This window comes from Pelmatolapia mariae, linkage group LG22 (assembly GCF_036321145.2).
Source record: "Pelmatolapia mariae isolate MD_Pm_ZW linkage group LG22, Pm_UMD_F_2, whole genome shotgun sequence".
NCBI classification, from domain to species: Eukaryota; Metazoa; Chordata; class Actinopteri; order Cichliformes; family Cichlidae; genus Pelmatolapia; species Pelmatolapia mariae.
The window spans coordinates 26,666,509-26,737,714 of NC_086245.2; the positions used below are offsets into that span (position 1 = coordinate 26,666,509).

Sequence of the window (71,206 nt, forward strand, 5' to 3'; positions counted from 1 at the left end):
AAGGAATATACATGTTTTATTATCTGGGAAGTGGTCGCAGTCACCGATGAAGCAAAAACGTGAAGGAAATAGATAACATGACCGGTTTTGGATAAAACATCAGCTTCTTCCTTCTCACCTCAAAGCACAACTCCTGAAGGGAAGTCAGGGCTCAAAGACATGCATAAACATGCTTCTTTATTCCTGATACTGTTGCAGCTAGTTACTGTCAGCAGATTAGACATGCAACCCTTCCATCTCCACACAGCTGACAACGAGCTGGCTAACCAACAAGAACAGCTGGTTACAAGCGAACGTTATATCAGTTAAGCTTAGGCTTGAGTGTCCTAAAAATCACACCCTTTCTCTAACAAACCATTTTCTTAAAATCAAATGAGAGTTTATTCATTATCGACAATGTTTGATCCCCGTCAAAGAAAGCTTCACTAACGCCGGCTAACAGCAGCTAACAGAGGCTAACAACAGCTAACAGAAGCCAACAGCGGCAAAAACAGGAGTGCTAACTGACAGAAAAGTTTAGGATATACTCAACAACTCCCCTCAGCAATTTGATTTGTATTTAAATACAAAAAAAAGGATACAAGGATCCATGAGTCAAATACTTCAGTTTTCCACTTTCACAAATGATTTTAGAAAGTCAATCCATCAATTTCTCCATTTCTTCCACTTATCTAATTCAGGCTCATGGGGGGCCAGAACTTATCCCAGCTGTCACAAGGGCACGAGGCAGGCAGGCAATCTGTTGCAGGGCTAACACATAGTGATAGGCAACCATTCACTGTAACTACATGCAGTTTAGAATCACCAGTTAACCACATGCAAAATTAACTTTATGCTGCTTGGTTGACAGCTGATTGGCTACTCAGGATTTGTAGCTGTATTACTACAGGTCATTTACGTTTAGTAAATGGACAATGTGGTTACTGATTGGCCTAAACAGGAGCTGACTCATTCATGGGGTTTTCTTGGGATTGTTTCAGTCCAAGCTTTGAGCGGGTACCTGTAAGAGAAACCACAGTAAGCACTAGCGCACTGAGGCCTTGGAATTCTTGAGGTCCCCGTGCGCTGCACACTTTAATCTTTAATGACACGGTGATGATGGAGTACTCTTGACCTTCAGGTTTGCACACAGGCACACACACAACTTAAACCTTTGCAGCTCCTTTCCTCGACTTGTCCGTCGCGTCATTTGGCTTGTCAGCGTTCCTACAGATTGGTGACTTCCCCGGTTCAACTCCTCAACAATAGGCAGGTCCTACCCAGAGCTGGGGAAAGCTGGCATGCCATTGTCCCAGTTGAAAGCCCGGTTATTCATTGCCCGCGAGTTAAAGAGCTGACCCCGGTGTAACACCGACGGAGCTGGCTAACAACACTGAAGCCCTTTGTCTGGCCCTGCCTCGTCTCTGATCACCCTGTAATGAACTGAGAGCTCTGTCGAAAATTTACAGCCTTTTCGCCCCTCTTCTCCCTTTCATCCCTCTCTCAGCCTTGTCTTGATTTTTTAGTGCTCTTTTTCTCGGCAGACATCATTTTAAAGCGTCCCCCTCCCTCCAGAGCCCCTTAAACAATAACAATGCTGACAGTCTGAGATGGGCCATTAATTTCCACTCAATAGTTCCCAGTTGTTTTCCTCTCTTCTTCTGTCTTCCGCCCTTTCTTTTTCCATTCTGCGTTTTGTTCACCTTCTCCTCTATGGGCGATGTGGCTCCTTCATCCAACCAGGCTCCCATTTGAAACACACAGAAGCACACACACCCAGACAACAAGGCAAGCGTCCTAAATGAATCACCTCCTACTGTTCTGATAATAGGGAGTTAAACGCTCTAAATGCTTTACGACATTTAATCATTACCTCGCAGTCCCCCACACGTGAACTGTTGCCCGAAACCCTCATCTGTAAAAAATAAATAAATAAATAAATAAAATACTTTCTGGACATATGCAAAAGTATCTCCGGATCCTCGCAGTGCCCCAAACATTTTTTTTGGTCTGGCTAATGTGTTATTTTTTCCCTCCCTGAAATGTTTCCTCAATCTGGGATTGGTGATAGATTTCTGTGAACTGCGGATGGACCTGCTGTAATAAATCCTCTCCTTGAAGTCTGCATGTGTGTGCACGCGCATGCATGCATGTGTGTGTGTGTGTGTGTGATATCCCAGGGTAAATTGTTTCCTCCAGGCTTTGAGAGGTGGGCATTCAACAGCCTGCCAAAAGAGCTATAGGCGATAATTAAATGATTCCACGCTTGAAAGGAGAAAGAAACAGAGACAGAGAGAGGGTTAGAGAAAGAGAGCGAGAGAGAGAGAGAAAGACTGAGACAGAAAGGGATGGGGGAGGAGAAGAGCGAGAGAAAGGGCTGGATGGCGTGCGAGGAAGGGAAATAGAAACAGAGAGAGATAGATTTAGAAAGAGGGGGACAGCATTACACTCAGTTGGCCAACACACAGCAGATCCAAGCCGGTGTATGAAGCCAGTGTGGAGATAAAGAAACAACATTAATCAGCCATGTTGGAGGAGTCTAAACCTCCTGTCAAATGCCAAACTAACATGTTTAATTCCAGCTGCTCTTATATTTATTTTTGTGTGTCTTGTTCATTATCAAGCCCTGCAACAGACTGGCAAACCTGTCCAGGGTGCACTCTGCCTTTTACGTGCGACAGCATGGATAGGCTCCAGCCTCACCGCCAACCTGAACTGGATAAGAAAATGGATGGATGGATGCTCAGTGTCTTCCTGGATCAAATCCAGTCCAAGTCTGAAGCGTAATTTATGGTCCTGCAAATGTGTCCGTCTGCATACACGTTTCCGTTCAAACGTTGGGGAGGGGGCTCCTGTGCAGTCCTCCAAGATCCTAAGGCCTGATTTAGATTTCTGCAAGCAATATTTGTAGAGCCTATGATGTAACCTACGTAAGTGGCCAATGCCGGCGTTTGTGCTCGTGCTGGTGCATTACATGTTAATTAACATGTGGTCGTATCCCAGTGTTTCTATTGGCTCCATCCCCGCTTGAGGTTGTGGTGAGCTTTTTTTTTTTTCGAAGGAAAAAGATATATATGACTAAAAGCAACACATGCTCCCTCTTTGCATTTCTAGTGAGGTGCACATGAATTATTTGGAACCATCATGTAAAATTATGTAAGATTAGCATTAACATTACTGGTCAGCAGGACATATAGAAGTGCCTGTCACCTGTCAAATCTAATAAATACGGCATTACCCTCCCCCCAGGAGTTTTATCACCACTTTTCCTGTTGAGGAATTCTCCCCTAGGTTTGAATTCAGAATTCTTTGAGTGCCATTTCTCCCTCCATCTTGCTCTCTCAAAATATCTCTGGCCCAAAGCTTGTTCATGTGGTATTGTGTGATTAAAAACTCTCCAAGCTCAAGCTGAGACATCATCAGTGCCATTGTCACTCAGATTTGAGTTTTATTTCCCCAAAGAGTCACAGAAGGCACTGCAAACCACTCCAGCAATTTCCTGAGATATATAAACCTTTAATTGAATTTTCTTTTTGTTAAATAATGTCAGCTTCTAACTTCTTAAAGTCAGTCATTGCTGACTTTGTCTTTTTCACTTTTTAACCCATATAGAAAATAAATGTGTTCAAACTTTTCCACCAAAGGTAAATTTCATGTTTTGCTTTATATAAACATAGCACAAAAAGTAACGAAATTTGTGTTTGTTCGATGAGTTCTTTGTTGCACCCACGAAAAACATGTCAAAAATGAAATGGATTACTTACAGTTCAGTCAACATCTTGCCAGTGTGCACCAACACATAGGTCACTAATGAAACAAGTGCGTTATAAACTTGCTGGTCATTTGATTAGTTACACATCATTGGTACTGGGTTGGACCCACTTTTGCCTTCAGAACCACATGGATTATTCATGGCATAGAGTCAACATGGTGCTGAAGGCATTCTTTGTATTTTGGACTATGCTGACATGACAGCATCGACCATTGCTTCAGATTTGTTATCTGCACATCCGTGATGAGAATCTCCTTTTCCACCACGTCCCAAAGGTGCTCTACTGGATTGTGATCTGACTGGGGAGGCCATTTAAGGACAGAAAACTCATTATGATGTTCACGAATGAAATTTGAGATGATTTGAGCTTTGAGACAGCTTTCCTGTTCTTGGCTAACTGGACTGGCACCTGGTGTGGTCTTCTGCTATTTCAGAGTTATCCATTTTTCATTCAGAGAAAACTCTTCTGCATGCCTTGGTTGTAATGAGTAGTTATTTGAATTGCTTTTGCCTTCCTATCAGCTTAAAGCAGTCTGGCCATTGTCTTCTGTTCTATGGCATCAACAAGGTTTTTTGGCCCAGAGAACAGCTGCTCACTCGATAGTTTCTCTTTTTTGGACCATTCTCTGTAAAGTGTTTGTCTGGGAGAATCCCAGTAGATCAGCAGTTTCTGACTCAGACCAGTCCGTCTGGCACCAACAACTATGTCACCTTGAAAGCCACTTAAATCATCTGTCTTTCCCGTCCTGATGCTCAGTTTGAGCGTCAGCACATCATCTTGGCCATGTCCACTTGCTGCCATGCGATTGGCTGATTAGATATTTGCCTTATCGTGCAGTTGAACAGGTGAGTAACAGCTTTAATTATTAATGTATTCATAAAGGGCAAACTAGGACAAAATAGTACATTTGTTCGTTCAACAAATGTATAACAGGTTTACGTTACACAAGTACAAAGTAACAGAGTCTGATCTCAGTTAGCTAATACTGAAACTATATTCATGTATTTAATTAACAGATGCAGACAAATGTTACATTTTGATGAGTGTAAAACAGTTTAGCTGGAGTCCACATTTAAAATGACATTTCTGGCTGTCACAGCATACCTAATTAGATTCCAGTACATTAGATTCAAGGTAAGAATCACAGTCTCTGGTATTTTGGCATGTTTGTAATCATATCACACATGAAGCAGCATAGCACTTGTTTCCCTTATCCTTGACCTATATTACACCTCTCCTCTTCCTTTAACTTCTCTCACCTTTTCTCTACCTTCCAGCCAATCCGACGCTTGAGTATGCGCTCATTTACATTCCTCAAACTGCCACTCACAAGCCAACACGCGCGGTGAAATTGTTGCTGTATGTGCCAATTTTTCAAGACTCGGAGCATTCAGTTCTCATCACTTGACACTCTGAGTTGCTCGGGTTTAAATTCTAAAACAGAAAAAAAAACTCTGTCTCTTCTCTCTTATTCTCTGGCTCATTCTGACAGTAGGTGTTGCATACTAATGTAGAGTGTGTGTCTCAGGGGGGTGAGATGAGGAAGTCCTCTCCCATTACTCAGTGCCCACCAGCTGGGCAGGGGCAAGGGCTACAGCAGCCAGACAGATGGTACTGTCACCCCCTGCTCACACACACACACATACACACACGCACAATGGTGTAACAGTGAGGAGGAAGTCATTAGCTGGGAAAACCACAAGATTCCTTATTGAACAGGGGGAGACGAGGGGTGAGGGAGATATAAAGGGAGAGAGGGAGAGGTTTTATCCTAAACTCAGTTCTGCTGAGGCAATCTGTCATGGTTGAAGTAATTGCCCTCGTCTTGCGTGAATGAAGTGATCTGTCATCGGACACTGCATTACTGCTTTAAGAACTGCTCCAATACACACATACACACACACACACACACACACACACACACACACACACACACACACACACACACACACACACACACACACGCAAACACACACAGGCAGGCAGAAAGCCGTGACCCTCCTGAACGCTCCAACTAAGACGCAGGCAGCTGTGACATCTTGAATAAACCGCCCTTCAAAAAATTTCAGGGGGAAGGGGGGAAAATGGAAAAGGAGAAGTTGCAAGTCTTTCTTCTTCTTCTCTTCCATCATCCATAATCAGCCTTTGTCTGCACAGAAAAAGAGTGTTGCGGCGAGAAAAGTGGATGATTCTCACTCTGTTTTATCAGTAAGAGTAGAGTGCGCTTGGGTCTCATTAGGTCAACATCCTCTGGTCTTATATTGTTGCTTGTTTGACTTGGTTGATGGACTGTGTTGAATGAGAAAACAAAGGGAGGAGGGGATGTATAATTGCACTTTTACTGCTACTATTGGGCTAATATTTGTCCAAGTGGTGCAAAGAGGCATCAGTCACATTGATTATTGGACGGTGTGGTTGCAAGCTGAGCTAAAAGGCTACACATGCAGGATGAATGTTGGGCACAGAATGATAAAACCTTTATATTTACCAAGTAAGGGCATTCAGTATCACTGTACTTCTTTATTTGCATATCTAACTCTAGGTGCTTTATCAGTACGTGACACCCCATTTCTATGTTTTACTGCAATAATAGAGACTCTTGTGGAAAAGTTGTGTAAACAGTGAAATAGCTGGAGGTTTTTTTCAGTACCAGGGAATAAAGGTGACTGATCTGTTGTTCCTCTAACTAACACTCGACCAAAAGAAGGTCACTGCCCAGAGTCTCCAATGTTAGCAATATATTTATGTATAGAGCCCAGCACAAAAGAAAAGCAAATGAATTCTTTCTCCCAAATCTAATTTACACCTTACTGATAATACTATGGGGATGAGTATTATAATAGGTGTATTGTCAGACTAGAGTAAAAATAGGATACAACCCCGCTTGTGACTTGGAAATATGGGTGTGGCCTAGTGGTTGTGTTGATTTTTTTTATTTCATTTTTTGCTGTCAGAGACTGATAGCAATTAGGGCAACCAACTGGTTGCACAGAGGTTGAGTGTGCAATTCCCTCAATCGCTTGGCAACAACTTTTGCAAGGAAATTAAACAGGTTGCTTGGTCGAAGCAACTTGTCTCCAAAAAATCAAGGTCTAACTTGGACTGACTGCAATCACTCTCAGATGGATTGGTGAGCATTTGCAAATAACTGCTGTATAGTTTATCAGTGCAGACAGATTGCAAGCATGTTGCAGTCAGTCTGAGTCAGTCTGCATCAATGAGGACAACTTGTTTGTGATGTATCTTTTTGAGAGAACTCAACTCATATGCATATGTAAAATCAAGGTTGCTGAGCACCGTTAACTCACCATCCTGCACCAACTGCTTCACTCTGAGGAGAAATTTTTCAAATTTATGAGGTTCTGGCTGGACTCTGAAGGTAAGTAGTCAATGTAAATTCTCTGTATAGAATTTTTGCTGATTTATTACAAATAGATTGCTTGTAATTGCCATCTTTACCCCATCATTCACAAACTTACAGCAGACTCATAGTAGACTGACTGTGTTTTGTTGTTGTCTTGACAAACCAAAGTTACTTTGAAGACTGCAGCTGACTAACTGGTCACAGACCTGGTACCTGTCTTTGAAACAACCATTTCAAAGCCAACAAGGCTATGGTCTGAGTGTAGCATAGCTTGTATTAAGGCTCAGAGTTATGCATTATTATGAGCATCCATGTTTTGAGAAAAATATTCTGTTTTATTTGGTCCACTCTTCATGTTTTCATTTGCATGTGTTGTTTTTCACTAACCAAGATTACCATCTGATTTATTATCAGAATGAATTACTAACCATGCTAATTAAGCTAGCTAGCCAGTGCTAGACTATTGTGATAATAATTAAGGTCGATCAAAACAAAACTAGCCTGGAGTTTTTAATATGGTCATTCACAAATGAATGGGTGGCTTTGTGCTGCTCTGTTGGCAAATAGGAGCGCCTTCTGCTTACTTGCGTGGATAACATTGCAAAGGCAATTCCTACCAAGTAATCGGACACATGAATAGTTTTCTTAAGGCTAATGTCAATATTTTAAGGGTGAATATTAGTTTTATAACCGTGCTAAAGTTGTAAAAACTTGTATCCCAGTTGCTCTTTGCCAAAGTTGCTAGCCTGTGACAGTTGAGGCCCCTCTCATCCAGTGAATGATCATTTTGTGTGATATCATTTTCTCGAGTACAGACAGTAGACTGCTTGGTAAATAATGTAATTAAGTAAATATACAGCACACTATGGCAGCAGCACCTAGCGCTGTACCAGTGGGTGGCTCCACTGTAAACAAATACTTTTTTGGTACATGCATAAAAAAGATGTGCCCAATGCTAGCTCAAGGGCGAGGTGTTACACACTAATGCTTTTTGTACAGCAGTGGCATAATGTGATACGTTAACATGTATCAACATGAAATTAGAACCCCAGAGATGGTGCCTCTCTGCTGCCTTATGTACACAGAAAACAATAGGTGTGGAGCTTTTAATGTTGCTAGTGTGTGTTGCCCTTATGGGCGTGGAGGGCTGGGAGGTGGATGGGCATGTAACATATCTCACTTTAATGTGCAAGACAGGGTCTTTTGTTCCATCTCAAAGAGTTTCGTTTTTAAAGTGCAGAAGGTGTGTTAGTTAACCACACCCGAAAGTGAAGTTAACTGTGTACGAGTAATGTCGCCTTCATACAGCTCTTTTAAATCTGAACTGGTGCCAGTTATAGATTAGCCTAGCTTAAAGATGCTTGAACAATTGACTAATAAGCAGTTTTGTGGTCAGGTGAGGCTTACTGCTTAAGATGTATTTCCTTGATTAAGAAGAACCCCTTCACAACATGTAGCCTAATTAAGAACACTAGCAACGAAGTGTGCGTATCACTGTCAATGTCTAAATTTAGGACATGCTTTAATGAATGGAAATACAGGTTTACAGCAAGAGCAAACCATTGGTTTTACGGTCAAGAGCAAAAGGGCCAGATTAGACCAGAAAAAAATCTAATGCAGTCTGTTCTGAAAAAATTAACTGGACAAATGAAACCAATAATAGACCTTATAGGCTTCTGATCCAAAACATGCCACATTATCTGTCAAGCAAGGTTTAGGCAATGTTATGGCCTGGGCATGTATGGGCACTCCTGTTTCTGGTTGATGTGACTGCTGATAGAAGTGTGAAGGACTAAACTCTCTGCTCAGATTCACCCAAAAAACAGCAAAACTGACCAGACAGCACTTCATAGTGCAAATGGATAGTGAGCCAAACACACTGCAAAAGCAGGCCAAGAGTTTCTCAAGCCAACTGCAAATTCAGTCACCTGATCTCATAGACCATGCTTTTCAGTTATTACATGCAAAAACTGAAGACAGACAGACCCACAAATAAGCAAAATAAAGGCCTGGCAGAGCATCACATGGGATGACAGTATTTGCAGATATTTAAAACTTAAGGAAGTCACTGCCTGCAAAGGAGATTTTATGTAATATTTAAACAATCCTTAAATTTAAATTTGTGTTAGTTTGTCCAATCGCTTTTGAGTTTCTAAAAATGGGCGATAAAAACATCAGTTGGTTGGGGTTGAGTATTTTAATAGGTGTATTGCATCACCCATGATGCACCTCTTTTGTGTTTATACAGCACTTTGCATTTAATCATTAGCTCTTAATCTCTGGCTCTCTTCCGTAGTGTGTCTTTTGGTCTGTTTCCTTCCCTTCATTCCCAACTGGAATTGCAACCTCTCCTTGAGCCTGGCTCTGTCGGAGGTTTCTTCCTGTTAAAACTGAGTTTTTTTTCTTTCCCACTGTTGCCAAGTGCTTACTCATAAGCAGTCATCTGATTGTTGGGGTATTCTCTCGATTATTGTAGGGTCTTTAATTTCCAAGATAAAGTGAACTGAGGCAACTGTTCTTGTTATTGGTCACTATAACTGAAAGTGAATACTTTTGTAAAGCCTTGAATTAAAGATGAAAGTCTGTACTTTTTTCACATGCTTGATTTAAAATGCACTGTTGTGGTGTACAGAGGCACAATTTCCAAAACCGTGTCACTGTCCAGATATTTAAGAACCTAACTATATAAAACTGTCATTAAGAAAAAAGAAAAGATTCTGCATCAATCTTTTTCATCCAGCACTCCAAATGAGTGGAAGGAGTGTATTTCCACACCTAAGCTAAGTTGAAATGTTAATTTTTGTTGACACTGTCACAAAACTGTTGGTTAAACTTTTTGGATGACGCTTGAGGTGTTTTCACAGAGTTTTTACATTGAATTGCATATATCGCACAAGTGTCCACCTCCTGTAAAGCACTTTAAATCACAGATGCACCCCCACACGCACCCCCCCACGCAAACACACCACCTCCTCCGTCACCTCCGCACATGCACACTCGCACAAACAGACGGTCAAATAGACATACAGTCTGTCATATTTGCGACTGGTAAACAAGCACTGAGAGGCTGTTAAAGCCGGCAAGCTGAGTAAACCAGAGACAACGGTGTGCTTAATGAACTGGGCTGCCTCCCAGCACAACATCTCATCATCACTTGGACTTAAACAAACCACTCAGCTGCTAATTGGCCGAGCTGCATGGAGCCGCTGTGAGGAATGCATGCTCCCCACCTCCACTGTTGCTTCTCAAAGGCTTGACAGACAGCAGCAAGACAGACTCTCTGTTATTGAGTCTTTGCGCAGATATGTGACAGCCTGGCCGTGTTGGGCTCCACTGTGTACATCCCCACAGTCACCGTATAGTCCCCGTGCTTCATTTAGTTTCCCTTTATAATTGATATTGATGTTTCTCTTTTCCTCAATCTCATATATAACATATTTCAGGTTCAAATCATCACCACTCCATTCAGTGTGCACTTGTCAATCATGCATTTCGGTCGTGTCGCCATCCTTCTTTTGAAAATTCAGCAAGATGATTGTGCAGGTGTGCTGCTCTTGCCATTGCTTTAGATGTACCGATGCAAACTACCCAGTTCTTCTTCTGTTGATTCTGGACAAACAGATAAAGCCCATCACTTCCCTGCGTGCCAGAGGATTTCGCCCAGGAAAGCCTACCAGACGCCAGGTGTTTAGATTAGCAAGTGCAAAGATTCATAAAGTGGGTATAAGCTGAATTATATTATTTGCAAACAAACATTTATTCACATGAAATGTTGCAGATTGAACCTTCATTCTTGTCTGCGTTAGAACCAATCAATCTTGATCGAGATTATGGAAAAATGCCTTTATATGGATATGATGGTGTAATAACATGACTTATATGTTGAACCATTCTGAGGACTGCCTCTACAAAACAAATGAGCAACTTATTATTAAATATGTGAAAAAAGATCTTGTGTGCTGCAAGCTATTCACTACATAGCATTTTTTTGAGCTAGTAGGGTTAGACTAACCTCACTGCAGGGTGGAGATGTTTCGCAGGGTGTAGAGTTTAGGAGGAAGTTGATAGAGCTTAAAAGCAGGAAGCACACCCAGCGGCACATCTCTGCAGTTAGTTCAAGATCATGTATCTGTTTGCTTTACTGTACCTTTGGTTTATTCAGGGAGTGTGCAGATATTTGTGACAAGGATATGAATGGTGTGGATACTGAGGGTGGATTTTCCTTTCTAATAAGACTCAAAGCTAATGAAGAGCATGTTCGTGCTGAAACTGAAAATAAAACTGCTTTCTGACAAAATCTATCATTTATGTGGCTAGCTAGGATTAAAACTTGATCTCACCTGAAATAATTATAGTCATTTCCATGGCACAAAAATAATAACAGGGCATTAACAGTCCTGTTAACCAAAAATTTCATCACCAGTAAATACCAGTTTGGCCTGTGTGAGTTTAGTGGACAAAGTGGTTTGGTATTTGCTAGCTTAAAACAACGACTAGATTGTATAAAAGAAGTAAACTGGTGGGGTGAGCCATTTTTAAGTTATTTTTTACCCATATAAAAGATGAATGTAGCCACCGTACAACTTTTTGCTCCATTTCAAAGCCAGAATGGTTAGAATGGCTTTTGGTGGCCTTTTTTAAACATTTTTCTTTTTAATTTAGAAGATGGGGCATGGAGGAAGAGGATTTAAAGTCAAAGTTAAAGTTACCTTTAAGAATAATGAGCTCATTAGAAAAGTATTGGTAAATGGGCTGTGGCTATGCTGGTTTCTATACTATCCTTTTGGGGGTTTTTTGCATAGCATTTACAAACAATTTACAGTGTTTACTCAGTAACGAACTAATGACAGAGCTACCACGCAAGGTTTTGGCTTGCTGTCAAGAGCTATTTTGCATTCAGTGTCTTGCCCAAGGACATACTGGCATTTGGCAGAGCCAGGAGGTCAAAGCGCCAAACCCGCAATGAGTGGACCAATCAATTTACCATCCAATGGGCTTATTATGGTCACTTCATTAGTCATGTCCCTCACTAAAACAATGACGTTACCGCAGTCCCGTCACCATTTATACCAGTACTTAGGGTGTGGGTACCCATGTTGGCGGTAAAATCCGACATGTAAGTCTTCACCCTGGCAGCAGTGACACCTACACAAGGTTGGAAAAAGAGAGTTACACAACCAGCTTAAATGGCACCAAAGCATAGCTTGCACAAGCGGGTGTGACAGCACTTTTGGTGTGCATGTGCCGATAATGAGGGCAAGAACCGTGAACATGATGGTCTCATGAGCCCAAGCTACAATGTAAAGTTGACATTTAGCTCTCAGTCTTTTGAATTACAAATGTAAAAAGTAAATGATTTACAAAACAATATAAAACATGGCACATGGTACATCTTTTTTGAACCCTTAAAAAAATCTTTGAATATATTTAGCAATTCTAACTTGTACTAATAGGCCAGTATTAGATTGTCACACAAATGCTGGTGTAATTACACAGTAATTACACTGTAATACATCTAATATGTTGCTATATCTGCAAACTGACTTTGACACTATATCTGACATGCGATGCATTTGAACCACAACATAATACAACATTATGTAAGCCTAAACATTTGAAATCAGATGGATTAAATAAAACGCCAGACCAACATCTTTCCTTCTTTCCTGGAAGTTAATAGGTGATTAAGCTGTGTTGCCGTGTGGGCCATAGGGACCCAATTGATCTGATCTTTGACCTCTAACTCTGATGAAGGGGGTGGCTGGAGGTCAGGCCTGTAAGAGATACCCTCTTTATCCTTCCCCCAGAACAGCAGCTCAAAGCTCGGGGAGGCACCCAGCCAGGATCCGAGGGTCTCTAGCCCTCCTCCCTCCCAACTCACAATCTCGCATTCATACGGTCAATATGAGCCAAAGAGCAAACACCTCTGTGGCCCTGTGATGCTTTGACCTCAACTGAATAGCTTTGATTTTCCCAAGGGTAGCTTATTTTTGCCATTAATAGATCCTTATTGGATGAGCATAAAGCAAATATTGCAAAGAATAAAAAAAAAAAACTGGATAAACAATATCTGCTGTGGGTGCTTTGAGTTGATCCTAACTCCTCCAGCTCAGTGATCTCTGTCAGTTCTTAAATGAAGACTGGGCTGATCCTTCTTTCACTCAAGGACTTGTAGGGGATTTTCGGCAGAGAGGACTGTGTAATGCCACTTCTCTTTGAGGTATCCATTGAAGTCAGCACTATTGCATTAAGCTCACTTGTCTTCCTAAGGGCACCTTTTCATCATAACCCACACACATACACATCCCTTCCCTCAAACTCCCCCTTTTAAGTTGAGGTATTGTCTTTAACAGCATTATAACGGTATCATTCCTCTCCCACCGTGAACAACAAAGACAAGAAACGCCAAATCCTAGAACACAGCAATCTGCGTGTGTGTGTGTGTGTGCACACACGCTTTAAAGCAATGCTAATGGGCCCTAAGAAGCATTAAAGTGACCCCTACTGTAACAAAAGAGTTAATAATCCGTTTAGAAAACAATCAGATCCCCGGCCATGAGAAAAGCCCCCCGCTAAGTCTTTCTGTAAAGAGGAGGAGGAGGGAATTCACCTTTTTTTCAGTCAGCAATCTTGTTGAACATGGCTTGTTTTTATCGCACTCTCTATAGGGAATGATGGAACAGTTTTTAACGGCAGCTCTCAGCGAATAAAAAGACAACAAGGTTTGAGTTTCCCAAGCAGACAACAGTTTTGACAGATTCAAAGTGACCCCGGCCCGCTCTAGGTCAGGGTTTGTTATCAGTGCCATCCACTGTAAATGAGCCCCATTGGACTTCTAAAGGAGCTGTTAACAAACAAACGCTGGCTCGCCCGTTAATTGCTAATGATAGGCTTTTTGTCGTGGCTTTCCCCTGTGGGTCGAAATGTTCAATCACCAGGCGAGCTGCTGTCAGGTCAAACTGCCACTGATATAATAGGTGATATAAGCCATTAAGAAATGACATCTCCTGTGCTGTATGTCAAATATCACCGCTATGAGGGGGGGAAAGTGTTACAGAGTAAAAAATAAGTACGAGCTCAGTGTGAGGGATCATTTGACTGCTGGATGTATTACCCGAGGCTGGCAGGCTTATCTGTTATGCATCAGAGTGATCCATCTGTTTTAACATCAGGTCAGAGCTGAATCTATCACTGCTTATCTTTGCTGTCAAGTAGGTGAGGACAGGTTTTTCTTTATCTACCTGCAGCTTGTCCTTCCCTCTTCATTCTCTGCAATCTCCGACATCCTGAAAACTGATTATGAAGTCAGCAAAAGATTAACTAATTAGCCAAACTAACAAGCCGAATGAAGAAATGTAACAATCAGATGACATCATTTTTATTTATTTATTTCCAAAGCATATCATCCCTCGTTGTGTCATTTTTTTGCTTAAATGTGATTGGAGAGTGTATCCTTCCTCATTTCTTCAAGGAATAAATCTACTTGAAAGCCTTGCCTATTGCCTTGAGGCGACTGTTGTTGTGATTTGGCGCTGTATAAATAAAATTGAATTGAATTGAATTGAACTGAAAAAAGATAACCCTAGAAAGAGGTTTCTTATTTACATTTTGCACGAATGGTGAATGGGTTATCTTTCATGTAGTGCTTTTTTTTGTTCTGTTTTCTTTGTTTTTCATTTTTGCAAAAAAACACATGCAAAAGTAAAAATGATCCACTGATTTTTTAATTTTATTTTTGTAAACACACCTTCCTAGGCCTGATTCTGCCAGGGGTTTCTTCCTGTTAAAAGGGAGTTTTTCCTTCCCACTGTTGCCAAGTGCTTGCTCATAGCTGTCATAGGGCTGTCTGATTGCTGGGGTTCTTTAGCTATTTTTGTCTTTACCTTACAATGTAAAGCACTTTGAGGTGACCGTGTTTGAGATCTCGTGCTAGATAAATAAAATTTTATTCAATTTTAAATGCACACGCATACACATAAAAATTAGAAAAGAATATATTGACTCACCACAAGATGTGTCGGTGGATCCACTAAGGTCAGTAGATCAATCCCCAGATCATCACTGCAGCCATCTGAAAATGAGTGTATGTGCGTAATAAAAGCAATGTACTCTGTAAATACAAGCAGTTAGCCTACTTAATTTAACCGAGTGCATTTGTCTTCATTTATACTTGTTTTTGAAGTTGAATGGCTGGTTATCTGCACTGCTGAAGAGTACAGTTCTGTATTCTCCATTTGATTTTGATTTTTTGACTTTTCTAACCTTCAGTGGAGGGTTAATGCTTAACCTTAAATCACTAATTCTGTTGGGGTTATTATTCCAGTTGTGATGTGTTCAGACTTTGAAACTTGTGCCCGTGCAGTTTGTGGTTTTTCAGTGTTTACATTGTCAACTACACTGTAAAGGTTTAGCTGTGAACAGGCTGGTTGTTCAAATGTTAGAAAAGCCAGTGTTCTGTAGTTGTGAACAGACATATGGACTGGTTCTTATATAGCATTCATACAAACTCTTTCTGTCTGCTTAAGTGCTTTCTATCTAACATTCACACTCAAATACATAAATATATAAATAATGTAAATCTTGTGTACAAGTAAAAAAAATATCACTTGGTAATTCATAGTGGAATTTATTTGTCATGAAAGTTTTCTTATAAAACTTGCAAATGCAAAGCTTTTTTACAGTGTGATATATTGATGTGTATGGATGTGTTTGTCAGTGGCTGAATATAACCTCACAGTCTGTACTAAACCAGGCAGTTTTCAATGTAAGCTCACCAGCGGCTAACTTTAGCGTACAAACCAATAACATATTTTTTTGACTCTTTACTGTATAGATTGTGGAGAACTTGAGTGTACTGGAATATTCATGGTATTGACATATCTTTATCATTAACTATGTGGGTTTGAGATGGAATACAGTGTAATATGTATGAGCTTTGTTTGTATTATGTAAGTTTGAAGAATAGTTACTATATGAACATCTTACCAGCCCATAAACACGCCCCATACTGTGAGCTTCAACTGTGATCTTATATATTTATAAATCATCCATTTCTGGTCACACATCTATAGTTTGTGCATTTATCTTATAGAAGATGGAGTTAGCCGCTGGATTATAACCCGCAGGTTAGTTAATTCGAGTCTTGAAGCATCAAGCTAAATGTTTAAGCTGACAAGCAACTTTTCAATCACACGATAATGTTGTGCTCCACATCCTTCTGAAGTCAGGTGTCACAGACAGGACTGATGCCAGTCCAGAGCTGGCTGTGTTCTACTTTTTTGTGTTACTTAGCAAAGTATTGTCATTATTCATGCAACCCTAGCAATACAAAAACATCACTACTGCATACTCCTGGATACATGCTGGCCAGTGTTTTTGTGTATGGCTTTTATAGCACGTTACAAATACACAATAGTGATACTACAGATTACAAATTCTATAGTTTTGCTGCTTTCTGTGCACACTGTCTGAAACATGGATTGTGAAATCCGAGGTTATTGGGGCCTCTCAAACTTTCTGAGTTGGAAATCTGATTTGAGGGGACATTCCAGTTGAAAATTCTAACTGGAAAGTCAGGATTTCTGAATTCATCTGTCTTTACTCTTGTGGAGTTTTATTCAGCAAGACTTAAAACTAGCAAATGAGACCATAAATCCATCAGAAATGTATTTAATGAGGTCATAGAGCAAGGGAACTGAACTGGCATTTTACCATAGACCTCTATTCAACTGGACCGCTGTTTGTAAGCCGAGGAGTAGCCCCCTGCTTGCCAAATCCAGGCAAGCAGGGGGCTGAATGCAGATCCAGGTTTGAAACCAGGAAGTGACGACTTACTTTTACATACAGATTTTATAAAAGGCAGAGAATAACACTGTGGAGTTTTTAGCTGAAACATACTGTAAATATAATTTTACTACTAGTTTATTCCACTGTAGGACATTTTGCTCCAAATAAAATGGTGACATGTGGATTTTGTATCATAATTCCGACATGTACAGATTTAAAGTACTAATTTAAGACACACATACAGAGAAATTTGGACTTTGTCCTGTTTTGGTAGATCTTCACCCAAAGTTACTAACCATCAAACATCAGTAATGACAGCATACAGTCATGGCATCAGGTTCACTGCCAAATTGACTAATTGGCCAATAATGGTGTTTGAAAAGTGTGAAATCCTCATGATTGTTCGTCATTATATCATAGAAATATGTTTAAAAAAAACATTTTAAAAAAATAAAATAAAAATTGAAGTTGCAAAAGTGCATGAAAAGTAAACTTTGTGCCACTGCCAAAGATCCTCAGAGCGTAAAATACTGCAGTGCAATCACTGATATTACACTCGCTGTGTGTACATTTGTTTTTGCTGCTCCCCCACACTTGTAGACCAATGACTTTTGTAGATTATTTTCCTTTAATTTTCTGTCACTGTTGCAAATGTAGGACTCTGTGAACAGCAAATCTGAGGTCAAACAGTATCTACGAATGCCAAACAAGTTAATAATTCAAACATTTTTGCATCACTGTTGCCACCTCTCCTTTGTTGAACTGTTAGCAAACACACAGAAAAAAACAGCTTTGTGATGTTTGGAGGCTTCTTCATTTTCTTCACTGCAAATTACCCAAGAGGAAATGGCCAGTGCGAGTGGATTGTGGGGACTTTATTCGTCTGTTTCCTGCGGTAAGTTATTCCTTTGTCTGGGCCGAGCTAATAGCAGGGAATGGGATTCAAATAGAGTCAAGCTGCCTCCTGAGATCCCTCAATCCACCGTCGCCATAAAAAGAGGTCTGAGGCCAGTCTAAATATTTGGTAGTCTTAGCAGGTTCATGTTAAAAGACACACACACACGCACATGCACGGCGCACACAAACGCACGGGGTGAATGCACAAGCAGGCCGAGGCTGTGAAGTTGAATGGCATAGCTCAAAGCCTTCCTCCCCCTATCCCTCCCCCTTTCTCTCTCACTCTCTCTCTCTCTCTCTCTCTAAACCGCCAAACCATTCTCCCCCTTTCTCCAGCTCAGAGGAATTCATTAACTGCCTCTCCACAGAGACACTATGGAAATCAGGCAGCTACAAAGGCAGAGAGGGAGAGAGAGAGAGAGAGAGAAAGAGGGAGAGAAGGGAGGGAGGGGTGATGGTGGTGGTGAATGGGGCTATATTATCCTATTAGATGGTGGATATGTCTCGTTTCCCTCCCCTGTCATGAGAAAAACATTAATTTTAAGTGAGGAAGGGAGGGAGAGAGAGGCAAAGACTGAGAGAGAGAGAGGAAGAGAGAGGGAGGGGGGGGCTGGATGGTGAGGGTCTTTAACATTGCTCTTTTATCGAGCTGAAATGGAGAGTCCCCTGGCTCCATTTACCTTGGCAATGAGGATAGAGGCGCTCTCCATGAATGCCATTTAAAATGCCATGGAGATTAAGCATCCTCTCTCCCTCTCCCGCTCTCTGTTTCTCACACACACATATGCAGCAGCAGCAGTGGCGGCGGCGGGGCTCGTCATAATATGTGTTTAGGAAAAACAGCTTTGAGATTCATGAGTAAAGCCCTCTAGGTGCCAGCGCTGAGGAGGGAAGAGAGCAGAGAAAGAGACAGAGAGGACCATCACTTAGCCAGAGTGGGCTTTAAGCACTGTAATTAAATCATTAGACCCCTCTTCCCTCCCCCTCTCCCTCCCCTTCCTCTCTCTCCTCTCTCTCTCTCTCTCTCTCTCTCTCGGCTCAGCCAAGCTCATCAGGAGCTCAGAGTGTGAAATGATGAATCTGTATTTATAGGGATGGAGTAATTACAGCGCTAACCTCTGAGGGGACCCAGGAGGGCCACAGGGCCACAGAGCAGGGTGCAGGGTGCTCAACCTCATTAGCACTGCCCAAGTGTGCGTGTGTGTGATAGAGTGTGTGACACAATGTGTGAAAGGAGGTGTGTGTGTTCAAAGAAGCACAGTTGCTGTGTGTTTTGATGGTTAAGCCTGTCAATGAGGACACATCAGCCTGCCTCCTCCCATACGTGAGGGTCCATTTTTACACTTTCTCCCACATAAATATGGTCCCCCACCACCTCCACCACTTTTCATCTCATACCTCAAATAGCAGCTTTAACATTTCTGCGACATCTGCAACTGATACCAAGGGCCTAGCAGAGTACAGTAGTCTATTCTTCTCAGCAAACATCTGTCATTTTCCACTCCACAGCTCCCGTGCGCTCCGTATCTCTGCCATCTCCTATCATCTTCGATCTCTGTCATTACCTCCACTCTCCTTTATCTCCACAGCTCTGAAAAAATATGCTCCACTGACTTCCGTCGATAATCACGGACATTCCTCGTGGATCTGGCCGACCATATCAATGCCTCCCGGCCCATCTGCTGGACCAGGAATGTCCCGGCATACCCCACGAGTCAGCAATCAAAGCACCGAAAAATGACACCAAAATACGGAGAGATTATTATTATTATTATTATTATTATTATTATTATTATTATTATTATTATTATTATTGTAGTAGTAGTAATTAATGAATTCATTGCTCAAGACACACATACACTGCGCATACATGCGCGCGCACACACACAGGTTACCTTTTCGGTAGACACAGTGAAGACTGTCGAAATTAAATCACACACATCAATACACACGCACACACACGCAGACGACCTGGGCTAACCAATGCACTAATCGCCTGCCCCGGGCATAGGAGGAGCTTGGTGCTTAAGTAGGCTGCCAATCAGTCACTCAGCTCCACATCCAGAAGCTCCTGCGGCCAGACATACGCATCAACTCCGCACTCGAAAGTGCCAAACTGCTCCTGAGACACAACTCGGTGGAAGGGAAGGCTGACAGTTTCTTCTTTTTTTTTAAGTGGGGGTCATCCTGTTTGTTTGTTTTTTAAACTGTCCCGCATTTTCTCTTCTTTTTTGGGGATTCCTTCTTTCTTTTCTTTTTTTTTCCTGCATCATCTTTCTTTATATTTCGGTCTTGTGACTTTGGGAGAGATTTACTGCACGCGTACTCCGGACATGTCTTTCCCTCAGCTGGGGTATCCCCAGTTCCTCAGTGCCTCCCATGAGGTGTACGGAGGCGAGCGGCCGGGCTCTGCCCGGGAAGGAACCACCGAGGGCGGCGTGAGCTCATCAGCGACCGCCGCGGCTGTCGGCTCCATGCTGGGGATGTACGGAAGCCCATGGGCGGCTCATAACTACAGTGCCTTTTTGCCGTACAGCGGAGCCACAGACCTCGCCCTCATATCCCAGATGGTGAGAGATGATACACGTTCAGGTTTTCATAAGAAAATAGTGAGGCTGAGCTTTTCACTGTAATGCGTAAATACAACATGAACCATTTAAATGCGCGGGTTGTTCGTTTTGTTTTTGTTTGTTTTTTTAAGAGAATTTGTGTGAATTTTATTGAGATAAATTAGTAATTAATAATTGATATTTAATTGTCTATGTGTTGGAGTTATAAATGCTTGGGTGAATTGCAAAGAACTGAATAGCCACATAACACAAATTAACGATCTCTGAGAGCGTGACACTAAACTTCAGTTTCAACTTTAATTTGAGGTCATGGTTTTTGAAAGCTTGAACATAATGTTGTTGTTTTTGTTTGTTTTTTGCTTTTTTTCTACAAACGTGGACCTGTCTACTGTGGCAGGCTGCACGTTTTAGCATAAAGGCATTTATCAATATTGAATTAAATAAAAATCAAAACAAAATAATATGGTAGGCCTAGATCATAGAAATTTGCAAGCGACCTAAAAATGAGGGATATTTGTTGTGATCTCTGTCTGATTTTTTTCAAACCTGTTTTGTTTTGTTTTGTTTTGTTTTGTTTTGTTTTGTTTTGTTTTGTTTTGTTTTGTTTTGTTTTGTCACGCAAAAAGTTTTTGCTCCAAATTTCCATTTGGATTTTCCTGTTTACTAATTTTCTGAACTTGAGGCGCAAATATCTTTGGAGTTGCTCAACAAGTTGCCCCCATTTTTTTTTCTCCCAACAACATTCCAGGGCTCACAGTATGAGCTGAAGGACAGCCCGGGATCCCACCCAGCTTCTCTACCTGTTCACACCGCCCAAGGCTTCTACCCCTACGGCCAGTACCCGTACGGAGACCCGTCAAGGGCCAAAACGGCCACAAGGGAGACCACCAGCACCCTGAAGGCCTGGCTGCAGGAACACCAGAAGAACCCTTACCCCACCAAAGGAGAGAAGATCATGCTTGCTATCATTACGAGAATGACACTCACACAGGTGGGCAGCGTGGGATGTTTTCAGAGCTCAATTTGTATAAAATGTTTCAGTTCAGTGGTCTTTCTGGCACCTTAAAAGCACACTTTGGTGGGCATCAGCCTCCAGGCCCAGTTAAAATAAATCACTAATCATTATTTTAAAGGTTTTATTCTTCATTTTAATGTCCTTCAATAGCACTGCTATTTGTTATGAGAACTCAGTTGGCCCACGTATGACAGTTTTTAATAACACCGCCATACACCTGCAGAGAAAAAAAACCACTCAGTTCAGTTTTTTTTTTAAATCTGAGCTCAGGAATAATAAATGAAATCAAATGTCTTTTTAAATGTTTTATAATTCCCCATCTACAGATTTCAAACCGCAGCATCTGAATAATAATGCTTAAAAACGCGCTTTTCTTTTACAGGTGTCGACGTGGTTCGCGAACGCCCGCAGACGCCTGAAGAAGGAGAACAAGGTCACCTGGGGCCGCAGCGCCGAGGACCGGGACGGCCGCATCTTCAGCAGCGACAACGAGGACGAGCACGAGCACGGCAAGAACGGCAGCGACGACGAAGATGAAGAGGAGGAGATAGATTTGGAAACCGTCGATATCGAGAGACCCGAGGAGCAACGCGAAGGGGAGCGTGGCTCCGCGAGGGGGGAGGCCGAGGCGGGCCTGTCCGCCGCCGAGCAGGCCTCTGAGTCGAAGAGCTCGGAGAGCAGCAGGACGCTTTCTGCGGAGGCCCTGAGAGGAGCCGAGGCGGGTGTTTCTCTCGGTAAATCGCCCAGTGTCAAGCTTCCCGCGGATCATTCGCCCGGCAGGCAGGAGTGCCAGAGACCAGCACAGAGCAAACCTAAAATCTGGTCTCTGGCTGAGACCGCCACGGCGCCCGACAGCTCTCACAAATCTCCCCCCGCGGCCCATGCGCACCACGCGGCTTTGGCCTCCACCGGACACCCGGCCTTACTCCCGGGTCACGGAATATATACATGCCAGATTGGCAAGCTGCACAACTGGGCCAACGCAGCTTTTCTGAATGCCAACTCTCTTTTGAACATGAGGTCGCTCCTGGCAGGGGCGCCGGCCGGACACCTGCCCGTCCACGGCGCAGTGCCGGCTGCGCGTCGTGACGCACGACCGGCAGCGGTCGGCACGGGAACGTCGGGTACGGAAGACGACAGCGATGTAGAGTCATCAGGGAGCTTCAGTCCAAAAAGAGATGGTATGGGCCTGATTTCAACGCCTATTATTATTATTATTATTATTATTATTATTATTACTCATAGGACTTGTTCCGTTGAATTACTAAAATGGCGACAACAGCAGCTCTCCTTCCTGCAGGGCAGTTTCACTTTACTTTCAAAGGTAATTTCACGAACACCTTGTCACTCACTAGTTTGTTTTCTTTCCTTCCGCAGATGAAGAGAGCGACCACAGGCCCGATTCCCTGAAGTCCCCCTTTCAGATGATCACTGACAGGTGATTTCAAATCAATTTTGGCATTATAACACCATCAGCCTCAATTTCTTTCCACGTGCCCCACGTTAAATGAACCTTACAGCAAGAGGTAAACACTGTTACACCTGACTGGTCGGGGAGGCAGAACTCGGCACATAAATCATACGATTGAGTCCCCACTTTAACGCCTCGTCAGGCAGGAGTCTGATATATTCTGCACCTCTCCCTCCCTCTCTCCCCTCCCTGCCTGCCCCCCCCCCCCCTTCATCCTCCAACAATGAGCTATCGCCACCTATGTCATTTAAATAATCTGCCGCTATTTATTCACGCCCCCCCCCCCCCCAGTGAATGAAGCTAATGTATGTCAAAGAAAGCCCTGATGGCAACATCATGAATGAAGCAGAGCGTGAAAAGACATAAAACAATTTACCTATAGTGGGTTTTTAATTTGCATAAATACAGCTTAACACCGTTTGAAGGAAACAAACTCGGAGTGTTAAAAAAAAGTTGCTTCGTTAGTTTAAACGAAGGATTTCTTTTTAAGAGTAAAATTGCCAAATTTGTTTCAGATAATATAATTATAATGTCTAGGCTTTATTCACCTCTGAGCAATAGTTTCCTCTTCTTCTCTTTCCTCAGACCTCACCACGGGACAGCAGCACAGCGAGTTCTGACAACAACAATATGAGAAGAGAAAGAAAAAGAGAGGAATAATTTTATTTAATGGAGAACAGTTTAACGAAGGATATTTTTTTGGACTGGGTGGCCTGTTGTAGTATTACTGTTTAGCTTCCACATGAAAAAGAGATGTTCGCGTTTTTTGTTTGTTTGTTTTTTTAGTCTCTGAATCACTTGTATTTCTCTTTTATGTCCTCTTATGTCCCCCCTCTGTTCCTCTGTTGTGAATGGAAACCTTGGAAAAAAAAATTGTAAATACAGGATATGAATTTGTCTTTAAAGAATATATTTTTTGGGAACTAAATAAATGTCATTATAGCGCTTTATTACTGAAGAAAATCCCACCACCTGTATTTAATAAGAGAGGACCGATTTCCAGCCAAAGAAATTGAAGAAAAAAGGGCAGAATGCAGATTAAGAAGCACTGTAAACTTCCTAAACTAAGCACCCATTATTATTAGTATTGTTATTATTTTTTTAGTGCCTGAATTTAGGATTGTAATAACATAAATTTACAATACGTAACCAGTACAATACAGAGAGTGCAATTAATATATGCAGAGAAATTCTCCTTTAGTAAGTTTTCCTTCAAGAGCTCAAGTGGATTTGGTATTTTAAGGGTAATTATATATCTATATTAATATACATATAATACAAGTATTGCAGTTAATCTCCAGCTGACCTCGTCGTCCCTGTGTCTAGTTTGTTTCACACGAACCATGCAGTGTCAGCTCTTTTATTTTTTAAACTACCAGGAAAGTCAGTTTTATTGAAACCTGCACTCTCGCCAACAAAGCTCGAAGACTTATGCCCGCGCCTTGGAAGCCACTGCAAACGCTGCGGAAATTGAAAATTGAAGATTTCCAGGACCTTGTGAACCTGCGCCTGTGCTTTCAGCCCAGGCCTCCTCGCTTTAATGTTGGATTATACCCCTCGGTGCCACCACTGCCGCCTCTGAAATATGGATCAGACGGAGAGGAAAGGCCAGCAAGCCAGTATGGGGGCAGCAGCTCACGGGGGAGGCGAGAGAAGGGGTTGGGGCGGTGGTGGTGGGCTTGTGTGTCACTTTGTGGCATCCTTGACGTTCACAGGCCCAAAGACAGGGGGGTGCATAGAGAGAAAAAGAGAGAGAGAGAGAAGATGGTGGGGGGTCTGAGAGCTGCTAACAGCGACTGTTTTCAAAGCTGTGGTCCGATGCTTGGTTTAGCGGCACAGTTTGGGGCCTCTCAAGGGGCCCAGACAGCTCCAGGTTTACGTGCAGATAAAATTTAGATTGAAGTGTTTGTTGAAGTCTTTACTACAAGTCTTTCAAAGTTTGATATTTAAAATTATTAAGACTTAATAGTTAGATGGAAGAAGGGAAGTGGCCTTAGCGAGGTGCTGTTAAAATGTGGCCTATAAAGTGTATGATGAAGTTTAAGCAGTGAAGTACTGCTGAAGTCTATAGAAGTGCAAATTTGGGAGTAAATTTGGTTTATATGCAAAGGTGGAAAAATCTATATGTGGCAATATGTTAGATAGCTGCTTTCTGCCATCCAGTAGCTTAACATCAACAGTTGATAACAGGACAGCAGCTTGTGCCTTGACTTTGATTTCTTTGTTAAACTGTTTTGTGGAATGGAAATTAATCTAAATGAGGTCCAGATTGGGCATCGAGCAAAACTACAGTTAGATGGTGATCTGAATGTAAATCATGCTCTGGAAGGAGAGGAAAATAAAATCAGAGCCACCAGGTTTGTGAATCTGGAGATTGGCTCAATGCTGCCACCTGACTCTCAGAGAAAGTAGAGCACGGCTGCCCCCACGGTGGTGTCTGCACCACCTCTCAGGTACGATACGCAAACCTTTGCTGCGGGATCGGGTTTTGAAAGCCGAGCAGCTGCTGGAACTGTTGTTTGCAAAGAGCTGACAGCCATCCAATCGGAGGCGAAAAGAACTAATTTAGTCATTTTTTAATTTTATTTTGATAAACTGGAAAGGTTTTATCTGAGATATAAAATATATGAAGATACACTTTTTTCTTTTTTTTTAAAATTGACTCTTCACTGGACTTAGATGCAAAGCAGTGAGGAGTAACCCTAAGCCAGGCATCAAATACTACTTATTATGAACTCTAGTTTAAAGACCACAAGTACTATAGTTTTTTCATCTTTAGGACCACAATCTGAACAAAGACCAAAAATGCCCATCGCCATGGTATATATATGTTTTGCTATGTCAGACTATCTAAAAAAACAAGTAAAATACTTTATAATGACATTATAATTTTAAAATCCTACATTTGATCTATTGTGCTCGAACATCACAGTTTGTCTTGTCTAACTTTTATTAGATTATCCTAAAAATTTGATCCACATTTAAAAAACAATATAGGCACAAGTGATCAAAATCTGAGATTTTACATTAGCCTTTTTTTATAATTAATATTTTTACAATTATCATTATATTAATGGTTGAGTTCAGTTCAGTTATTCTATTGTCTCCGCTGAGAAGCTTTCTCGGGCTGGCTCCCCACAAAGAACAACATGAAACAGCGCACATAATCCTCCAATAAGAATCACTCAAATTTATATGTATATAAAAAACACACAAAAACCTAAACCTTTCATTTTTAAACTGACATGTAGCAAATTTATGGCCCATAAATGGTCTTAAAGGAGTATGTCAGCCGTTAGCTGACTCAAAATCTCCCTTAAAAAACATCTTTTCTGATTTTGCTTTCCTGTGGACAAAATATAAAGTGCTTATTATCTCAAAGAGATGCTGGCAGGTAAATTTTGCCACTCCTGGACAAAGGCAGGACATCTTTTTTTAAACCTGTTTTTTAAGGTAAGCTACCAGGCTGCCGAGTGTGGTTTCATAAAGATGTTGGAACCTCGCCGTAAATCTGACGTGCGTACGAGGTGTGTGTGGGGGGTGTGTGGGGGGGGGAAGAGGAGCGTCGTGACTGGTGACGCTTTCTCAAAAGTCAGCACGGCGCTCGTCTGTCCCTCTGCTTTCCCACCCACGTACCCAGAGTGTCAGCAAACGAGGGACGGAAAGAGCAAATTTAAGTCTAAAGAAGGCAAATAAGGGAGGGAGAGATGATGCAGCGAGGGTTGTCATTGATGTGAGAGCGGCGTGGAAGGGAGCCAGACACTTGAGGCCATTTTCATTTCCTCTGCCAGCTCTGACAGACTGCCATCAGCACCGCTGAGGAGAATATCAGCCGCTCTTCTCTCTCGCACCCCTTCACTCTTTCGAACAATATGTTATTCTGTCAGAGTTGGAAATCAGTGAGCTTAGCATGATGGGGCTGAAAATGACATCAAATGGCCTTTTTATATCTGTTACACGGCGTGTCCAAAACATGTTGTGTTATGAAAGGAGTGGAAAAAGCAGTGCAGATCCAAAATATGATTAGGTTTTTCTTTTTTTCTTTCTTTTTTTTGTTGTGCCAAAGCAAACTCCATCAGAGTTTAGGGTCCAAATTGTCCTGAAACTTTTCAAATGGTAGAATCCAACAGTTTATAAAAAGAAACACAACACAACACAAGAGTCTCTGTGCGGAGTTTTTAGAGTCATATCAACTCCTCAAACTCTCAGTGTGAGCAGAGTCTTTATTGGTGCTTTGGTATTCTGATATAGGCTCTTTGGTGAGTTCTAATCCCCATTAATAAGGCAGATTATGGAAGGGATTTGGCTTTGATTTGCGTGTCCCACTGCTCTTTTCTGTCAGCGTCTCACTCTCTCTATATATATCCTCGCGTTTCCTTTCTCTCTGCTCCTCTGTCGTCTTGATGGGATGTTCAGGGATTGAACAATGATCGCCTCCATGTGTCATCCCCCCTCGCAGCCCCCCCGTCATCACTCTTTTGCCATCCTCCTGCGATTATGCCCACATGTAAGAGGGCTCCCAGTCGCCTGAATAGATTTGTTAAAGGCCCCCAGTGGATGAGAGAGGTCCAAGCCTCGAAGCCTGGCCCTCGTGTGCAGGTCTATCCCCTTTTCGAGGCACTCGGCATGGGGGTGAAATCCCCACCGGTTGCCCCTTCCTCCTACAGCGGTTACCCCTCTGCTCCTCTGCCACGCAGAGATAATCGGGCTTATGTAAAGACGACGTGCTCTTTTGACAGTCATCAGCTCATCAGTGATCCAATCGAGCCCAAATCCGCCATTGTTCACCCCTCAAAGTGTCTCAAATCCGCTTGTGCAGGAGAGAGGGCCTGCACTCTTTATCCTGCCAATCACTCCTGACATTCCTGCCACAGTTGCCATGGCCTAGGGTCAGAGGTCGTGAAAACAGAGAGCATGAGCTGACTTGCGGAGAATGGTGAAGCGCCGAAGGAGGGACTCTCTGCTCAACGGCCCCATTGGCCATCCAACGCAGGGGGTAAATGTAGACAAGTTAGGACTCTATAGCCCCGCTGAGAGGGCCAGCCGGACAGAAAGGGACATGAGCAGGGGAGGAGAAAGAAAGGGGGGGATGATGAGGCAGAGAAAAAGGCCATGGGAAGAAAAAGAGGGCAAGAGAGGTGTGTGGGGGAGAAATGAGAGTTAGGGAGGGTCAGTGTTTGATTGCCAAATAGGCTTTACAGAGTTTGACCTCAAGGGGCTTGGAGAAGAAAAGGACTGACACGCGGTTAAAGTCCCTGGAGAAGTAATAATTAACATGGTAGTTAATATTTGTGGAATTTTTAATGGACTTTCTGCATGTAAAACTCTTTAACACTGGAGCTCAAGACCCAGCTACAGAAAAAAACAAAACAAAACAAAGCGGTGTGTGTGTCTGGATGCTAACTGCTGAGTTGTAATTTGAAATGGAAATGTACCTCCCAATGCAATGAAGCTAATGCATGTCATCGCAGGATAAGCGGGGCACTGGGTTAAATCTGTTGTAATGTTGTCAAAAGAATAATTTTCTGTACCCAGTGTATACGTAAGTGAGCAAATGTTTAGCCTAGACAAGATATCATAGGGAATTTAGACCATTCACTGTTCCTCCGCAGGGATTAGTGGAATTAGGCATTTGCACAAAAGCAAAGTATCAAAACTCATGGGTAATTCAACAAGCTCCACAATACTGAGTTTACAGAGTGCTGCTGCTTAGCCTGCTTTATTGTCGCGTTGCAGCTGCGAGTACCGTACAGACAAACAGCAAACGTCGCCACTGCCTTTAAAAAGCAGACAAATTTAATATACAGGGGGAAAATACACACAACAAATGCTATGAAAGAGTGGGAGTGATAAGTCTTTTCTCTTGTTGTCTGCCCATTCACTGCAATAATCTGAGAGAGGAAGCAGATTAGGAGCGAAGGGGAGGTTTGCGGTAGGGTGTTCGCATCGATGGCTCTTTTCAGCCATTTTGAAACAATGTTTATCCACGGGTTTGTTATAGCGTCGAAACTTAGCTTAGTTTACTGCTGGGAGTGTCCTAAAGGCGGGCTGAGGACTCACTGCGTCTTTGTTCAGCATCCATTGAGGCACGCTGGTGTGTTAGAGAGGGGCGGAGAAGCTGCCCGAAATATCAGATCTTGGGGATTTCTGTAATTTGTGCCACTGTTTTGAGAATATCTGGGAAAATATTGCGGGGAATGCACTCCATGAATGCTTGTTCAGGGTCTATGGACTCACTGACTGGATATCGCGAACACCATTAACCCATGATTTGACTTTTTTTAGTGAAAAATTACTTTTGTACCATGGAAACAGCTAGAAAGCTATACTAGTCAGTTTTTGTTTATTAAGCCATGAAAGCCACGTGTACTTGATAAGAGACAGTAAGAAAGTAAAAATTCCAATACAAACAACTTATGTCTATCATATTCTAGGCACAGCATCAATTTAAATGGGTCTAATACTAAACTACAGAAAAAAGGCATCTTTATGAGTTTTAATTACCCAGATAATTGGTTAAAAGGGACCTATTAGTACGGTGGCCCAGACAGATCAAATGCACTCCGACTTAAGAACACACGAGCAAAAATAGAAAAATGCTCGAAAAATACACAAAACACAACAGAAGTTGAATAAAACAGAAGTGTTTTTGGAAATTCATCAACGTGACGGAACAGCTGAAGTGACAGAGGCCAAAAGAATCAAAGGTTTGTACTGAGACATGCTCTCTATCACGTTATTGTATCTCTGAAATCACTTTTGTTATGTTTTGTGAAGTTTTGGAATTTTTTTTATTTTTTGAGTTGAGCATTTTTTAACCCTGCCTCTAGCTGACAATATGCTCTCTGCAAGTAAATGGGCACTCTGTAGCTACCAACGAACTGACAAGCTGCTGCTACCACAGCTGAACCATAATTTCCTCTTTAGCTGGATTTTGCTAAATGTAACTGATAAGAGCAGTGGTGCACTCACCTGTGTGTGAAATAATTGAAACCTGGAACCCCTCAGTATGGTGGACATTGATTTTTGCTTTCCATGTCAACCAACCTTGGGCAGCTTTTGCCATACTAGTCTACTGTGGCACATTTGCAGACAATGCTAATATGGCTAGCATTTTTTATACAATTTTTATACAATCATTCTTTTTCATTTTTCCTAATGGAGCTCTTAGCTTCAAAGAAAAACAAAAACTCATGAAAGCTACTAACACACTAATTTGTAAAATATTTACCTGGCAAACATTAGTATTAGAGGTGTTATTACCATGGTAATTAAACATGAAAAATCAGTGATTAAATATAATCTACTGTGACTTACTTCCGTTTCAATAACTACAACACCACACTGCAGCATCCGCTTATAAACACACTTTATGGCTAATTAAGGTTAGCTGACTAATGCTAGCAGCATTTCACTTTCTGTGAAACAGCTAACCCTCCAAGAAAAGCTACTTTCTGGCTGCTCCCTTGCCACAACCCTAACCCTCAAACATAACACAAAAAACATAGCAGGTGCAGTTGGTGCTCGATTTTAGCTTAGTGATATTTTGTGTACAAACTGAATGCAATATATATCAGTCATATTAGGTCATACTGCTTTTACACAAGTTAGCTGTTATACAGTAAAATAAAATGACTGAAGATATTTCCCCCCAAAATTTTCAATACAGCTCGTGACGTTAGCATTGTTAGCATTGTCACTGTGAACATGTTAGCATGTTTTACCTCAAACTGCGGCACTGCCAAGCAAACACATAGAAAAGCTTTCTATTACCTCTAAATTGGAGGTATCTAAAGATTTTTAAACAACATATTTAAAAAAAAATAGCTTAAAAATACATTTAAATTCATAATGAAACGATATCATGGTATCTGGTAAGATACAGTAAGACAGGGTGAAGCCCCTCTCCCCCCTGCTGTCTTTACTTTGTGAATAATGATAGATGGCTCATGGGTCACATATCTTCGCAGATTAATTACACTTGAGATGCATGCACGTGCACGTACATACACTGTATCGTTCTACCACACACACACAAAAACACACACAAACAGTTGCAGAGTAATGTGAGTCCTCATTCATTTGCCCAAGTCGTTTAGGGTAATAGAGCTTAATGGAGTGTATTAACCCTGTCCAGCTTGCATTTCCCCTCCTCAGATGTGTGTGTGTGTGTGTTCACGCACATGCACAGGGAAAGGGGAAACCTGCCAACTGTTTATCTGCAAGAGACACACACACACACACACACTGGGGGAGTACAGATCTGGTTTCCCACTGTCACAGATGCTTACCCGCCTCTCCATTAGAGATGTGATTGGAGTGGACATAGAAAACCAGCAGCCTTGTTCCCATAGGGGCAATCTGAGGAAATTATTGCCCAGCTCCTCTCCGGGGAGTGTCAGCGCTCCAGAAAGAAGCACTTAATCGACTGCTATCACATGTGACTTCTCTGTTGGCTGTATTGCATAGGTTTTTGAGGCATTTGGTGTGGATTTATACTAGTGAAATGCGTTTGATGACACGTGATCAGTCATGGCACACAGTAAGGCTCTCACGGGAGCTGCTGAGCTCTCTAGATGTGGAATGCAGAGATCAGACAGTTAGCAGCATTTGCTGGGAAATAGATGATCAGTGGAAATGAAGATTGATGCCATAGTTAATATCTTTTGTCTACCTTAACCCACATTTCTGTTTGATATGTGGATAAAAACTTAAGATAGTGTCATTTCTGAAGAAGACCTTGTTTTTTTTATTAATCTTTGCTGCATTAATTGTTTGGCCTCCTGCACTTTAATAGCATGATATGCTAATTAGACAAAAAAGAAACCCCAAACAAACTGGTGTAAGCTCAGCTGGGGTAGACGCTGCTGGTGGTGAAATTTCTTGGGAGGTCCATCTATGGATGTAACATGAAATCTGCAACCACGCCCAAGTGGATGGCATGCAGACAAGTAGATCTACTGTGTCATCTTTAGTCACTCACACAGCTGTGGCTGACCTCCTCACCCTGGCCAATAACAACTGCAAACCGAGCCTGCTGCACCCTCAGGCTTACACCACCGCACACAAGCAAATATACACACACAGACATCACCAGCGTTGTCATAAGGGTGTAATTCTCTAGACTGCCAGAGGATGGCAGCTGAGGTCTAAGCTGTGGAACTGCAGCAACCGAAACACCAGGGAAAATGTGAAATAGTGAATCTATTATCATGGTATTCCCCCTCATCTGTGACTCTAAGGTGGGCACATCGGTGCAGACTGATTACTCTGTGATGTTTTGATTCATTATGAAATTTAGCCTTGGTTAACTTGTTTACCATTGAAATAATAACCAATATCCCAGGTTCTGTGTAGCAGCTCAAAAATACTTCTAATATTTTAATTATTCAAGTTTATCCCACTTTGGTTTGAACCAACCTAAAACACAGCCACGTAAAAAAACACATGAAATATCTTTCCTTCAAAAGAAAGAAAGAGAATCGAAATAGTTAAACCGAAATATTTGATTTTTGCACAATTTTGATGCAGACTGTGGTAATACCAAATAATGAGAGAGTAAAGCGCGTCTTTTGAAAATACAAAGCTTTAATTCAGGTAATAATGCCGGTCACATAGGTTGAGTAATTGTTTTGAGACCAGTAGGGGGATATAAATGAAGACAAACCAAAGCAGTCCACAAGAGATAATGGACAAATAAATACAGGATCAATGGGCGAGTTAAGGCAGGTTAAAGTGTTTGTTAAAGGCTCTATCGGTCCCTGTGGACTGAGGCTTGCGGAGTTGAATAATGTATGTCCGCTCCCGAAGTAATGAAGTGGAAGTGATAGGGAGGAATACGGCTGGCCTCCCAGGGCTCAACGCAAACTGTACACACTCTTAAGAGCTTCCTGTAGCCTAAACCTGTCTCGCTCTCTGCCTGTGTCTGTCCATGTCTACCTCTTAGACTCTCTCACTCACACACACACACACACACACACACACACACACACACACACACACACACACACACACACACACACGCTGCACATTGGCTAAGAGGGTTAGCTTGTCTCTGTTCCTCTGTCTTACATCATTGATGAGGAAGGCCAGGGCATTTATAGTATCCCACTCAGAGTTCAGCAGCTCCAGATCTTCCATGAGGCTCTTATTAGACAGGAGCAGAGAAGCAGCACGCAGAGATAGCATGGCTGCTACTCAGTGGTCAGACAGGTTACTTGGTGTTGGCAGCCTTGTTTGTGGATCAGATCGAGCCTGGCTTGCGCTTGTACTTGGTTGGTGCCATCGTGCTTAACAAGAGGCAGCCTCTGTAGACCGTGTCTTGTGGTGGAAAAGAAAGGGCTATTTTCTTTCCTCATGATCCATTTATTGCTTATCCTCTTCTGTCCTCTTCTTCCTCCCTGAACATCCCTGCTTCTTTCTCAAAGAGCAGTAGCATGAACGTGAGGTGAAAACGTTACCTCATGTTACCCTGAGTTTCATTTGTCTTGCTGGTTTAACACTGTGAGACAAAGTCTAACATGAAAATTAATTTTATTTTTATTATGTTTTACTTAACCTTACAGTATCTCAAGTTTTCCTTTTTTAAATGTGGTTCAGATAAAACATTCCATATGATACAAACAGTATGTAAAGCAGCAGTGGCCTTCTGTCAGGGCAAGCAAGGCAGCAGCATTTGCCCAGTAAAATCTAACACACACACACGCACGCACACACACACACACACACACACACACACACACACACACACACACACACACACACACGCCTTTTTCTGAGCTCATTAAAAAAATCACATGATGTATAATAACACGCTGCTCATGTGAATTCTTTCATTGTGTTTTGTAGTTACTTTTACTCAATGATTTTGTTTTTCCTTTAGCACTTGCCATTGTTAGCTAATTGTAAATAAGCAAAGAAGGAGTGCAGCAAGGTGAAGAAAAAAAATAAAAGACAGGCAGTGCAAAATCATTAAAAAGGTATGTTTAAGTCATTATCTCTGCTTGCCTTCCTGTAAAAGTCACTGATGTAAAGAAACATTCAATTTTTCTGTCAAACTTGTGAAAAATGGTAAAATGGTAAATGGCCTGTATTTATATAGCGCTTTTCTAGTCCCTAAGGACCCCAAAGCGCTTTACATATCCAGTCATTCACCCATTCACACACACATTCACAAGCCACGTTGTAGCCACAGCCACCCTGGGGCGCAGGCGTTAAAGAAACAGCCTAACATTCAATGAGTTAAATGTTAGCCTATTAACTAAAACAATTAAGCTGGTGAGCTTAGCTTAACAAAAACACTAGAAACTATAAAATGGGGAAACAGCTAACCTTGCTCTGTCCACAGCCCAGTGATAAAAATGTGCCTACAAGTAAATCTCAAACTAGCTACTTAGCATGTTTATGTGGCAAATTGTTTATGTGGTCACTTACTCTCATTATTTGGCCATGCAAGCATGACTGACAAGTAGATGTACACTTTAAAGACTCATATACACCATTTTCATGTAACTTGGAGCTGATTAAAACAATTCGATTGGTTGCTAAAATTATTGTGCATTAACTGTTGATAACACAAAAAGGTAATTACCATTTAAACTGTCAGTGGTGATAGAGGTAGCAGGATTACCTGTGAAGTGTTCAGGGCAATATTCTCTCTTCAGATTCTGCCAAATATGGCAAAACGGATTAAACAGCACTTCACAGTCCAAACGGATACCGCAAAAGCAACCCGAGTGTTTCTGAAGGCAAGTCAGTCACCTGATACCAAACTTACAGAGCAGCTTTTCAGTTATTAAATACAAAACGGAAGGCAGAGAGCTCCACAAACAACAAACAGTCTGACAAAGCATCTCATGGGAGGAAACACAGCTTGTTGTGTCGACCATGAGTTCTAGCGTTTAGGCATTCATTGGCTGCAAAGGATCCATGTATTAAAAAATATGGAAACTCAATAGATTTATACTTAAAATGATTAAAGTCTGCATTTCTGTCACATCTTTGATTTTTGGTAAAAATTCTCAATTATAAAAAGTGTGTGTGTACTTGCAGGATGTACTTAAAGGATATCATGAAATTATGTAGCTGCAGGTGGCAACTGGCACATTTTTGCATGTAATGTCTACACCATGTAACTTTGTTATTGTCATTTCATTGAAGGAAAAGAAACACAAAAACGGCTGGGATCAGTAATTTGTTTGTGATGCAGAAATTCACATAAACAAAGAGAAAAAAAATATATTAAAAGACTATTTTGAGATAAACACAGAAGCTTAATGATGGAAATTGGTGTGGTATTTACATGCATTTTCATGACCCTGCAGACAAATTATTTTAGTTTTCACTGTGGTGTAAAAGAAATGGACTGGAGGGATTCTGATTTCATTCTGGGACCTTCAGCACCAACCACTAAGAGCTAAAACCAAGTCGAAGGCTCAAAAAGCATCTACATGTTAAACAGCGATTAAAATTGCATAGATTTCATACTTTAAGGTGGAAAATGTTCAAATGGGACGCGCTGTGATTGAAAGAAGTTGTGATTGTAGTTGTTTGGCCCTCCACTGCAAACACTTTGTGCGGTACTTAGCCCTCCTCCTCTCACATTAACATGCTTCTATCATTAACCCCCACGCCCCACCTACTGCATAATAGCTAGAGCTGGATGCAGGAGGGAGGAAATAAGAATGTTTCTTTTCTTTCTTTTTTTTCCTGCGGAGCATCTTGAATGAATGATTGATGTGAGGGGAACGAGATCAGAAAGATATAATCACGGTCTAACGAACGCAGAGCCTTAAGAAATATATACCGCAGGAATGCCATTAATTTATAAACAGACCATATATTAATATATAAGTAGCTGTTTGAAATAACAGAATCTGTTGTGTCTGTCTATCTATGTGCAGTTCATGCTTTATAATCATTATTTGTGGAATACTCTGGTACAGAGCTTTGAAAGTTTAATTCAGGCTCTGCACAGTCTCTTCATTCAAATAAACGTACAAGTTATTTCCCCGTGTCCATCCCAAACAAACATTAAACACACCCGTGTTCATTGTCAGCGGATAAACAAATTGCCATTTTCCTTGAGTGACGTATGTTTTGTGTGAAGATGTGCAACGCCAGAGCAGGGAGATAACTTCATTTCCGAGCTTTGAGCACAGATGAGGGCGAGACAGTTAGTCCGTGTTCAGTATATGAGCACCTTTCATGGGACAAATGGAATGTCAATCAAGAGCCGGTACACAGATGCTTTCTCCCTTGTGGGGACTGAGATGCTTTCTGGTGATGCAGCTCTGTTGTTCCAGCCTTACTCTGGGTGCACTGGGAATATTTTGTCCTTTTACCCCTCCACATCCCCTCGCTCCATTTCAGATCCCCTGACTATTAACGATTTCTTTAGCTCTCCAAGTTTGCCTCCTCAGGCTTTTCCTCTTCTCCACATCCATTTTTTCATGTTGGATTTTTGCACGGAAAGTTTTTGTTTTTATAAAACCTCTCCTTTCTCCCAGTGTAAGAGACTGTGGGAAAAGAAACGAAAAAGGTGAAAAACCTGAGATCGGCACTAAAGATCTTGACACCCAGAAAATATGTTCATATACAACCAATATGCACAACAAATATGTTTTAAAGGGTATCCAATTTCTTCTTCTTCTTAGATTTGACATTTCTTGCAATCTGTATCTGAATCTGTGACCCTCTTGATGCAACTTTTTTCACCCTGATTTACTAAGATATAATTTTCAGCATGCATAGGACAAATCTTCAAAGTAGCTCCAAGCAAACCATAAAGCTACATGTGCATGTCCACAAGGAAGTAAAAATGAGACATAAGCTTGTATGAAAGGCTGCTTCTGTTATTGTTGCTATGAACTCTAGACCCAGTTTAAGCAAGGTGATATATTGAATCATTTTTTTAGAGAATGTCAGTCTCCTAGCTTGAAAATGTCACTATAAATTTTCAGTCTGGCTAAAAGCAGTTAATGTGGGTAGAAGTAAAAATCTGTATTTAAAAAGTAGACATAAGTTCTGTGTCTGAAAACCAATGCAGTTGCTTTTACGTTGTACTCTTTCTGATGGCCAGAAGGGGGCGACACCTGTCACCACAAAATTAATCTATGTGAAAGTGACACCTAGCTATCTTGTTATGTAGCCTTCATAAACACTTTCCTGACCAGTTTGTGGACTCGTTCAATGCTAATTTGTACATTACATTTAAAATCTAGAGCGTTCATGTGGACTTGCGCACTCACCGGTGGGTGATGATAAATGGATTAGCACAGCTGTCTAACACACCAGAGATCCCAGGTTCAAGAATGGGAGGGGACACAAATCCCTGGAAACTTTGTGTAAAGATTATCCTCTTATATAGGACTATGTGAGGAGGGTAGATTGATATTTTTTCAGGCTGGTACTGATACTATTATTTGGTGATTTTAAAATCGAGTGTTCCGATATGTCAGCAAATATATTTATATTTTGTTGCCTCAGCTTAAGTTGAAGAATTAAAGTGGTCATACCAAATATTGACTTGTATATACTGAAGCTGTACAAACTCCGTTTTTGCTTTACATACTGTATTTCCATGTATGTTTGCACATTTTTCAATAAATCGCTGATGATGATGACGATGATGATCCAATATAATCACCATTATATTTTTCTTTTCTTTCAGACACACGAAACATAAACCTTATAAACCCTAATATTTGTTATGTGTAGTTATCCATTTACTCACTTACCCCGACTCGGTTCAGGTCAGCTGGTTGTTGTGATTAAGGCGTTCCAAATACGTGTTGCTAACAGGGAAGTTGAAGAGGTCATCTGGTGGCCGGAATATTCAACATCATCACTCCTAACACGGCTGAAGGGTGTTTCTTCCATCTCTTCTTTACGTTTTTAATTTTAATTTATCGGCTGATACAAATGCAGATACCAGTAGATTGGCAAATGTCCAATAATATCTGCTTGCCTATAAATTAGTCAGGTTCTGCAATTTTTAAAATAAAAATGTATTTATCAATTACATAAGAAGATGTTATATGTGTGACGTCTGTTAAGTCCTAAAGTTGCAGAGATGGTTATACTGGTTGCATTTTTTAAAGGTAGATTCAACATCAAATGTCTACCTGTCCCAAACCACTGCATGATCATTTGCAACATTTTCTTTTATAGAAACAAAAGAAGAAAACAAAAAACAAAGTCACCACTCTTTCTGCCCCTTCTCCTATCCTAATAATTTGCATACAGTCCCTAATATCTGTCCTTCTTCTTTTCTTTCTTATACATCACAAAAGTTCTGTTCTGCCAGTGTGCCACAAATGTGTACCCAAATATTTTGGTACAATAAGCCTCTCTGTTATCCTCACAGCCCTTTCACACCTGCCCTTTTCCTCCTCCCCTATGATGAAAACCTTAAAGTGGGTTGAGAGAAAGAGAGAGGAAGGGGAAAAAAACGTTTCCACTTCGTCGGGGCAGCTTAAGAGTTTGTTATTAAAAACATGACAAGCCATTCAGCCACTAAAGGTGCTTACTCAAGGGAATGCATGGAATGTTTATTCTTTGATTAATTTGCTTGGAGGAGACCTGAAATTCCCCCACTCATGAATATGTGGGTGACAGCGAGATTTCTCCGTGGTGACAAGTTATCTAAACAACAGGGCAAAACGATTATGCTAATATCAGGTTGTAGTCATCAATCATCGCGTGTCAATGTGGTGTCAACGCATCACGTTCCCGATCCCACCCCCTCTGGCCATGCTGTGCTGTGTGCCAGTGTAAATGCGTGCGTGGACGTGTGCAGCTGTGCGCCTGTGTTTATTGAGAGAGGAGAATTGATCACAACTCTCTTTACGCCTGGGGACTCTCGGGAGCATCGCTGCGCAGAGCTGTTCTCTTGGATAAGAGGCGAAAGGAAACTGGGAGGGAATTAATTAGGAGTGAGTTTCTTCATCTTGATATGAACACCGAGTTACACACACACACACACACACACACACACACACACACACACACACACACACACACACACACACACTCGCGCGGAGTCCGGGCTGACGTCAGACAGACGCGCCTTAAAAACCAAAGAGCGCATCACGGAGAGATGCGTGGTTTGATCACACACACAAACTGGCGTTGGATTGTAAGAGAGCAGGGACACTTTAAAGAGCAGGAGCAGTCTGGTGGATGAGGTGGAACTGCGGGTGAAGCCGAGAAGTTACTTTGAAAGTCCATCAGCGCTTGTGCGTAAAATGAAAGCGCTGCATAAATGTCCGCTTGTCCACTTTTGGACGAGATGGTAGATGAAATTCCAATTAAAAACAAAAAAAAGCTGGAAAGTTGACCGGAAAGTATCTCTGAACTAGTGTCAGGGCAAAATAATTTAAAATAATTTTTAAAAATCTGCGTTTGGTACGGATGCTGCTGGAAGTCGCTCCACATCTGCACTCCACTTATTTCCTCTTTGGTCACATTTGAACCATGGCTTATTCTCAGCTGGGATACTCCTACTCCACCACGCCACAGGTACGGGTAGTATATTGTTTTGTCTTTGATGTTATTGATGAGGACCTGAGCTAAATAAGGAGGATAAATCGATTTTAACTGGTCAAAAAATAGTCCACCAACAAGTCCACTATGGAGAAAATGTGACAAAATCAGCACGTCGGTGCTCTGTTTTATTCCAGCTTTTGTTTTGCTTTTGAGAAAATAACTGAGATTAAACATTTGCTCCTTTGTGAAAGTAAGGAGACATTTAAGCGCCAGTGTACGTAACAGAGTTTCTATACACACCAGATTCCCTTTCCTTTATGGATATCAATGAGTTCGTTTCATACATGTTTCCTTAGTTTCTGATGACTTCAGGCTCCCTGGCCGGTTGCTTGGAGCCGGGAACCCCCCCGTCCCACCCGGTGCTGCGCTCACCGGGCCACCAGCTCACCCCAGGAGCAGGCATCGGAGTCTACAGCGGCCCTTATCCAAAGAGCCAGAGCTATTACAACACCTGCGCTACGGACGCCGCTCTCTATTCCAGAGTGAGTGTCACACTTCACTTGTAACTCTTTAATTCTCGGCATTCCTTTCAAAGTGTTCACTTCCGGATTTTTTTTTTTCTTATTAGTTTTCCCCTTAAGGTTAAAATGTGTAAAGATTGTCTCTTGTGCAGGAACATTTCTGAAAACACATAAATAAATAAAAGTTTGTTTAACCTTGATTAGGCATTCATTTCTTCAATGTTTTCAGGGGCCACTAGATCACAAAGAAGGAGCTGCATCTGTGCATGTGGGGACATCTCAGACTCCTGCCTATTATCCTTATGAATACACATTTGGACAATATCCTTATGACAGATATGGGTAAGTGAACAAGAATGCTTCCACTGCTCTTAAATTAAAACATATTTTTAACATGATAACTGTAAAATATCAGTGTCCGCATTATCATTTACTTCAGAATGATGGGAAAAAACCCTGTCTGTAGCAGGTTTATGGAGTCAGTGTTATACTATAATAAGATTTATTATATTTGTAGTGTTTTACTGTAATTTACTCAAATTTAATTGTAATTTATAATACCACATTTTTACAAATATCGAGTTTTCTTTCCCTCTGTTTTTCACTTACTTTTGGTATGAGCTAACTGTTTATTTGATTATCATCATCTGGCTCAGTTATTCCTGCTCAGACGGCGCTTCGCGTCGTAAAAATGCCACCCGAGAGACCACCAGCACCCTGAAGGCTTGGCTGCAGGAGCACCAGAAGAACCCCTACCCCACTAAGGGGGAGAAAATAATGCTTGCCATCATCACCAGAATGACGCTTACGCAAGTGGGTTCTTGTAAAATATTTGATGTTTATCGGGAAACTTTTTGGTTCTGTTGCATGATAATGTGTCTGATTCTCACCTTTTCCTCATTCCATACAAATAGTACATTTTCCCACATTTTGACCTTCCTTCTCCTCCTTTTATAACTTTAAGTTCGCTTCTGATTTCTCCTTCCTTCCCGCAGGTGTCTACGTGGTTTGCAAATGCACGCAGGAGATTGAAAAAGGAGAACAAGGTGACGTGGTCACCGCGGGCTTGTAAAAGCTCAGATGACCGAGGCTGTGAAGATGACAGTGATGAAGCTGAGAAGCCACTTAAAAGTGACAAGGAGCTTCCTGGTATGCAAGTCCTAAATCAGTCTGAGAGCAAAGTTTGCTTTGTTTCATGGTTTCCCGAGCTTTGACTGTTATGCGCAGACTCTTTACTGTCGGTGTCGTTTGTTTTTTCTCAGAGCAACAGTGCGCAGACCTGCAGAGTGATCTTGAGGACTTCGACCTGCTGGAGTCTGATGCTTCTGACTGTGATCCGAAGCCACAGTTTCTACCTGAGGACAATGAAGTGAACCCAAACACAGAGCTGCCCCACGTGCATCTCGCACACAACCCAGATACACTGCACAGAAAAGAGAGACTGTCCCCTGACTGCCCCAAACTCACACCGGTCCAGCACCAAAGCAGCTCCTTCTATCTTAATGCAGACCTTCGAAGCACAGACGCCAAACCCAAAATCTGGTCCATCGCTCACACTGCTGTGTCTTTGGATGCCAGCTTGCAGTCCGAGTACCCGCCGTGTATGCTGTCATCAACCGGTACTTCCTCGTCACCCGGGTATCCGACCAACATGGCACTCACCAAGACAGAAAGGCAACAGGAATCTCCAGTTGCCACACTGAGAGAGTGGGTGGATGGCGTTTTCCACGGCCCTCCTTTCCAACAGCCCAAACCGGCTGAGGTGTGGAAAGGCCTAAACGAAGCTACGATAGAGAGCAGAACACCTGGACAGTCCTTTGAAATTGGGCGGTCTGCTTCAGCTTTGTAGTCCATCAACAAGCCATCGTTCGGAGAGACTGACTTAAACTCGACTTAAAGTGAAAGTCGATATTTTGACTGTGTGACTTGATCAGCTGACCGTTCACTAAGAGCCACTCCCTGTTTGCCTGTTGAAGTTTCCGTTTTGTTTTAAGGCAGGACCGCCAGTTCTAGTTCAACAACTGTTTTTGCGGGCTTGAAGACAGTGGGTAAAAATGTCATGCTTAGAGTAAAATCTTAGTATCTTTACCAGCTCACAATCCAGATTGAGCCATGCTAACAAGCTTAAGTGAAAGCAGTGTCATCCCCCGTTGCACTGTTTTTCCTCGTTCAGAGAATGGTTTAAAAAAGACATTCCTTTTACTAAAGACCCATGCACACTGCTTCAGGAAATCCAAAGCCCGGCAGACCTGCTCTGCATAGTCACAGTTGCTAAGCTATGATTGGAAAATAGTTTTTTTTATTGAAGGAATTTAGTGAACGGTCAGTTATCGGTGTATGATCCTAATGTGGCAATTTGATATCCCCAATGCTCTCTTACAAGTTACAGACTGTTGCAAACTACATCAACGATCAATTGTCATTGCACACTTCTCTGCTCCAAGGCTGTATGATGCACACACATGAAAAAATACAGTGTTGTACACTTGCACTATAGCCTGCACATGCACTGAGTCACAGAAATAAAAGGCGTGTTCCTTAGCATGGCAAAGTTCTCCGACTGTGCCCTTACATTAGCTGCCCGCTGTCTGGAACCAATAGTAGAATCACGTTAGCTGATATAAATCCAGTTCAGGGGAAAGGGAATATACCTCGGCAGTTTTGGATGCGTGTGTGTGTGTGTGTGTGTGAGCCACAGACAGGGTATTTGTGTGTGTTTTGAAGGAAAGAAAGGGGGAATGTGAGTGGTATTCAGCCGTGACTAATGGAAACACACAGAGGAGGGTGCTGCTAAATTGTTAAATCGATGCCACTTCCACCTCGGCTCCAGATATAGCTGCAATCAGCGATGCGTCCCTTTTCATTAGGCGGCTTTTGACTTTGTCAACCTGGGACTGCAAGAAAATCCACCACAAGCAAAATGCTTCATAAATGCTCTTAAGTAATTTTAACTAAGTGTCACGTCTTTATCCCCTCTGGTGATTTCTTTTTCATGCTGGCAATAAATAGAAAACATTGCTATAATAAACAGAAATCAGGCAGTTACCATTAGCCTAAATAACTTTTTATTTTTTTTAAGAAAAAATGCGTTTTCATCAACTTTAATTATTAAAGGAACCTCCACAAATTTCACAAATAAAGCACAACAAGAAACAGTGAAGAGCTGTTGTCTTTTTCCTTCACCCCCCCAACAATATTTCTGCTCATCCTGTTTTCGATTTAGGAGCAGTGATAAAGTATTTATCAGAACAGAGGAGGGATCTGCCTGGGCTTTGTATGGAATTAACCATTTCAGATTAAATAATTCAGGATGAATTCAACCGAGAATTTCATTCTGTTTCTGCTTCATAAATAAGTAAGATCTAAGATGATAAATAATGACATCTGACTTTTTATTTCTGGAAAGTTTTCTTTCTCCCGCTTGCTGGCGGTTGGGATCTTATTTTGGTAGGCTGCAGATATATCTTTCATATTTTCGCTCAAATTTTTACATTTTTCAATCCAAATTTAATGAACCAGAACAGGTACAATTTTGTTTCTGGCTTAAAAAAAATCTTGAGGCAGATTTGACTTCAAAAGAAGAAGTGCTAGTGTTGTGAAGGACGCGGAATGACAGCCAGATAAGAGGTTGGCTTTGTGCTAAGTGGGGAAAGAGATATAAGGGTATACTTGCTCTCACCCTTAGCTGTTTGAGAAAAAACGTTTTTCCTCTGGTAGAGAGAACGGGGAGTACGGGGAGAGGAGTATGCATTTTATCAAGTTGTGTCAACGTGACTTAGCTTTGGTTAGGAAAAGGTCCAGCTTCCCTTTATATGTTAATTGGGAATTGTTTTTAATACAGTGTTTGTGCCTGTGTTTTCATTATATAATTTCATGAATAATTGCATAATTATTGTAAAATTCAAACAAGCAACAACACATTTATTGTCAACTAAGGGTCAGCAGCATGAAGCTGTGACCACAGTACTGACATGTACACTTAAAACTGACATGGCTAAAGGTTGCTTACTTACACATTCAATCACTGTGCAACATTAGCACTCAGTGGAAATTTACTGCCACCAGAAACTGAGCGCATTACTCATTTTCTATTGTGGTCTAAAATAACTGCTAAGAAAATGATTCATCTATTTTGCTGATAAACACTCCACTGTACTCACTAGCTGGTTGCAAGTCTGCCTCACTACAATTTGCTCATTTTTATTTCTTTTTTGTTACTCAAAGTAGAACCAAAATAGTAGGCTAGAGCTATAATCTTAAAAACCAAAATCAAATAGCTGGAAAACATTTCAAATAGTCCAGCTCTTGGAAAGTGAACAATCTGTTGGTTATAATTCTCTGTTGATTACATTAGCATAGCCTTAGTACAAAAAAAAAAAAAAAAAAAAAAAAGACTTGAAGCCATCATACTTTGGTTTCTGGACTGCCTTTTTAAGCCTTTGGTAATTTTAGTGTTACAATCCAGTTTATTTCTTTTTCTAATTGTTTGGGGGGGGGGGGGGGGGGGGGTATTTTAATTTAAATACATTTTAACCCACATTTGGACGATAGAGTAGCTCTGGAGAGCTATTAGCTAACGTTAGCTTGGTTAACAAGGTACTACGGTAATTCAGTGCTAGCATATTGGATGGCAGTCTGATTTTGGCTAGCAGAAAACAGCTTTCAAACTGAACGAGGAACTGGAGAGACTGAACAACAAACATAGTGTGTCTTACGATGACTAAATGCTGAAGAAAAAACAACTGTCACTCAGATGCAGTTACAACTGATAAGATATAACTTTAAGCATAAAACAGGTTAGAGCAGGGGTGTCATACTCCAGTCCTCAAGGGCCAACATCCTGCTTGTTTTTTGAGATATCCCTGCCCTACCAGCTGCTGAATACGTAGATCAGGTGTGCTTTGCCAATAAGAAGCTACAAGGGCAGTACAGTGGACCTCAAGGTCTGGAGTTCGACACCTGTGGGTTAGAAGACTGAACTGTGTAAATTCATCCCCCATACAATGGCCAGAAAGAACAAATTAGCTATTAGAAAAAGAATTAGCTATAGAGAACGAACTGTTTTCTGTACATGTAAGCAAAGTTTTAATGTGGTATATCTGAACATTTTAAAAAAGGAGTCTATGAGGACTGACTACAGACACCATAAAACACTGATGTATCTTCCAAGTTAGGAAAATGAAGCCAATGCAGAAGTGCCTTAAATCTGCATTCTCTCTGATAGCAATGGTCCTACAGAATCTATGGGAAAAAAGCTTTCAGCCTTGATCTCGGTAAACACTTTCCTTCTGAGCTTATGGGCTCACTCTTTTTTGGTCAGATTTAATAAAAATAAAAATAAAAAATTACCATTCTGCAAATGGTAAATGGACTGGTACTTACTACCATATAGCACTCACCACTTATAGCACCTTTCTACTCAGTTGAACAGTCAGGCTTTCTAGGGCAGCTCTCATTCACACAGCGACAAACATATTCATACGGTGCTTTTATCTATTCCAAAGCACTTTCTAACATTTACTCCCGAAAAATGCATCAGGATCCAAACTAGAGGATTCAGGGATTCAGCCAACGACCTTCTGATTAGCGGACAAACAGCTCTGTTGATGTGTTCCCGATTGAGTTCCAAGTGCCAAGTAAAAATATTCATCTGGAACATTCAATGATATGGGATTTCCAGTTTGGAAAGTTGGAGCAGCCCCACCAACCTAAAGTTTACATTCCTAAACGGAGGCAGTGGATGCAAACAGTAGTAAAACTGCTGAACCTTTAATCTGTTGTGGATCTGTGACTTGTGGCACAGGCAGAGCATTGACTTGGCTCTATCCATGGATGTGCTGCAGCAGTCTTTTTAACCCCCACCCTCAAAAACATATTATTGTCTTTTGCTAGTGATGCTTGGATTGGTCTACCTTGCTAAGAAGTAAAAAAGGTTTTTGTGCCCGCTCTGACACACTAACTCAGGAATGATGTCACTCCTGAGTCACCCGAGTAACAATCAGACAACATCTTACTCATACTATGTTTAAAAAAAAATGGAGGATTATTTGTGATATGCAACTGAAACTTCCTTGGCTAACAACTTGTCAATGAGGGAACGGCTTCACAGTCAGAAAAAGAGAAAAAAGAAAAAGAAAAAAACGCTCTTTTTGAGGTTCCAAAAGGAAAGCAAGGTAGCTACATCAGCAAGGTAGCTACATCAGCAAGGTAGCTACATCAGCAAGGTAGCTACATCAATCTTTTATGCTGTCTATTGGACTAATTTAATTTTTTAAGCCAGCCTCAAGTGGCTTTCCAAGGAACTGCAGTTATTCACACTTCCATGTTAGCTTCATTTAAATAAAAAAGAGGAAAAAAACTTCACTTATAGAATATGAACAAACAATACATGTTAATGAAATTTGGGCAAAACATTTGCAGCTAACAAGTATTGTTGTTAGCTAAAGATAACTAAAGGTTATAAATGAATGTGAAGTTGACATTTTAAAAATCTCAGCTTGGTCAGCATGAACTTCAATAAGTTTGCTGTTAACCAGTGTTCATTTTGTTGACCAATAATTTTAAGTCATCAACAACCTTTTCTTCTGATAAAAGCAAGATTATAACTAACTAAAAACTAAGGCACAAGGACAAAAACTATGATTTAAAGATGTTGAAACTTGCAACAGCGATTAAAAATTAAATGAAGATATTCTGGAGAGATGAGATCCAATGAGAACCAATGAAGTTGTGTAGAAAGGTGGGACTAGTTTGTAAGTAATCCAGTCAGAAATAGGTTTAGACACACACATCTGATCTGCCCCAACTAAACGGGATAACTTTTTTGCGAAACAGTACAACCAGCTCCCTGTTTTGTAACCCATGTGGCGCAACTCTCACCAGTAAAACCACATAAATCAGCTTTAGATTTAATCTTCTTTAATTTTATGGTAATGAAAAAAATTGAAACACCTAAATTATTACAAAAATGAAATGGGATTTTAGTCAGAAGAATGACTGAAGATGAAGACTTCTTTTAACGGTTAAAGTATCAAATCAGACCAAAAGTTCTTTCAAATAAATGCTTTTGGGGAGGATATCGTGTGTAAACTTAACACTGAGTGAAATCCCAGTCAAAAATGTTAAAACTAGAAATGCAGCTAAAGTTTTGAGCATGAATCTTTTCCTCATGACATTTCTCTTGTATCCCTTTTTTAACAGCCTGTTTTTTTCCACGTTTCCCTTTTAACTGCTCCAGCTATGTCGTGTCTCCTTTTACCTCCTTCCCCAACTTATTCCCCCGTCCTCCATATTCCCTCCTCTGTCTTCTCCCTCCCTCTGTCCCTCCACTTGTCTCACCTCTTCTCTGTCTGCTGTCTACACAGGCGAATGACTCAACAGCCAGTCTGACACGCAGGCTTGCTCCCTGGGCCATATAATGTGATTAAGACTCAGTGTGTTGCTGTACAGGTCGGGGAATGTTAGACTCACTGTTTACCTGTCTGTCTCACAGCACCGGGAGTTTCTGGGCTCTTTGTGTCTCGAGGGATAGTTGACACAGAGACATGTGCGAAGGGCTTTTTTTGTGACCTTGGAAAGTAAGCTGCAAATGTTTTGCCCAAATTTCATCAACATGTATTGTTTGTTCAGATTCTGTTTCTTTTCTTCTTCCCTTCACAATCGGACCCTTTTTTCACAATCACTTTTATTTTTAAAATTTCAGGTGGAATGTCTGCACAGGAAGTATTGACAACTTTAAATTACTCCTCTCTGCACCTCTTGTCTGACACCTATTTCCTTTCAACACTATGTCTCTGTTGCACACTCAAACACACACATGCAGGCATAGATATACACACACTTCTAAGTCGCTTGTGTCTTGTCACACACACTTTGGTTTTCCGGGGCTATCAAAGTGCTGAGTGCAAACTCTCTCCTCCAAAAACTGTCACATGTCGCCAGAGGTGTCTCGCTCCCTGCGGTAACCCTCTGAGCTCCTGGCACAAGAACAAGTCATTATTTCCATGGTAAAGGTCAGACGCTCTGTCACCTGACTCTAAAGTGGAGCTGAGTGGAGTCGCCCCGAGACAATGACCAAAGGTCAGTTTTCTGTTTTGACTCTCATACAGTAGGTGTAGATTTGAGGAGGACAGGCTGCTCCCAGATCTGCCTCTGAGCCCCTTTTGGTCACACTGGCTTCCAGACATGGAGGCTCAGATAATTGGCTGCAGGGAGCTCCTTAATGAGCCGCGGGGTCTGTAATGTGACACATCTTCAAGGAGAAATATTTTAATAGGGCAATTACAGCGATGAGGAGGATGTTTTGTGTGGAGTGAGTGATTGTTGTGGAAGGACGCCGTGCTAAGGAATTCTGTGGCATTTAACTCCATTATCTACTGTGAGGCTCGGTGGTGGGGACATTTTCAGTGTGATTACAGTCTCATTTGAGCTTATCTTTGTCTGCATGGTCTGACCCGACACTGTAGGTCATAATATGCTTAAGGGTTATATTTCCAATTATGATCTAATATTATGGAGAAGGAAAATAGGTAAGTGGATGTAGCGTTCAATCCCGCGCTGATTTGACAGTTGGAAACTGCACCCATGAATGAGCCAGTCTGCAAATTGGTTAAATCCACCTTTGCAATCTGGAGTTCCTTGATATATATATATATATATATGATGCTGAAGAATATTACATTATGCTGGAGCAGCGCATTTAAAGGCGCTGAATAATGAAGCAGTGCAGTCAAACCCAGGACTAAAACACTGTGCGATTCACACGCTCAGTTTCATCTGAAGATTTTGCCTCCGGCAATGCCTCCAACCCATCCAACCACCGCCTCTGAACCACTCAGACTTACCAACCGCAAGACCAACCAGTCAGCTCTCTGACACTGACCCGGCTCGCCTGCCTCATTTTAACAGTGCACCTCTCTCCCCTTCAATCATCCACTGTGGTCTTGACTATAGATGAGGTTAACTACAGCGTAAGCCTCACTTCCAGGAGCCACCAGGGCCAATTATATCAGCCTGACAACTCTTCCCAACCTGAGCTCCATGGTGTGGAAAATGCAGTTCCACTGCCTGCATCACTGGGGACAGAACAGGCTAGTGCTGTCTGGAGCCCGAGCCAAGCGCAGGCCAATTTGGCATGCAGAGGTCTATGGAGAATAAGCCTGATGAAATATATATATGATCTTCTTCAAACATGTATTGTTCCGCGCTGCTGTGTCCTATCAGACTGCCCCTCCACCCCCACCCAACAGTATCCTGGCAGAGCAAGACCTTACAGCGCGGGAGCCGATGGAGGAATGTTAAGGTCCTTTTAGCGCTCTTCACTGTAAACAACTGACAAAAGTCCTCTATTTATCATCTCTTTCATGTACTAAAGAAATAATCATAACTTTAAAGCAGATAACACTTTGGTGCAACTTACACTACTTGTATTTACATTGATTTTAATTACAAGTTTGCATCACCTTTCAATGCATTATATTAGAAAAAAATTAACTTTGCTGTGTCCAAAGAAGAAAATGTAAAACTTGTCTTATTTCCTGAAAGAAAGCCCTTCAGTCTTTGTCTCCAGCCTCAGAATAAACACATATGCAGGACTCTGCTGACCTCTGGCTGTCACAGGGTGGAACTGCATCCTATTAACCAAACGTACAGCAGCATCGGGGAATCTACAGTAAGAGCAGCAACTTATTCAGAGCTTCGCCTTCAAATCTACAAGAGCAATAATTAGAAACTGCCTGTACACATTTGACTGTCTACAAAACTTTGTGTAGTGCAGTCTTTGTCTTTATTCCAGGATGCTTAATTACAAAGAATGAACTCTCAGACAAGATATAATTTATTGAGCAATATGGCGATTTACACAGAGAAGCAAAGAGGAAATGTTTCAGTGATGATGCTTCTGCTTGAACTGCAGTCCACAGTAGCCGCACGTTCCCACTTTTGTGTCTTTATCCTGAAGACAAAAAACAAGAGTGTTTACAGTTTGGGAACATTACATCAAATGATCTTAGATTAAAACAACACTAAATAAAATTTTACAGACTATATGTGCAGAGTCAGGCTATAATCTCTCCTACTCTTCTACTCCAACCTACTGTTTGCCTAATGAAATCATACAGAATTTGCTGAGTTTATCCATTTTAACAATGATGCCACACTGTTGGTAAAAAGTGGGGACATTGCGGAACATACAAATGATTTATAAAGAAAAAAAAAATAGAACACATGTACACTTTGTCCTGCTTAAAAGTCTGGATAGCATCGGTAGCTTATTTTTGTTTCCAGAGACGAAGCCATCTTCACTATTAGTTTATGGCCTCGTCCTGTGCCTACAGAAATGGCCAATCAGGTAAAAGCCATTGTGAGATAATGGTTTCTGGTTCTTTTAGAATTACGCAATTTTCAAGTCTTTTGTTTGGCCTGTTTCAACTTTGTTCCAAAAAAAGAAAAAAAGAAAAAAAATGAAAAATGAAATTGATCAATTTCTATTTATTTTCAGATAAAAATCATATTTTTCCCGGGTTTGTATACCATCATGAATCAAATATTAAACCAAATATTAAACTGAATTTCATTTACATTTTATACAGTGTCCCAACATTTTGGGAAACGGGGTTTGACAGTCTTTTGGAGTCATCACTCAACCTCAGTGCTAAATAAACTTCATCGTTCCATCTGTCTATTTTCTTTTTCTTATCTAGTTCAGGGTTTTGGTTGGGCTGGAGGCTGTCCTGGCTGTCCGAGGGTGAGAGGTGGCACAGAGGCATCAGGCAAACTCTACACAGAAAGGAGGATTCAGAGCTAGGAGCTTCTTGCTGTGAGGTGATGGTGCTAACCATCATGCTGCCAGCTTCATCAGTGGAACAGCACCTTTGTGTTTTCTGAGATCCCTCACTGCACAAAGCTGCTAGGTTTAGGAAATTCATGCCATCTGATGCCTATCCCAGCAATATGAATACCAAGCACTTGAAATAGTTTTATCTTAATGGTGTCTGCAGGGTCTTACCAAGTTGATGTAGACTTTGGGGTGTCCCAGCGCTCCTCCGCCCCCATCGCAAGATACCACTCTGGCTTCAATGTCAGACACTGGCTCCTCTGCCACCAGGTTGATGGCAAAGTTCTTATTCACCTTTAAACAACAATACAAAGCAATTGTGTAAGTACTTTCCAAAACTCGGCGAGGAAGTCGCTAGGTGTGGCATGGGGACTCTGCACTGATGTGAATGTGTTTTTTTTTGTTTTCTGTTTTGTTGTATTTTCCAAGTGCTACTTAAAACAGCTTTTCCAAACATCGTAGTTTTATTTGGGATGCTTACATTAATTTACTTTGCACAAAGAAACAATTATTTCGCAAAAAACAAAAACTGGCATTGACCTCTGTCTTCAGTGGGATTCAAATCAGGGCTTTGTGCAGGCCAGTCAATAACATTCACTTTGGTCTTTTGGGGGCAGTTCTTCACCAGGAGCAACATATGTTCTGACTCGTTGTCATGTTGGAAGACAAAGCGACGACCCACATCTGACCTAAGGACGTGCTTCCAGTATGCATTAATCTTTCTCCAGGTTTTCTTTAGCATACTTCAGTCTGGTTTAAAGTTGTATCTTCTGAAAAACTGAAGTTTTTTTCTTGGTCTGCAACCTCACAGTCTATTCAGGATTCTAGTGCTTGTCTTCTTTGAGACTACAATTCTCAATTCTTGATTTGGTTAAGTTATTCACACAGTTTTGGCCTTGGATCTTAAAGACCTAGGCCCTAAACCCAGTTAGCAGGGGTTGCACTAAGCTTAGCCAATAAATACATAAATTAATAAATTGTTAAGTGCTTATTTTTTTACCTCTTTCTGTTTGCCAACAAATCTGGCTCTCCTGTAATCATGCTCATCATACACCTAGGAGAAAAACACAAGTTACACACAGCAGTTTACAGGCATCCTGTTATTTTGTTTATCTGTGATTTAACATTGTGGTCCTATTATGAGAACTGTTTTAAGAGCGGAACTAAATGAAACACTCATATTTATTGCATTATATTGCATATTGTGTATGCAATATAATCAGTGACCAGCTTTCAAATGTCAAACATCTTATAAGCAGAGTAATTTGGAGCTACAGCTATGGAGCTGCTGGCGTCAGTAACACTATGCTAAGGTTAGCTAACGTTGCTCCATTGGGTAAAATAACAGTAACAGAGAGGTAGTTTTCAGCTCACCTGTCCGGTGTGAGTGACGGGCTCGCCGGTATTGGAAACTACATCTACACTATAACGGTGAGCAGGTACAGCAGAAAGCTTCAAAGGCGAAACAAGCAGCTTAGCATTTTTACTGAAGGACAGAACTCTGCCCACTGTGGCCGCCATGTTTACAACAACCTGCTTTCCCAGACTGCCTCGCAAAGGACGCTTATATCGAAATTTAATTTCGCCCCGAGTCATGCTTTTAAGGCTCATAGAACCTTTAACGATGGCAAGCCACAGCAAGGTGCATTTATTTATTTTGACATACATTATAAAATGTAAAATAGCTCAAATTTAAAAAGAATCCGAGACTGTTAGTATGGAGGAGGGGATGTGTTCTCCCCCAAAACTAGCGAGAGGAAACTGCCTGAAAGGCAAAAGTAAGGGCTTCACTATCCTCTCATACACCGGAAGCTGTTGTATGTACTTGAAGCAAGAAAGCGGTGTGGTTCTTGTTGTGGCGATTAACACTTACTTACAGGGGCATAACCCCACGAATTCAACCTAATAGTGATTTCTGAAAGGTTTGTTTGTGTTGTTTGACTTTGTAATGTTTTCTGCGCAAGACTGTGTTAATGCCTATTTGGTCTAGTGCTAGCAGGTCAGCTCTGACATGCTCGTCTCCTTGGCCGTTACATAGCTATGCTGTGTGGACACCGGGTGATAATTTTTACATGTACAGAGTTTTCTTGTACAAGGAAGGTAGTAGCCTTTAAATATATCGTTTTTTAAAGGCCCATGGAAGACTTTATTAAATTGGTGTGTAGCTGGTTAATGTTTCATGTACTAGGCCTCATGAGTAGTGCTTATTCTGCAATATGTTGCTGACTGTATTTAAAAAAACATGTTAATATGATTACTTTTGATTGCCCCTAGTTTGCTCATCTCAAATAGTATTAGAACGTTATTTAAGGCGGTGTATTGTGCTTTTTGTTATTTCCTCTCATTTATGTCGTGTTGCAATGGGTGATGCTTGTGTTATAAAGGCCGAGGTTTCAAATAAAGAAGTCGGCATATGTGCAAGAATTTACTGTGAGCCAAAAAACTCAAATTTCAGACTCTTTTTTTTTTTCTACTCTAAACATTGTATGAGGTCAGTTAGGACAGGTATTCAAAATGTGGTCATGTCAGGCACGCAGCTCCGCCTCCTGTCAAAACTTTAGGTTTGTGAGGGGCAGCCAATTAGAAGAGTGTGGGTTCAAAGGGACGGGCGAGGGAGCCAAAACAGGATGTTTCAGACAGATGAGAAACTAAGGACCCACAGGATAGGTCCGCGTGAATTAATGTTTTGTGATTTTGTGTGACAGTTTGATTCCCAATGAAATGTCACAAAAACGATGGACAGGTACCAGTCACACCTTCCCACACTAAGATGACCTCTCTGGATGCCCTGTTTCACCTGACCAAAAGATTTTAATGCACTTATTTTAAACAGATGGTGATCTGTTTAATCCACCCAATTAAGAACCTGGAGCTTCAGTAACTGTGACATTTTCAATAGTTTTTGCTTGATAAATGGCTAATACTTGCCTAGTTAAAAACTTAACTAATCTTTTCAGCTCTGCATCACAACATGAAGAACTAAAAATATCTATTTTGGAATTCTCTTTGCAGCTTTTCCGCCATGGCCCCCCTCCTGCTGAAGCATCTGGCTACCTCCCTAGCTAGGCAAGTGGCCCAGATGAGCCAGTGGCGTCTGACCTTCTCCTCACCGGCAGCCTGTGTTCACAGATCTCTCTTTACGCTCACCGGCGGTTCTCGTGCATTTCTCCCATCATCGGCCAGCGTCAGCTCCATCCAGCTCCCTTCTTGTGCCTTCCCAGCTCGGCGTGAAACCTCTCTGTTGGGAGAGTGTCGGCACGTTCCCTGCATTCAGCCCTCTGCGGGGATGAAAACCAAAACTGCCCTGAAGAGGCGCTGCAAGGACTGCTTCTTTGTTATAAGGAGGGGACGTTTGTTTGTGTTCTGCAAGACAAATCCAAGACACAAGCAGAGGCAGGGCTGAAGTGTTGTGCAAGTGTGGGGGTGACTGCACCCAAGGCGTGGATATTTACGAAAACTGTGCTGAAGTAATAAATTGTTTGACTGAAAAATACTTTGAAGTCTTCTCACCCCTCTTCAGTTCTTCTCTTAACAATAAATAAGACACATTTTTTTTACATATACTGAGCAAAACTCTTGAGCCGCCCCATGTTGATTCCAAAGCCAGGGGTTTTTTTTTTTGGTCATTTAAAAGGAAAATGTGGTCTTGAGCAATAGTTATCAGGCTTCAAAAGTTTTTTTTTAGACAGTGGCCTCTTTTTCACTTATTTTTAGACCAGTCCTTGTACCTGACCATTTTCAGGTGAATTATTTTATTTGTTTAGACACTTAACACTGATCTATGAATCTTTCAGCCATAAAAATGCACAAGTGTTGCTTCTATAGCAGACAACTTAGCAAAGAAACTGTAAACTGTGTCTTTAGGCACTTTGTTAAGAGCAGCCTGTCTCAGAAGACATCATTCTCATTTCTTTGGGTAAGTGACTCAAGTAAAGGAATGAGAAGTAATTATGTCTCAACTTGACTCAAATCATCTTGAGTCTATTGAAAATGCCAACAAAGTTTTACAGGAGTTGTAGGTCTGAAGCCAAGATCCAAAGAAGAGCTTTAAGTGTACTTCAAGAAGTCTGGAGGATTTTTCCTCATGAAGAGTTCAGGCTGTGTTGAAGAAAAAACGTGGTCATGCCAAGTATTGATTTTAAAGCTTGCTAAAATTGAACAAACAGTGTTATTGCCTTACATACTTTATTTACATTTATTTTTTAATCTATTTCCTGTTTTTTTTTTCCTAACAAAATATAAATCAATGAGGGTTTGCTCAAGACATTTGCACATTACTATAGATAGATACACACATACTCAATGGCCACTTTATTAGGTACAGTGATTCAGCTGCAGATGGTCACAAAATTACATAGCAGCAAGTAGTGATGTAGTGATTGTCAAGATGGCCTGGTTGTTGGCACCAGACGTATTGGTTTGAGTATTTCAGAAACTGCGGCTCACTAGGAATTTCCCTTACTAGGGTTTACAGAGAATGAGAAAAGACAAAGTATCCAGTGAGCAGCAGGGTGAAAATGCCTTGATGATGCCAGAGGTCAACAGAGAGGGTCAGAAATCTAATAGGAGGATAAAACGGTAACACCCGGGTATACAGGAGAGCATTTTTGAATACATGGCAAAGTCTGACCTTGAACTAAATGGGCTACAGCAGCAGAAGACCACATCAAGTGCCTCTCCTCATCTAAGAACAGGAAACTGAGACTACAGTTCACATAGAATCATGAAAATTAGACAACAGAAGATTGGAAAAATGTTGCCAGGTCTGGTTAGTCTCCATTTTTGCTGCAACATTTGGATAGTGGGGTCATAATTCAGCATAAACAAAATAAAACCATGGCTCCATCCTGGCTCTGGCTGGCAGTGACAGTGTAATGGTGTAAGAGATGTTTTCTTGGACTCCTTAGTATAAATACCACAACCCACCTAGTGCAGTACATTATGTAAAAATCATTAAAAATACAAACAAGAAAACCTGGAAGATTTGTGCAGTATTAGATTTTTCTATGCTCTTTAACTTAAAATCCAGACTCAAATGATCTGACCAAAACTTCCACCACCGTCTTCTTTTAAAAATCTCCAAAACAAAAAAGACAAAAACAAAAAATGAACACTGCACAGCATACACTTACTGATAACATGGCTTATTTTTATCAATGCAATTTAAAATCATCATTTATTTTTTAAATGCAATAGAATTAACTAGTTAACCCCCACAGGGGCATTGAAAACCCATTTATGGTTCACTAACCCTAACCCTAACATTTAGCACTCCCAAAAGACAAATAAAAATGTTTGAGAGGACCAAAATCTGTGACACACATCCCAGCCTTTGCACATAAAAAACAGTGCAAAGCGAGAAACTGCAAGTGTTCAAAATAACTGCGAAACAATGCTGGTTATTCAGCTGTGAGGGCTCTCCAGAGGTCGGTGTGCTGTGTGTGAGCAACATGTAGATATTTCATGTATTTGTTTGGATACATTTGCAATATTTAAGGCACTTTTTTATTTTTATGGTGGCCAAGAACAAGATGGGGACTTCGATTTTCGATCAAAACTGTTTGTCTTGTTTTTAAATGAAAAAGTTAAAAAAAAAATCTGTCAATATGCAAATGTTCATGCCTTTTTTTCTTCTTTTTTGCATTTTGAACAATCCTGGTAGATTATGACCAATCTACTGCAATGTCGCTCCTCTTATGACCTTTATGGTTGCTTCCAGCAGCATAACACACCATGTCACAAAGCTCAAATCATGTCAAACTGATTTCTCGAACAGTGAGTTCAATGTACTCAAACAGCTTCCACAGTCACCAGATCTCAACCAACAGAGCACCTTTGGGATATGGTGGAACTGAAGTTTCTAACATTAGACTGAATTCCATCATTCTTCCACAAGAGGGAGCCAAAGTGTGCATCATGGTCGGTCGCTTTTCAAACTCCCTGTCACTTTTAAAACCAGTTACATTGGGCATATTCAGTGCCACTGTATGTTTACTAAAGGCCAGAAAAAGGGCCATGCAGAGAAACGCTCTGACTGACTGCAACACCCAGTCCCAAAGTGCCGAAGAAACCAAACTGGTTGAAAGATGTTTGGCAACAAACACTGAGTGTACGCTGGCTTTGCTCGAATAGTTTCCTAAAGATTAATATTTGCTGATGGACGATCAGGGATTCAGAAAACGTGTGTACATGCACATATATTATTTGAACACTTCTAATTTCGCAAAAGCACGGCAGGAAGGTTTGATCCAGTGTTTGGGACCATCCAATGGCTTTCCACTGAAGCATTTGGTCAAGGAAACACAGATTAAATGTTTCCTTTGTTTCTGTGTGAGCTGTGGAAGGTTATCAACTAGCTGAGTCTGAGTTCACCTGGCAGACTCAGCTAGTCATTGCTGTGGGTCAATAAACGAGTCTTAATGCAAAGCGTGGGGGAAAAACAGCCACAGGATACAATGTAAATCAGCCATCTGTGGCTTTGAAGATCAACAGAGTCTGTTTACACGGGCATTTGCTGGCATGTAGAAAATAAATGACAGCAGAAATGGATGGGTGGATCAAATAGAGACGGAGGAAACAGGACTTCAAACGCCTACTGTACTTCATTGAAGGCAAATCACCCGAAGCATCTCAGAGGCGCATTCCACAGCTAGTGAAACCGTGCTGTGTGCGAGCATCAGCAAGTGACTATTTCAAACGTCCCTACAGCAGGTTCAGGTTCTTAGAAAAAAATGAGCTTAGATTTCTTTCGCCACCGTGATTATGATTATCAATTTGCTTTTGATGACTGACCAAATAAATTGATATGCTACAGTCACTTGCATATCACTTCATCTAGATCATACCACTAATTTCTTAGTTCTTTATTGAAGTAACAGCCGCTCGATTGCTGTGTAATCTGGCTAACATGTTGGTGGTCCTCAAAGAAGCAGTGGCTTTTATTCTCAATATTCTTCTAATCTAAATCATGTTGGTGTATTAGTTTTAGTAGAGATAATGTGCAATATATTTCGTTATATTGGTAAGGAGCCTTATGAAAGTGTTACATATGAAATAAAGAAATTACATGTTTTGCAAGTATATTTATGGCTCTTTGTGTTTGTATCTACGTTATAATCAATTCAGTCCTTTAAGTTAAACATCTTTATAGAACTATTTCGTCATATTTGTTGCAATTTATGCTGTCCTCTTAACGAGATCTCACGTTTTTTTTTAAAATGTAAGACTGGCTTAAAGAAAAATACTGTTTTCATTCATGTGAGGTATACTTGGCAGATTATAGGCCTATTTACAACAGTTTAAATATTTATATATTATTTTTTTCTGTTACAGATGACCGATTATAAGAAGGCAGATTTGTCAAATTTGATTGCCCTGCACTGTCGTTGCCTTCAAAGTAAAAGCTTCAACACGATGGTATAAATAACAATCTCGATTATACGTGTGAGCTTCCAGCTTAAAAAGCTAAAAAACAAGCAATGATTTTTTTCATGTGCGTTAAATAACATGGTCTTCACCTCAGTTCAGTTTTATGGGATTTTTTTTTTTTGTTCACTTTAGCGTCATTACAATGAGGAGGAATTGCGTTCGTTTTATTTTGAAACCTACAACGGGAACACAAACACAGTCGCTTCTTCCGGTTTCATGTAACTGGCTTGATCTGAAGCATGAGGTAAACGACACACCTCTCCACTCAGTCAGCATCATTGGTATCCGTGACAGAGTGACAGACTGAGGAGGAAGACTTCTCCAGCAGAATAAAATCAGCGAAAGAGTCACAGGACACACCGAGGCACCATTTTTCTTTTATTATTTGCGGGTCAGGTCGTTACCCATGAAGCCTTCAAACAGTCGCCCTTCAGGAGGGGGTAAAAACCCCTTCGTGCACGAGCTCAAATTGACCATGACAGAAAAAATAAAGGTAAGACATTAAAGATAATAACAAGTTATAAACTGTGTTTGTCTAAGATGATTTTAGATAGACATCTTCCTCCGTCCTCGTACCACAATGTGCTTCTTATTTAGTGACTTTCCTACACCTAAACGTTACCGACACTTTAATGACGCTGTTTTTTCATGACTCTTTATTCTGTGTTTAAGTATTCGGTAATGTTGACTGGAATAAAAACAGACGAGGAAAACACAGAACACGGATAGGGTTTAAATAACCGACATGAGTGTGAAAATGCTGTGTGACTGTCTAGGAAAAAAGTTGTTTCCTGGTTAAGGTCCGACACTCAGCTGAAATGACGACAAATAGATTAAAAGGACAAAAACCGTGTGGTGACAAATCTAGTTTCTGTGCCCTTTTAAAAAGCAGTTCCATCTTCTTTAAAGTTGTGTCATAGCGGATTTAAAAACATGCTGTGAATTCATTCAGTGTCGAGGAAAATCATGCAAGAGTAAGAGCTGCTAATAGAAAACGTAGTCCTTTTTTTCTTTTTTAAACTTTTGAATAAACTCGATTTTCTCAGAGATAAACAGCAGCACCTGTTCAGTCTTACCCACACAGCAGTAACTGCCATGCAGACCCATTTCCTGCATTGTTGGTGTTATCTGAAGCTTTTTGGTGTCATTGTGGAGTCAGCCACTTTCCTCACATTTTCCTGGATGGGTGTGTAAAGCCAGTCTTGAATCTTAATTGACCGTCTTTTGCATATCAGACATTTGCATTGTTTATTTTTTTTTAATGTTTTGTTTAATGACACGCCTGCTGTAGATGGGAAGACCTTGCAAGACCGAAACCCTGTGCACTATCATATTGACCTGATTAGCTGGCACAGTGTTACACGCTAATCAGCCCAACATACACTTCACTTCTGTTACGCCACAGTTCTGCATTTCCAGCTGCTTCCTTTCACTGAGTGCACACACAGTTGGTCTGTGTTTACGCTTGAGTTTTAGCCGACGGCTAAACAAGCTGACAGCTAAACAAGTTTAATGTGTACTCAGATAGTCCTCATTAGGCTGCCGGAGTGGTGAAAGCCTGCACAGCAGTAGGAAAAGCAAAGATGGGAAAAGTACAGTTTAAATAAGGTGTGTGCTCTAAAGCATGGAAATGTAGAAAAGACTCTTCAGCAGGACAGCTGTGGCTTCATTCCTGCATCAGTTGGCTCGCTGCTGGAGGAGAGCAGTATGGGTGAAATGATTCCTCATTAATCAAGCGGTTCAGCAGATTTTCTGACTTAAGTGATTTAGGGTCTGCTGACAGCATGCCAGTGTCCTAAACACAAGTTACTGATCAACGGAAAATCATGTTATCTAGTTAAAGGTATATGTGAAAACATGAAGAGAGCCCTGATCGACCCCCTCAGGTTTTCCTCTCCCATAGCTACAGGGCCCAGACGTATCTGCTTTCATGATTAACAAAACATACAAGGCTCTGAAAATTGGTTCACTGCTGCCTAACCATTAACAAATCCACTGAGATAAGATGACTGAAAAAAAAAAGTCCTGCTTGTGTTTATTATCAACCACTTGACATTGGCTTGCTGAAAGCTTTTAACTCCACCGTCCCACCAGCATCGCTCTTATTAGTGGCTGAGTGTGTCAGTTTTTCGGTCGGCATGTGCTTTAGGTTGGAAGCGTGTCTGTGCCATATGACCGCAGCAGGTCATCGAAGGTAAACTTGACCATGTGTGTGTCTGGTTCACACCTCCTGCTGCCTGCTTCCAGAGGGACGTTTTTCCACTTGCAGAACCTGTGAAGGGTTTATACGCTCGTGTAAACAAACACACGTTTTGCCTGAAGGTAAACAAACGAAAGCGACAAAACACAACTTCCTCAGTGCTTTTGATTCTAGAGATATGGCTGCATGGTTTCTTAATGTTTATGAATCTGTTTGTTATAGACAGTAGATTGGTGCTGCTCTTCCTGGAATGTCTTTTCTAACTTCCCAGCAAACATGATCACAGCACTGTAAAGCAACCAGGTCAGCAAATGAAGCTCATTCCAGCTGAGTCACACATTACTGAATGGCCAACAGCTGCCAGCTCTCAAGCTCACAAACAAAATGCCTGTGACATTAAACAGAGCTGCGATGTCCGGCGAATGGATGGGGATTAATACCAGACACGGCTTTAACAGTGTGTGTATAAAGTTGTGTTTCTTTAGGCTTTGATCTGCTACTGCCTGGCTTCAGTTCCTGCTGCACGGGCAGCCGAATTTTGACAAATGGTTGGACAGGTTAAGTGCTTCCTGGGTACGCATTCACTGCCTCAATGAAAACAACAGCCAAGAGCAATTACCTTCCTAACGGGTTAAAACTGTAGCGAGCCACAATACACAGGGGAGTAATGTATCTTGGGAAAATGGTGTGTCAGCGGAAGTGTTAAAATATTTTAGTGGATTTTGATCTGTTGTAATCGTCATCAAGTTTACCATTTATATGAGGATTATTTTTTCTGAAATAGGTGGTTTGTTGAACCTCTAAAAATTGAAATACCCATCATGATATCCCAATATCAGTCACTCCTATGGCCTTAATCATACAGGCCCAGAGGCCGAGCCCTGAGATTGCATATTCCCCTCAAGTGGTGTCTTGAGGTTTCTGGCTATTGTGTGAAATTGGTCACAAAGAGGGTGCTAGACCAAAAACTTGCTTGTGATTGATTTAGGCACTATCAGATTGCTGCGGATGCAACTAGTCTGCATCGAAGACACTGACCGGTCTGCAGATACTTGCTAACAACCACTAGTAGTGAAACTTTTAAAAGTGCGATGCCATGAGGTACAGACAAAATGTGCACATCTGCAGCTCTGCATGTCAATTCGTGCAGCACAACCTGTAGAACATTGTCTCAAAGTAATTTTTAATATTTCTTTGTACAAAGGGGAGCCAATAACTACAAATTCTGTGTTTTCACCTACAAATGACACATTTTGCCACATGTCAAGCAGAAATAAATATTGTAGCTGTGCATCTATAGAGCCAGGGGTCGCTGGACTTTAGGTCAGAAATAATAAAATATTTCAATCTTGATGGGAGTGGTCTCTACCGGGATGACATTTCCCCGATCTATAGGGCATAAGAGGTAACTGACTGGTTTAATGAATATGGAAATGACATGAATCATATGCTATAGCCTTCACATTCACCAGATCTTAACCTAAGTGAACACCTATGGGAGAATACTATTCCATCACATCTAGCTAACCTTCTGCTGCCTGGCCAGACCCCTGTGTGTCTTTGGTCACATTTAAGGCACGTGTCAGATGTTTTGCTTTGTTTCTTTGTGTGTGTAGAAAGTGAAAGTAATCAGAAGTAAGATGGACTGAGTCACTACATTCCTTAAATGCCTCCTGAAAGTGTTAACGCAACCATACATAGGTATGTACATGTATGTGTGTCAAGATTGTAGATTTCTAGAATCTCTTTAGCATTAGGTACAACAGAGCAACCTCATCAGTTACTATGATATGACAAAGAAATTCAGTGACTGCTTTAATCTGAGTTGTTTATACATTTTTTTAGTGGGTGAAAGATTAAAATGTTCAATATTGAACAAATTGAGCCATAGACAAATTGTGCGTTAATGTACAATAAGAAAAAAAATCTACATCTGTTGATCTGTAGTCACTTTTATTCTGTGTGCTGTAAGTAAGCTCAGCGCTCTTGAAGTGCATTTCTACTGCAAATTTCAAATCTTCAGCCAAGGATCAGCGGGCGTTCTCCTAAAACACTGGAAATTGCACCCCTCTGCCCCGCCCCTGCTTATTCTTATGCCACCTCTTGAGAAAATGTCAGCAGATCCTCCCAGATGGACTTGTTAAGCTCTGATGGTGACGCACAAGCTCGGATGGGTGGAGAGATGCGTTCGAGCATCATAAATCACCCCCATTGCTGCTTATTTATTAATGCAGCCCTGAAGAGTGCACCTGGGTTCCTCCAGATAGACAAATACACAGGGAAGAAGAGAAAGATGGGGCAGGAGGGGAGGGGGAGGTTACATATGACTCCCTTGAGGGGTGACAAAAAACACACCAGTGCAAAGTAGGAGGAAAACTATAAAGGGAAGAACAGCAAGATAAATGAAGGTACAGCTGAGCGACTTGGAATAGAGAGTGAGAGACTGATGGATGGATACGCGAGAAGCATGATTGTAGATCACTGTAAGGCAGGCTTGGAGCTCAATGAGAGGGGGAGCGCAATAAATGTGTAGAATGAAGGGATCAAATAGAGGTCATACGAGCAAAACGAAGGAGCTTTAAAATGTTACACAGTTTGAATTTGCCCTTGAGGCCGTGACTTTGTGACCCTGTTGGTGCAAACGCCAAATCTCTGTCATTACACAGTAAGAGAAAAGTCATGACAGGTCAGTCAACTCAATTTATATCCTTATCATCCTGTAGTTTTATCCTGTACAATTCATACCTTCGTATTTATGTGAAATTATTGCAAACTAAACCCAACACACGTGAACTTTTGTTGGCTAAACCCAATGAGAGTCATCCAGTCACCATGAGTGACCTTTACTAAACAGAAACACTAACAGAATTCTTTATGGTCATAACATTAGGCAATAAAAGTAGCAACTAACTCTCAGATCTGAGGCTTATTTAAGGTAATTCATGAGTAATCCCAGAGATTTGATGTGTAATCATGAACTCTGGTGAACAAACAGAATTTTTCAGGGGTTTTGTCAGAAAAAGGATGTGTGTTAGCACAACCTTTCCAGGAGTGGACATCCCACCGCATTCAAGGACCAGACTGTTGAGTGCTCAGGCTACAGGCCTCAGTTAGCATGTTTAAAAAAAAACATGTCAGCACATCTTAGGTTTGTAAAGATGCAACTGGACAAACCACAAGACTTCTGAAACCATGTCCTTGTACAGATGAGACCAATTGGTTTAGATCAAACACAGCATATCAGCACACCTAATACCTCACACCAACTGTCAAGCACGGGGGCAGAGGGGTGATTTAAAGCACATGATCTAGACACCTTGCCATCATTGAGTCGACCATGAACTCTCCTGTATACCGAATGATTCTTCAGTCTTCACTGCAAGTAGAAGATGGCTTTAGTCAGCATGGCTCAATCAGTTGATTTGTGGACTGCTGTTCTTTAAAGCTTCAATATTAGCAATGTAGCTGTTGGAGTTGAGGTTTTTTGTAGGAACAAAGATGTAATAAGCAAACGCTGGATCTGACTGAGAACCTGAGGATGCCGTGCATCCTCATTCAGTAGCAAATTGCGAGTCATGGGCTTGCCACACCCAAAAACACACAAATAATGGGATCTTTTACGTAGAGTCTGTGGTTTCAAACGACACCAGCTGTAGAAAGGGCTGTGTGTGAATAAGAGTATATTTTAGGATGATTTGCTGTTAATATATTGAAATAAACATTAAAAAAAGCTTTTTAATTGTTTAGATGCAAACACAATTAAGCCTATATCCTCCCTTTATTCTTACTTTAGGTAATTGGCATTGATAGTGCAAACCGCTGATTTGTGTTGGGCCTTTAAAGCGCGATTAGACAAGCACAGTTAGTGTTAATTATGTGGTTTTGTGTTCTGCTAAAGGCACACATGGAGTTTTGACATTGTAAAATGTAATAGCATGTTTCTCAGCTGTATAGGAATGTATGCTATGCTAATTATTGTTTTTTTTGACAGTTGGCTAAAACACACAGGGATGTTACAGTAAACAGGTTGTTGAAGTGCAGCGGAATAGCAGCAGAAGTGTAACTGTTTGTGTCTCTGTGTGTTTTGTCCCTGCAGATAGGACTCATGTCAGTTACAGTTTTTCCGGTGCGGCTGCTGCTGGTCTCTTTCCTCATGCTGCTGGCGTGGCCCTTCGCCTTCACGGCTTCCCTGGGACGTTCGGAGTTTGCGATCGAGCCTCAGTCGTGGTGGAGGAGGTGGGTTTGTGTGAAAGCACGCATGTGCTACTAAGACTTATGGGATTAGACAGAAATGTGTGAAAATCTCAGCGTCCTGTAAATTGTATTGCAATATATAATTATAAATTGAGATGTTGCCCACTGTCTGCTCAGTATAACATCAGCATGCTGGTATGCTTTTATACAAATGTTAGTTGTGTGAATAATTAGAATGCAGCACTCTGTCATTTTTACAGGTTCTTCGTTACTGACAACCTCTAAAAAATAAAATATTGAGCCCATTGCTGTATTTAAAACACAGAAAACACAACATTAGTGAAAAAGACTGTGGATTAATAAAAATTGTTGCTAAAAACATGAACAGATTTAGCCACTCACTCACCATCTGAAGATAAATATGTTCTATAGCAGGGGTCGGCAACCTTTCTGATGATGAGTGCCATCTAAAATTTCCTCAGAAGTCAATGTGCCATATGATTGCATTAGCAATAAATTTAATAACGCTCTATATCAACAGTTACACACTATACAGAACAACTTTATAGAACTATATTTGTTCGCAGATGTTGGCAAATCAGCTATTTTGAACCCCCCCCCCCAAACAAACACTTTTTTATCAATAACAAGAACACCAACAGCAAAGGAACTATACAACAGAAAATGCAATGCTATTTATGGTCTCCTCACAACAATGATAAGAAAAATAAACTGGGCCAATATGGCATGTTTGTTAATACAGAGATACACATGTTAATGTGTACACGCACAGCTATGGATTCCAGCTGCGTTCATAGTTCTGCAAACTCTGACTCCCACAGAGTCGAGCTTTTCAGTTCAGTCAGCTGCATTTCGATGTCCTCTGTGTCCAGCCAGTTAATGCGAGACAAATCCAGCTGCTCATTAAAGCTTTCTGGTTTGATCAGAAAACATTGGTCCATACACCTGAAAGTCACGAAAACTCATTGTGAATTCTGTCTCGAGTCTTCAAATGTATCCATGTATTTCTGTGGTGCTGATGCTGCACTGAGCGGACAGCTCCCTGAGGCATTTGAAGTGTCAGGAAGTGTAAATTTCAACATCGCTTGAAAACTCTGCCAGCTAGCAACATCCCTCTGACCGGTATGGGAAGTGATTTTTAGCCAATTGCAAGTTGAATCTGGTAGTTGGGGTTGTTAGCTAAGATACCGTCATTAAGAAACAACACAAATAATGTGTCTGTGCGAGCTAATTTGCGATGTGCACTGGTGGCCCGTCCGTAGATATTTATTTTTTTATGCACCTTCTCAGATTAATTCACTGCGTGTCGTGCCATCAGTTCTCCCTTTGTGTGCCAGCTGTGACACAAGGGCCCAGGGTTGCCGACCCCTGATCTATAGAAAATTTCAGCTGTCTGTGTGTCCTTCATCAGGTTTATAGACCTGTGTCTAAGAGCGATCATGCGAGCCATGTGGTTTTGCGGAGGTTTCCATTGGATCAAAGTGAAGGGACAATGGGTAGAACCCTCTGAAGCGCCCATCCTCACTGTGGCACCACATTCTTCTTACTTTGATGCCATCCCAGTCACTATGACCATGTGCTCCATAGTCACCAAACTGGAAAGCAGGAGCATCCCAGTCTGGGGCAGTAAGTGCACATTTACTGAAACTCCTATACTAATGTACAGCATATGCACAATGTAACAGAATGCATTCAGACAGGTAACTAAATTGATTTAGCTGAGCTCTAGATGCCTCCAGATATTATTATTATTATTATTATTATTTCTCTTGTTGTGGCTTACTTCCAAAATCCACCTCTTCATCATCCTCTCCCAGCTTTGATCAGCTACATCAGGCCAGTGTTCGTGTTTCGGTCAGACCAAGACTCGAGACGAAAAACTGTTCAGGAAATCAGGCGGAGAGCGTGCTCTGGAGGGAAGTGGCCTCAGGTAAACTACATGCATATACGCATAAGGGCACAGAGATCTGATCTCAGCTGACACCCGGGAATTTAAAGGTGATAAATTAAAAGCGAGAGCAAATTCGAACAAGAAATGAAGAGCGATTTGTGTCTGTTGCAGATCATGATATTCCCGGAGGGGACCTGCACCAACAGGTCGGGTCTAATCTTATTCAAGGCTGGTATGTATTCAGTCCACTTCCTGCTTTAGCCTGACTGTAAAGATAGTCTTGTTGTGTGTTTATTCTTACTGGTTCTCAATAAAACTGCTCTGAACTCGTCATGCATGCAAACTACCTTGATAAAATCTCATTCATTTCCATCTAGACCCACCATCAAGTCTGAAATTTTCACTCGATGGTAAAAGGCTCATTATTACACTGTAAATGAACCACGGCAGACCCGTTCATGTTTGCTTGCTTTTCAGCATCTACGTTTATTTCCACAGTTGTTGGTGCTGTAACACTGCAGTGTTAGGCTGCGGCTTTCCAGCCACCAGCCTAACACACACCAACAACAACAACCACATTAAACAGTCACAGACTTTTAAGGCGGTGAGGTGTGATTGTGGATGCCACTCAGGTGCGTCCGCCTTCCCTGTAGCGGCACTGCAGACCACGCCCCACCACATACCCGCATCGCCCAACTGAGGCCGGGGAGCCATCTGGCCGAATCAGCCCTGACCGTCGGCACCCCTGGCCCAGCTACCGGGAGGTGTCCATTCAGGTGGCCACCCACGTATCCAGTGGGGCTGGTGACGAGGTGGGTCTGGGGACCACCTGCATGTCCAGCAGCAGCCAGGAGCCGAGGCTCACAGGCAGCTTGGCGGGCGGCCTCCGCACAGGACCACACAATGCGCCGGCCTCTGGTGGAAGTGAGGCCGGTCCGGACAGCACGTGGACCTCTGGTTTGGCAGGAGCCTCGCGCGCCTCGATCTCCATCTCCAGCTTGGCAGGCGCCTCAACCTCCATCCCTGGCTGCGCCGATCTCTCACACGCCTCGTCCTCCACCTATGGCTGGGCAGGTGCGTGATTCAGTGGTGGGCCTTGCGGTTGCTCAGAGGCCCTCCTCTGGGGAGCAGGAACGGGTGTAGGCCCTTGCCTGGCAGCAGCCGCTCCCACCCAAGTATGGGCGCAGAGGCAGGCTGCATCCTGCCTGGCCTCACCCTGGTGGTCAGGATGGGCGCCAGAACAGTCTGGACCTCCTCCACTCCCTCGCTATCGGGGAATGCCGGTGGGGGTGGCAGCAGTGCTGGCCAGAACCCGATCAGAGCTGCCAGATTTTCAATCCTCTGCCTCCCACGCTCGATCCGGTCCTGGAGTTCTTCCTGCTGGCAGTGTGACACCGCCGCCTGCTCCCACTGTGTGGCAGTTAGCTCGGCCACCATTTGGGCCAGCTGTTCCCCTGGCTGGCCCGGCTGCAGTTCCGCCATGCCGCGTGCTAGGTTTCGGCACCACTTTAAATGAACAATGGCAGGCATGGCACCGCAGACCATGCCCCGCCACATACACCATCTTCCCTTTTTGCACAACTTCCAAACAACAGACTAACTGACTAGTTGCAAGCAGCAAAGTCGAGTAAAGTCATTTTACCTACAGCCGACTTTGAGCGTAAGTGGGACCGACCGGTGAAACTACATGATTTAATGTGTAAAATTTCAGAAAAAGTTCAGGTAGTTCACTGCGGAGACTATCATGTAATCACAAAATAGAAAGTTGTCGTTAATTCACAGAAAAATGTCTTTTCTTTTCTTTTTAAAGTAAACTTTAGTAGATAAAAAAACAAAAACAAAACACCCCAAATAGTTGCTAAAATCTGATGGGGTTTTTTTTTTTTTTTTACATGTAATTGTTTATCTATTAGTTTATTACTCATGTTGTAGTATGGATGGCACTGGGGGTGAAAATACAGCCAAGTTCAAAATCTATGTGCTCCTTCACATTTTCTAAAGCTGTCTAGTGCACTAGATTGGAGTCTTGGCCGGCCTGATTCTGGCCCCCGCACCTTATGTTTGAAACCCCCCTTTTTTTTCCTTTTGCTTGTCTTCTCTGATAAACATCTAAGTGATCAGACTGTTTTGTATCTTTCTACTTTAGACTTTTTCTAAAAGGATGAAACAAATACATGAATAACTCATGTATCCCTTTAAAACATTTGTGACAATTAGGTTCATTGTTGCCTTTGTTGCCTGAGAACTGTGTTTGGTTATAGTTCTTAGTAGTGGGTGTGTCTGTTAATGGAGACACTTGGTCTGTTTGCTTTGTTCAGTATACATTTCATGTAGTGTGCGTGGACTTGTAAACGATTATTTATGAATGAGGGTGACTCCATAGCTGCCAACTCGGGGTGTAGATGTCTGGTTAAATGAATTTCTCTTTTGACCCAGCGGGTCTGGAGGTTCGGTGACTTGCTTCAGGACACAGAACTGTTGCACTCATCTCTTTATGGTCTTGCTTTTCTGCTCACATCCCGTGTGTGTGTGTGTGTGTGTGTGTGTGTGTGGATATGATGCGTGACGTTGTCAGCCATTGTTCCCTGCCTGCTCTGTCTAATCCCCTTCCTTCCAGTCCATAATTCTGCCATTCGCAGCAAGCCCTGTTGGTCACACTCTGTCCTGCTTTCACTCACTGTGTGTGTGTGTGTGTGTGTGTGTGTGTGTGTGTGTGTCTGGTTAGATCATTGTGCGATGTGTTACCGGTCCTCTCTGGATGTGTCTCCTCTTGTTACATCTCATCACTGGCTCCCAGCTCAACAGATAAACTGTGTGTGTGTTAATGTGTTTTAGCCACCTGTGTTTGAATGCACACTGCAGTTATGTCCAGTCCTTTTCTAGTTTCATTCTCTTAATAGAGCCGTTTCTTTCATCATCTGTCTGCCTGTCCTCTTATTATAGTCCCGCCATTATCATTCAGATGCTGCAGATCTCTTTCACTCCTCTTCACGTTCTCACAGTCTCATGAGAAACCCGATTAATTATAACTTTATTCATTTTAAATGCCGGTCTCAGCCACTCATCAGTGTTTGTTGGTGGAGACTCTTTGTTGATTTACACCCGAGTTAATATGCCAGCTCTCTGTTTCATCAGCCTTTCCATCGCTGATATTAAACAACTATTAAAATCCTCCTCGCCCTGCCTCCAGGGCTTGTTATTCAAATACACGCTGAGCTAGGTGATTCATGATGCATGCGTCTGGTTTTCTTTTACTTACTTACTGTAATTTTTTCAGGTTGTTGTGTAGTTAGCTTTATGTGTTTCATTTACAGGGTACAAGGAACTTGTTATATATTAGATATATCATTTCTAGTTTTTTTTTTCTAGCAACATTTTCTTGAATCTTGGAAAAAGAAAACCTGGTTTTAAATCTACACCAGCTGATAATTATAGTACAGTTTTGATGATTTGGTGACTTTCAGCTTGAGCTACATGTTCACTGTTTTGGTGTGGTATAAGCAGCTTCATTCACAGCAGCATCAGGCAGATGTTTTATTCATCAAAACTCTAAAAACCTATTGTATGGTCTGTGGCCAGCATTAAACAGCCGACACACAAAGTTGGTAAACTGAGCCTGATGCTCATGTGTAATATTTGTAACCCTTTGCAATCCATTCATAAGTTACTGAATAGCTTGAGTAGGTCTTTGTCCAGTGATAAATATTGTATGTAGCTTTTATCAGCTTGCCCATCATCAGCAAGATATAATAGAATTCAATGGAAACGCTCTGTCCCTGTTCCCGATGTTATTTTGAGGTTATGATCTTATCACTCACGAAACCAGTTGATGCAGTCCAACTCTATTCTTTTTCTATACTCATAAAATCTATTTGGAAACCCCCTCCCCGTCATTTTCCATCAAATACTGCTAATTTCACAGTTACTTTGGCTCTATAAAAACAAATAAATTTGACTTATGACATGCCTGGCACAAGATAAAGAAGTAGGATTTAAATGAAAAGCTTTGAGCTGGGTTTGGGGACAATCGATCACGTTTTGCAAAAATACCAGATTATTGTTCTCATCACCTTCCTCCTCCTCTTGTCTTCCTCAGGTGCTTTCATCCCAGGACTCCCAGTGCAGCCAGTGATACTACGCTACCCAAACAAACTGGTATATACCATAAATCCTGTCCTCTTCCTTTTGATCCTATTCTGTGGCTTCTCCCATACCTGCAGCTTTAGACGTAGGTCACGTCTATAATGACTCCACGTACACTATACACACCCATACTGACACGCCTGTGATGCAGTGGGTTCTTTCCTTCGCATTAGTGTGTTCCTCTTGTGTTGAATGAGCTCATGTTGTAGTGGGATGATATTTCATCCTTTGTCTCTCACGCACACACGCATCGTACATACGTGCGCATGTACACATGCACACAGAGGTGTCATGTCTCTCTCTCAGCACCTCTCCCTGCGCTTTCATTAAACATGCAGCTCCTGTTACCTCGTTTTTCTTTTCATTCCCTCGAAAGCCTTTGTCACTGTTTCCCGTGGTGCTCGGTGTACTCACTGCGCTGACGTCTTTGACACCGTGGCACCGCAAGATAGTTAAGTGAGGCAGAGAAGGTGAAAATAAAGGACAGGGTGACTGCTTCTTAGTTTGTTTTTTCTCTGCGCACCACAAGATGTGCTTCCATTCAGTCTCTTTGCATTTGTTAATTTAGTGATGGCCGCCTTCTTCGATGCGAGGTCAAGTCAGGTCATGTTTGGCAGCTCTCACGTTATGA

General features: G+C 41.6%; 5 protein-coding genes across 5 annotated transcripts in view; 4 read left to right on the top strand and 1 right to left on the bottom strand.

Moving 5' to 3' along the window:
• The first annotated feature begins 20,132 nt into the window (after positions 1-20,132).
• On the top strand, positions 20,133-23,529 carry irx1b (iroquois homeobox 1b). The gene is made up of 5 exons (XM_065469902.1): positions 20,133-20,369; positions 21,118-21,360; positions 21,767-22,565; positions 22,762-22,822; positions 23,441-23,529. Exons 1-5 carry the CDS (start codon positions 20,133-20,135, stop codon positions 23,487-23,489), a joined length of 1,389 nt encoding a protein of 462 aa, XP_065325974.1. The 3' UTR covers positions 23,490-23,529.
• Positions 23,530-38,974: 15,445 nt separating this feature from the next.
• Positions 38,975-43,014, top strand: irx4b (iroquois homeobox 4b). Its single transcript, XM_065469905.1, has 6 exons — positions 38,975-39,376; positions 39,700-39,885; positions 40,094-40,206; positions 40,521-40,677; positions 40,860-41,013; positions 41,127-43,014. Exons 1-6 carry the CDS (start codon positions 39,332-39,334, stop codon positions 41,711-41,713), a joined length of 1,242 nt encoding a protein of 413 aa, XP_065325977.1. The 5' UTR covers positions 38,975-39,331; the 3' UTR covers positions 41,714-43,014.
• A 6,662-nt stretch (positions 43,015-49,676) lies between these two features.
• On the bottom strand, positions 49,677-52,245 carry ndufs6 (NADH:ubiquinone oxidoreductase subunit S6). Its single transcript, XM_065469907.1, has 4 exons — positions 52,073-52,245; positions 51,699-51,752; positions 50,870-50,992; positions 49,677-49,816 (listed from the first exon to the last, which is right to left on the bottom strand). The coding sequence occupies exons 1-4, from the start codon at positions 52,217-52,219 to the stop codon at positions 49,748-49,750; spliced, it is 393 nt and encodes a 130-aa protein (XP_065325979.1). The 5' UTR covers positions 52,220-52,245; the 3' UTR covers positions 49,677-49,747.
• A 1,475-nt stretch (positions 52,246-53,720) lies between these two features.
• Positions 53,721-54,101, top strand: mrpl36 (mitochondrial ribosomal protein L36). Its single transcript, XM_065470960.1, has one exon. It carries the CDS (start codon positions 53,721-53,723, stop codon positions 54,099-54,101), a length of 381 nt encoding a protein of 126 aa, XP_065327032.1.
• A 4,307-nt stretch (positions 54,102-58,408) lies between these two features.
• Positions 58,409-71,206, top strand: part of lpcat1 (lysophosphatidylcholine acyltransferase 1) — a 20,685-nt gene continuing 7,887 nt past the window's right edge. Inside the window, exons 1-6 of the mRNA XM_065469909.1 lie at positions 58,409-58,619; positions 64,423-64,562; positions 65,953-66,167; positions 66,359-66,471; positions 66,604-66,664; positions 70,529-70,587. Of these exons, the coding sequence (XP_065325981.1) occupies positions 58,533-58,619; positions 64,423-64,562; positions 65,953-66,167; positions 66,359-66,471; positions 66,604-66,664; positions 70,529-70,587 (675 nt within the window). The 5' untranslated portion in view covers positions 58,409-58,532. The remainder of the gene's footprint in view (positions 58,620-64,422; positions 64,563-65,952; positions 66,168-66,358; positions 66,472-66,603; positions 66,665-70,528; positions 70,588-71,206) is intronic.

What these genes read in the sequence shown, in the direction of transcription:
- irx1b (XM_065469902.1), top strand. Translation starts at nt 20,133, where the DNA reads ATGTCTTTCCCTCAGCTGGGGTATCCCCAGTTCCTCAGTGCCTCCCAT. An exon ending in TCGCCCTCATATCCCAGATG is followed by an intron (nt 20,370 to 21,117) that starts GTGAGAGATGAT and finishes ACAACATTCCAG; the next exon opens with GGCTCACAGTATGAGCTGAA. An exon ending in CGAGAATGACACTCACACAG is followed by an intron (nt 21,361 to 21,766) that starts GTGGGCAGCGTG and finishes TTTCTTTTACAG; the next exon opens with GTGTCGACGTGGTTCGCGAA.
- ndufs6 (XM_065469907.1), bottom strand. Translation starts at nt 52,219, where the DNA reads ATGGCGGCCACAGTGGGCAGAGTTCTGTCCTTCAGTAAAAATGCTAAG. An exon ending in CCGTCACTCACACCGGACAG is followed by an intron (nt 51,753 to 52,072) that starts GTGAGCTGAAAA and finishes TTTTTCTCCTAG; the next exon opens with GTGTATGATGAGCATGATTA. An exon ending in CCAAAGTCTACATCAACTTG is followed by an intron (nt 49,817 to 50,869) that starts GTAAGACCCTGC and finishes TTTTGTCTTCAG; the next exon opens with GATAAAGACACAAAAGTGGG.
- irx4b (XM_065469905.1), top strand. Translation starts at nt 39,332, where the DNA reads ATGGCTTATTCTCAGCTGGGATACTCCTACTCCACCACGCCACAG. An exon ending in CCTACTCCACCACGCCACAG is followed by an intron (nt 39,377 to 39,699) that starts GTACGGGTAGTA and finishes ATGTTTCCTTAG; the next exon opens with TTTCTGATGACTTCAGGCTC. An exon ending in TATCCTTATGACAGATATGG is followed by an intron (nt 40,207 to 40,520) that starts GTAAGTGAACAA and finishes CATCTGGCTCAG; the next exon opens with TTATTCCTGCTCAGACGGCG.
- mrpl36 (XM_065470960.1), top strand. Translation starts at nt 53,721, where the DNA reads ATGGCCCCCCTCCTGCTGAAGCATCTGGCTACCTCCCTAGCTAGGCAA.